General features: G+C 38.8%; 1 protein-coding gene across 3 annotated transcripts; it reads right to left on the minus strand.

The window, feature by feature from the left end:
• Positions 1-19,005: 19,005 nt before the first annotated feature.
• LOC149843452 (RNA-binding (RRM/RBD/RNP motifs) family protein) lies at positions 19,006-59,631 on the minus strand. Of its 3 annotated transcripts, none has more exons than XM_089999813.1 (21): positions 59,188-59,631; positions 58,030-58,115; positions 45,685-45,853; positions 45,514-45,574; positions 43,072-43,108; positions 41,532-41,662; positions 41,386-41,439; positions 41,173-41,233; positions 35,271-35,401; positions 32,269-32,408; positions 23,952-24,002; positions 23,783-23,865; positions 23,646-23,700; positions 23,421-23,517; positions 22,160-22,649; positions 21,857-22,061; positions 21,685-21,755; positions 20,439-20,607; positions 20,223-20,352; positions 19,666-20,096; positions 19,006-19,589 (listed from the first exon to the last, which is right to left on the minus strand). In XM_089999813.1, the coding sequence occupies exons 3-21, from the start codon at positions 45,808-45,810 to the stop codon at positions 19,350-19,352; spliced, it is 2,763 nt and encodes a 920-aa protein (XP_089855939.1). In that variant the 5' UTR covers positions 45,811-45,853; positions 58,030-58,115; positions 59,188-59,631; the 3' UTR covers positions 19,006-19,349. The 3 variants fall into 3 exon arrangements, with proteins under 3 accessions (XP_089855939.1, XP_089855940.1, XP_089855941.1); XM_089999814.1 differs by having other exon boundaries at positions 41,154-41,233; XM_089999815.1 differs by lacking the exons at positions 41,173-41,233; positions 43,072-43,108; positions 45,514-45,574; ... (1 more) ...; positions 58,030-58,115; positions 59,188-59,631 and having other exon boundaries at positions 41,532-41,615.
• Between the last annotated feature and the right edge of the window lie 1,317 nt (positions 59,632-60,948).

Below are 60,948 nucleotides of genomic sequence, written 5' to 3' on the forward strand. Positions count from 1 at the left end.
AGGGAATCACTCTCAGATTCTGATGGGTAGCAATAGCATAGTCGCTCCAGCAACCAGAGAGTTAACTGGCTTGCGAAAGGGATGATGACCATACAAAAACGTGAAGATGATGGAAGTGCTGCATAGCACCCGTAGAAATGCCAAAGATGCAGAAGGGTTGGACAGTAGGCTCAACTTTATAGTCCTTTTTCCCACTGGTTTATGGTATTTTCATTGATTGGATAATTGATAGGTCTCGGTGCGTGGTTTAAGCAAGCAGTGACAATGATGATGATGATTAAGAAAAAGACTGACAACTTCATCAACCGACCCTCTTTCGATCCGTCAAAGCTTTTGTGTCATAGTCGCACATCACCTGACCCTCTCTCGATCACTTCTACAAATGTGGTAGATTTCGCAGTGGTGGTGGCAACGACAACAGCGGTGGCTACGGCAAGAGGGTTGGTCGTGGAAGTTATGGCGGTGGAGGTGGTTGTTGCAATGATGGTGGAAGCGCTCCAGGCCCTTTCTGAACTGCGGGCCTGGGCTGCTGCTCTTCAGGTTAGCAGCAACTCATCTCTCTTTGCTTGCTGAGTCTGGACCGCGCACGGGTCTGTTCGGTTTGTTGTGCTCATAAGTGTGAAATACTGACCCGGACTTGGCTTGAGCTTGGCATGGTTAAGGCTCGGCTAGGTTCAAGCTCGAGGCAAGCTAGAACCAAGCTTGTACATTTGATTTTTTTGGCAAGCCGAGCTTGTACATACTAAGCCCAGCTCGAGTCTGGCCCATGCGCATCCCTACTCACGGAAACTCTTGTACTGCGAGAGAGCGGTGAGTAAGTGTGGCGGTTCGGGGTAAGGACTCAAGTGGGTCGGAGCTCCAACCAGGTTCCAAACTTGAGGTTCAAATTTTCTGATAATAGCTCTCGAGGGAATTGACGATACTAACGGAAACTCTGTTAGGTACTATGTCAACAATATTGTCAGTGTTTTAAAACCCTCATGGAAAACCAGGTCAAAATTGTCATGATTTCTTGAAAGGCCAATATAATATTGAAAAGTGATATTTTTTCTAAACAATGTTTTGTTTTATCTATGAATTGTAGGATTTTAAATTCATAGAAAATTAAAAGAATCGTAATAAATGTTTTCGCTAAATTGTTGAAATCAAAACTGAAACATAACTTGATGCGGAAGCGTACCTGAATCAATAAGTGTTCTGGTAGATTGTAACGACCCCAACTCCTACCTTTGAAAATGCGGAATATTTTTTTTTTTCTAAGAGTTGCGGAAAACTTCCCAGAGACCTGGGGTCCCTACAGTTCCAATTTCAGTTGGATAACCACACACCACAAAGCAACTTACATTTATCAATCATAACCAATCCACTGAACTCTTTTATTAATGAATCAAACGAGTAATATGTTCCATGTCAAAAGTGAAATATCAATTTGCAGAAAAATCAGAAGAACTAAAAGAAAATTAACAGTAGAGCCACTCTGTCCGTAAGTGAAGTCGTCTGAAACAATTGTGACCCTCGTATCCCTCAGAAGCTAGTCGACTTCACTGCTCACCTATGCCTGGGAAAAACCAATAAAATAAGAGGGTCAGAAATCCGAAGAATTCTGCGTACAGGTTTCCCTAATGAATCAAATAAGAAAAAGAGCATAAATAAGGTCCATGTAATATTTTGAGGAATACGATTAAAATCAATTACTAAGTCAATTAATCATTCATGCATAATTAAACATTTAACAAGAGGGAACACGAAATATGCAACATTGATTACAACTTAATCAATAAGGCAATTAAATGCAAAAGAGTTCAACACCATACAATGATCAACATAAGCAACCAAGTGAACAGGTAAACATGCATGAACTAATGCATAACAAGAGTATGCATGATTTATGTGCAATGCATGAACCATTTATTATCTTCCATTTCAGTTTTTCTCTTTCCATATGCATGTCCTATTAAATGTACACATTCTTATATTCCTCTTTTTAATTACAGTGGCCCGCGGATACACCAAACGGTACAAACCCCGAGGTCAAGTAGGGTTCCCGGGGTAGCTTCACACACAATTTGTATTTTGTTACCGGGTTCCAAACTTAGCCCACGACCGATATCAGGAAACAGCACCATCCATCGGAACCATGGAAAACAGCATCCAAAGTCGGGGACACCAGGGAAAACAGCATCCACTGGCGCCACTTTCTTGGTATACCAAAACAAACTCACAGCTGTGACTAACACACCACTCCCGGGTAAAGTGGCGGACTCTCCCTACAACCGTGGCCAGGAGAAGAACCTCAATATCGGGTTCAGGGGCAACAAAACGCACACGGAGTTTTTGTATCCTCACGGTTTCCCGTAAACCGCAACATCCAAGATTCCCACGCTAGAGCAGGGACATCAAGGAGAAAGTGAATTACACTGTTCTTTATTTTCTTTTATCTGGTTATTAATTCATTTCTTTTACATTTGCAAATTTACATGCAGAATTAATAACATAAGCTTGCACATCGGCATGCTAAGCTTTTCACGGGACCACCGCCCATGACAACATAGAACAGTGCGGTAAAACAACAAATCTCACATTTGATTTGTTGCAATGCATCAAAATAACCAAAACAGAGAACAATTGGTTCTCGAGGCTCATCCAGCCACAAATGATCTAATTTAATCATTACCACATGCATAAGCAAAAATCATAAAGAGTATGCCACTTATGCATTCTTTTCACATGCTTTTCAATGCGCATTCATGTATGCAAATTGTGCATGAAACAATAATTTCATAGGCATAAGCGTACATTCACACACACACATTAAATGCATGTTTTCATGACATGCACCCACTCGTGTCAAATGCAAGAGTTCATTCATGAATCAATCCAATTAAAACATACGAACAACCATGCAATTTTGATCTAAATTCCATATGTGTATATGCACAAGTACACTCACGTACAACAATAATTTTGAACAAGGATTATTTATCAAGTTTAAGCACCTAAGGAAACATCACCCTGAATAAGCATAACATAACCAATAGGCATGTGGAACATACATAAAAACTTAATTCTATATAAGGCAGGATTTGAACTCATAACCACACATGTACATGACAAGCATGTTACCTACTTAGCTAAATGCACACACTATGAGTCAAATTGTGGATTTAAAATAACATCTAGTTTATATAAGGTTTTTCTTGAAATTGGCTATTCAAGCTTGGCCGACTTAATTGACTAGGGTTCAGCCTCACTCCAACCGAAACCCAACCGGCAATCCCCCCCCTGTCAGACAAGTCTTTCTTTGAATCTGTAAACCCTTGTTTCACAATTTATATTTCATACTAACAACAAAACCTTTTTCCTTTGCAGAACTTACATAAAGTTACAGGCAACTGGCCCATCTTCATATGACTCTAAGGAGTTATAAGATATGCTCTGGAGGCCAAAGAAGAGTCCAAAATAATGTGCCTAAAACTACGAAAGTATCTCTCAATCCTGCATTTAAGTGTCTTGAGGAGACCCAAACACAGCCATGACATCCATGCACTATATGAACAAGAGCTTAGTAGCTAAAGAGAGTAATTTATATAAGAACAACTCAAACACTATGAAAGATATTAAATATATGTTGATAATCCCATCCAAATTTTGCACTGAGCACAGAAATTTTCCATCAAATATGCACAGCCGGTTTAAGCCTCTTGAGAGTTAAAGGCTACTGAAAATAGCATAAAGTATATCTACTATTATGAAGCATGCCATCAGATTAAATGGTTTTCAATAGTACTCGAGCAATATTTGCATAACACACTTGAAATCTCAAAAAAATAATTGTGTGAGGTTTACTTGCCATCATAGCCACAAACTTAGTTATTGGGATTTTCAGCAAAAGAAAATCTGGAGAACAAATAAAATCTACCGTTTCCATAAAATCTTGAAAACAGAAGTATCGCATATCTAGTTGCACAGTAGATTAACTAAACAGAAACATAGGGAAAACGTCAGACTGAAGTTTTATCATCAAACATGTACTTGCATGCATTAACAAAATCATGGTTCAAAAGCTTATGCAAACCACAATCGCACTACCTATCAACATGTTTTTTTTTTTTTATAGTACAGCTATAAACAGCCGATATCAAGAAGCATACATGAAACGAAAGAAGCCTCAACCATGTGTTGCACATAATTACCAAACCACAGTAATAGCACCACTTATGCTAAACAATACTAAACCAGCCACACAATCTCAACATATGCAACTCGACACCTCAAAAAAACTGAAAATCAGATTACTAGACTATTGGTAATGGAGAAAACTTTTGCTAGACAACCCTATCGGCCACAAAACTGATTTCAATAGCATCCTCAACCCACCCAATAAGGTACCAGTATAACCCATAGCATCAAATTTCACAAAACTGACGATTTGGGGTTCCGGCGCCTCAAACCCCAAATCTGCCCCTCTACGATTTTCCTAAAATATTCCATGTAAAGCAAAATTTACACCCTTTTTCTCACTCGAAATCAAGAGGAAAACCCGTACCTCTTGACGAAATCTTCCGGCGAACTCTCCGACGACCCTTGCGGCTGCTGCTCCCCGCGGATGCCGTGAAGAAGGGAGCTTGCTGGAAGACTTTGGTGGGTGTTGGTGGCTACTGGTGGCTGCGAGTTGCCGCAGCCTTTTTCCGGCGACCCCTTCCTTCTCCGGTGCGCGCCCGCAGACAGGGAGAGAGAGAGAGAGAGAGAGAGAGAGAGAGAGAGATGGGGCTGAGTGAAGAGGGTGAGAGCCCCTCTCCACTCCCCTCCTTTATCGACCCCAGGCCTCCCCCTTCTCAGCCGAGATGGGCGCGGGGTCGTTACGCTCTGCGTAACCCCCCCCCCCCCCTGCCCCTGCGCCCCCCCTTTCTGTTTTGGGGTTAGGGTTTTATCGGGCAACCCTTATCGGGTTGCCCTTTTCATTTAACAGGGCTGAAGAAAATGGGGTGGGGCTCGGGTCCGAACCCGAGACCCGCAACCCGGCCCCAAGACAAAATTGATCCACAAGTGGATCCAAATGGATCCACTGTGGATCCTTGGATAAAAAAAAAAACTTAAAAATTTTATTTATTTTAAATCTCACATTTTAAATAAAACCTTAACCCCCACCAAAATGGATCCGCAAGTTGGATCCAAGTGGATCCAACTGTGGATCCTCGAATCCGCTTAATATATATATATATTATGTTTCTATAGTATTACCAATATTAATATTATTTATTTATTATTATGCACATATATATATATATTTAGATATATATATAAATATATATATATGTACATGGATCCGGTATATGGATCCCATACCCATCTACGCACTCCTATTGGATGATTATTATTCTCCGAATTACTTAGTTAATTACAAATTATTGTACTTATAAGTACATATCAAATTTACGAGGTAAATGTATGTGAAAAACCCCTTTATGGGTCTTGGATCTGTAATTTGGATCCAGGCCCAATTTGCAAAATTTTATAAAATTTTCGGGTTTTACATCCCTACCCCCTTAAAAGAATTTCGTCCGCGAAATTAGAACGTACTAAATGTGAGTAGTACCAAAATTAAATATATAACACGAGTACTATCGATTTGCCAACTAAGAAAATACCTTAGACCAGATCAGTCTGATCGTCCTGAGTAGAAGTCGTAACGGCATAAACTCTCCCGTTGGTCTTTCGTTGGCCTTGTTGTTGCTGAGGTCTCTGTGGTTGTGGTTGTTGTTGTTGTAGCTGTTGCTGTCCTCCCTGAGCTGCTGGCGGGTTAGGACAGTAGGGAGCGATGTGCCCTGGCTGCTGGCACCGATAGCAAACTCCCTTGAACAACGGACAAAAACCCTGTGGATGACTTTCATTACATCTACGACACATTGATTGGGTTTTCCCCTGCTGTTGCCTCTGCTGAGGTTGTCCCTGGTGCGCACCCTGCTGACGTCCTTCCCGAGTTCGCTGCTTCTTGCCAACCTGAGTCTTTTCGCCTATCGGCGGGTCCTTCCTTTTTCCGCCCGAAGCATTCCCTCCATTCATGCCTCCCTTGTGTGATACATTCCGAGACCTCTCCCAGTCCTCGGTCAGTACGGTGGCCGACTCGATCGCCTCGGCCAGGGTAGAAGGACGACCCCCGAGCACACGAGTCCTTAACCCATCTTTCAGTCCACGCACGAATCTAGCCGCCCTTGCCTTCTCATTCTTGAAGAGGTTTGGGCTATACTTCTCAAGACTCCGGAACTTAGTAGTGTATTCCACTAGACTCATGGTCCCCTGAGTCAGATCGAGGAACCTTTGTTGCATCTGCTCCTCGGCGTAAGGGGGAAAGTAGGCGTCCAGAAACTCCTCCCTGAACGTCTCCCAAGGAATCTCATCCCAATCAGCAAATTTCACCCTTCGCAAGGTGTCCCACCAGTTCATGGCATCGCCCTTTAAGCGGTACGTGCCAAAGGGTGTCTTTCTCTCCTCAGGGACAAGTAAGACGTCAAACACCCGCTCAATCTCCTCGACCCATCTCTCGGCAGCCTCCGGGTCTGCCTTTCCTGAAAAGGAAGGCGGGTCCAACTTCAGAAACCTCTCGAACGAAACGCCACCTGCGTTGGGAACGATGTTGACCGGAGGGTCACGAGTCGCTGCCTGCACGGCTGCCTGTGCAGCCTGTGCTGCTTGGGCCGTTTGTGCAGCTTGTGCCGCCATAGTCTCTGTTAGGGTATGGATGGTCGCCATCATGAAATCTCTTTCCTCCTGCCAGTTCGTGGGAGCAGCAGTAGAAGACGAAGCACCTCTGCGGGTATAATGCGACATCTACAACGTGCATCCTTTCTACAAATTAGACTCCTACTGATCCTACCCCCTTAGGGTTGATCACGAACAATAATAGTTCACGTGATCATACCAAGACTTATTAAATTCACTAAAAAGAATATTAAACTATAATTTCAATCAATCACACAAAATTCACAGACTTAAAATAAAAGTATTAAATAGCCATACCAGTGAAGAAGACTGCTCTGGAGGACGAGTCACACTTGTCGACGCTTCAGGACAGGGCTCATATACCAAAATTTAGAAATTTAACACAAGAAAGATGATAAAAGTGTAAGTCTTTGTGGTGGCTCTGATACCAAACCTGTAACGACCCCAACTCCTACCTTTGAAAATGCGGAATATTTTTTTTTTTTCTAAGAGTTGCGGAAAACTTCCCAGAGACCTGGGGTCCCTACAGTTCCAATTTCAGTTGGATAACCACACACCACAAAGCAACTTACATTTATCAATCATAACCAATCCACTGAACTCTTTTATTAATGAATCAAAAGAGTAATATGTTCCATGTCAAAAGTGAAATATCAATTTGCAGGAAAATCAGAAGAACTAAAAGAAAATTAACAGTAGAGCCACTCTGTCCGTAAGTGAAGTCGTCTGAAACAATTGTGACCCTCGTATCCCTCAGAAGCTAGTCGACTTCACTGCTCACCTATGCCTGGGAAAAACCAATAAAATAAGAGGGTCAGAAATCCGAAGAATTCTGCATACAGGTTTCCCTAATGAATCAAATAAGAAAAAGAGCATAAATAAGGTCCATGTAATATTTTGAGGAATACAATTAAAATCAATTACTAAGTCAATTAATCATTCATGCATAATTAAACATTTAACAAGAGGGAACACGAAATATGCAACATTGATTACAACTTAATCAATAAGGCAATTAAATGCAAAAGAGTTCAACACCATACAATGATCAACATAAGCAACCAAGTGAACAGGTAAACATGCATGAACTAATGCATAACAAGAGTATGCATGATTTATGTGCAATGCATGAACCATTTATTATCTTTCATTTCAGTTTTTCTCTTTCCATATGCATGTCCTATTAAATGTACACATTCTTATATTCCTCTTTTTAATTACAGTGGCCCGCGGATACACCAAACGGTACAAACCCCAAGGTCAAGTAGGGTTCCCGGGGTAGCTTCACACACAATTTGTATTTTGTTACCGGGTTCCAAACTTAGCCCACGACCGATATCAGGAAACAGCACCATCCATCGGAACCTTGGAAAACAGCATCCAAAGTCGGGGACACCAGGGAAAACAGCATCCACTGGCGCCACTTTCTTGGTATACCAAAACAAACTCACAGCTGTGACTAACACACCACTCCCGGGTAAAGTGGCGGACTCTCCCTACAACCGTGGCCAGGAGAAGAACCTCAATATCGGGTTCAGGGGCAACAAAACGCACACGGAGTTTTTGTATCCTCACAGTTTCTCCTAAACCGCAACATCCAAGATTCTCACGCTAGAGCAGGGACATCAAGGAGAAAGTGAATTACACCGTTCTTTATTTTCTTTTATCTGGTTATTAATTCATTTCTTTTACATTTGCAAATTTACATGCAGAATTAATAACATAAGCTTGCACATCAGCATGCTAAGCTTTTCACGGGACCACCGCCCATGACAACATAGAACAGTGCGGTAAAACAACAAATCTCACATTTGATTTGTTGCAATGCATCAAAATAACCAAAACAGAGAACAATTGGTTCTCGAGGCTCATCCAGCCACAAATGATCTAATTTAATCATTACCACATGCATAAGCAAAAATCATAAAGAGTATGCCACTTATGCATTCTTTTCACATGCTTTTCAATGCGCATTCATGTATGCAAATTGTGCATGAAACAATAATTTCATAGGCATAAGCGTACATTCACACACACACATTAAATGCATGTTTTCATGACATGCACCCACTCGTGTCAAATGCAAGAGTTCATTCATGAATCAATCCAATTAAAACATACGAACAACCATGCAGTTTTGATCTAAATTCCATATGTGTATATGCACAAGTACACTCACGTACAACAATAATTTTGAACAAGGATTATTTATCAAGTTTAAGCACCTAAGGAAACATCACCCTGAATAAGCATAACATAACCAATAGGCATGTGGAACATACATAAAAACTTAATTCTATATAAGGCAGGATTTGAACTCATAACCACACATGTACATGACAAGCATGTTACCTACTTAGCTAAATGCACACACTATGAGTCAAATTGTGGATTTAAAATAACATCTAGTTTATATAAGGTTTTTCTTAAAATTGGCTATTCAAGCTTGGCCGACTTAATTGACTAGGGTTCAGCCTCACTCCAACCGAAACCCAACCGGCAATCCCCCCCCCTGTCAGACAAGTCTTTCTTTGAATCTGTAAACCCTTGTTTCACAATTTATATTTCATACTAACAACAAAACCTTTTTCCTTTGCAGAACTTACATAAAGTTACAGGCAACTGGCCCATCTTCATATGACTCTAAGGAGTTATAAGATATGCTCTGGAGGCCAAAGAAGAGTCCAAAATAATGTGCCTAAAACTACGAAAGTATCTCTCAATCCTGCATTTAAGTGTCTTGAGGAGACCCAAACACAGCCATGACATCCATGCACTATATGAACAAAAGCTTAGTAGCTAAAGAGAGTAATTTATATAAGAACAACTCAAACACTATGAAAGATATTAAATATATGTTGATAATCCCATCCAAATTTTGCACTGAGCACAGAAATTTTCCATCAAATATGCACAGCCGGTTTAAGCCTCTTGAGAGTTAAAGGCTACTGAAAATAGCATAAAGTATATCTACTATTATGAAGCATGCCATCAGATTAAATGGTTTTCAATAGTACTCGAGCAATATTTGCATAACACACTTGAAATCTCAAAAAAATAATTGTGTGAGGTTTACTTGCCATCATAGCCACAAACTTAGTTATTGGGATTTTCAGCAAAAGAAAATCTGGAGAACAAATAAAATCTACCGTTTCCATAAAATCTTGAAAACAGAAGTATCGCATATCTAGTTGCACAGTAGATTAACTAAACAGAAACATAGGGAAAACGTCAGACTGAAGTTTTATCATCAAACATGTACTTGCATGCATTAACAAAATCATGGTTCAAAAGCTTATGCAAACCACAATCGCACTACCTATCAACATGTTTTTTTTTTTTATAGTACAGCTATAAACAGCCGATATCAAGAAGCATACATGAAACGAAAGAAGCCTCAACCATGTGTTGCACATAATTACCAAACCACAGTAATAGCACCACTTATGCTAAACAATACTAAACCAGCCACACAATCTCAACATATGCAACTCGACACCTCAAAAAAACTGAAAATCAGATTACTAGACTATTGGTAATGGAGAAAACTTTTGCTAGACAACCCTATCGGCCACAAAACTGATTTCAATAGCATCCTCAACCCACCCAATAAGGTACCAGTATAACCCATAGCATCAAATTTCACAAAACTGACGATTTGGGGTTCCGGCGCCTCAAACCCCAAATCTGCCCCTCTACGATTTTCCTAAAATATTCCATGTAAAGCAAAATTTACACCCTTTTTCTCACTCGAAATCAAGAGGAAAACCCGTACCTCTTGACGAAATCTTCCGGCGAACTCTCCGACGACCCTTGCGGCTGCTGCTCCCCGCGGATGCCGTGAAGAAGGGAGCTTGCTGGAAGACTTTGGTGGGTGTTGGTGGCTACTGGTGGCTGCGAGTTGCCGCAGCCTTTTTCCGGCGACCCCTTCCTTCTCCGGTGCGCGCCCGCAGACAGGGAGAGAGAGAGAGAGAGAGAGAGAGATGGGGCTGAGTGAAGAGGGTGAGAGCCCCTCTCCACTCCCCTCCTTTATCGACCCCAGGCCTCCCCCTTCTCAGCCGAGATGGGCGCGGGGTCGTTACGCTCTGCGTAACCCCCCCCCCCCTGCCCCTGCGCCCCCCCTTTCTGTTTTGGGGTTAGGGTTTTATCGGGCAACCCTTATCGGGTTGCCCTTTTCATTTAACAGGGCTGAAGAAAATGGGGTGGGGCTCGGGTCCGAACCCGAGACCCGCAACCCGGCCCCAAGACAAAATTGATCCACAAGTGGATCCAAATGGATCCACTGTGGATCCTTGGATAAAAAAAAAACTTAAAAATTTTATTTATTTTAAATCTCACATTTTAAATAAAACCTTAACCCCCACCAAAATGGATCCGCAAGTTGGATCCAAGTGGATCCAACTGTGGATCCTCGAATCCGCTTAATATATATATATATATTATGTTTCTATAGTATTACCAATATTAATATTATTTATTTATTATTATGCACATATATATATATATTTAGATATATATATAAATATATATATATGTACATGGATCCGGTATATGGATCCCATACCCATCTACGCACTCCTATTGGATGATTATTATTCTCCGAATTACTTAGTTAATTACAAATTATTGTACTTATAAGTACATATCAAATTTACGAGGTAAATGTATGTGAAAAACCCCTTTATGGGTCTTGGATCTGTAATTTGGATCCAGGCCCAATTTGCAAAATTTTATAAAATTTTTGGGTTTTACATAGATGATTGACGAGCATGATCTTCCAAAACCGATATACGTGGTCATATTTCTTTGTCTAAACCTTATGAGAGGGACTGCTTTCTCTTGATGGATATATGGGAAGCCTCAAAGAGAGGGCCATTATATAAGGTTCGAGGATCGTAACCTAATCTGTTTTCAATTAGGAGCCTATCTCGAATTCAGCCCATTACAGAATTTTAGACAGAACAAGTCTATTCACGTAGTGTATCATACCATATGAGACATCATATGGCCCAACTAGATTAGATCATATAAACCGAGCATGAACCTAAGATAATCTATAATGTGTGGTTCAACGTATGTAAGCCCACACAATTTTTCTAATAATCTCTCATTTAGGCTACATACGTAACCTTATAATCACACATTATAACCTTATGAGCTCAAAAATAGTGTTTTACTAATTGATGTCTCTATCAATCCGATCTATTGATCATGTAAACATAGAACCAAAGTGGTCTTTATTACAAATAACATAATTGGGCTCATCAATGATCAGATATATTGACATAACCAAATGGCATGGATCAATATACATGTGAAGCATGAAAATTACATGCAATGTGATCAAATATGTCTATTTTCAACTAGTCCTTCTTTAGACTTTAGTGAGATCACAACAAAATGAGTACAAAATAAAAACTGAAACTTTAACTTTATATTGAAGAACTTTATTATATCATAGAACGTCTAAATACAAACTCCCACTAAACCAGCATATCATAAATTGATAAGACACCCATTCGACTAGTATGCTCATGAAAGACCTTGGGTGGTAAGCCTTTAGTAAGCGGATACACAATCATGGAGTTTGTGTCAATATGTTGTATCGATATCTGATCATTCTGCATTATTTCTTTAACAACAAGTAACTTAATGTCAATATGCTTTGACTTCGATGAGTTCCTGTTATTATTGAAATATGGCACTGCTGAATTAATGTCACAAAAATAACTTTATCGGTTTCTTAATATTATTCATAATTCACAACCATGTGATAAAATTACGCAGTCATATCCTATGGTTGGATACCTCATAACAAACTACGAATTATGCTGTCATTATAGAATAAGCAATGAGTGTCTGCTTGGCACTCCTCCAAGAAATAGATCCCCCAGCCAACATAAAAACATAATCTGACGTGGATCTGCGACTGTCTTTGTAATATCCCATATTTTCACACTTAGTTATTTTGAGTTTTTTCAAAACTTTGCTAAGTATAAAAGAAAAATCCATAGATTCTTGATTCTAGGCTGATGCTTTTGAGTATGGGCTTGGCTCAGGTCTCATCGACAAGGCCTAAACGAGCCACTTAAAATGTGAGAAAAAAATTTATTTTCAACCTTTAAATTCAAGCAAATTTAAACAAAATTTAGGTTGTTTTCGGACAAATTTCAGAAGCAAAATTCGAGTTATATATCGTTAGATGAGTCTCAAAATTCTGAGCGTAACAATATTTTACTTTTTTAAATTCGGACTACGGATGACCCGAAAATCATATTTTTTTAAAAAAAGGACCGCCTCGACGGGCCAAGTTCGGATTTAGATCAAACTAGATCCAATGCAGATAATGCAAATTAATATGGATCTGGACTCTATTCAAGGTTCATATTAATCTAGAATTGATATAGCCCAGTGTGAAAATGTCTACTGAAAATGTCTATAAAGAGACAATACGTATACAAGAACAAATACTTTACAAAAGATGTGCACGAAGGCACTCACACAATACTTGAACAACTACGCACAAATGCACAAAAATAGCAAACATGCACTAAGGCATGTGATTCAATAAAAAAAAAATGCATAAGACTCTCAAGCTTGTCAAATTACAAAGGGAGAACACCCCTATTTATACAAGCAAAAGGGACCACATGGGGGGCTCCAAAAGGAGTCGTTGGGGAGCCCCCAATGGTCACATTTGTGACCGTTGGGAGCCCCCAACGACTCTATTGGGAGGCCCCCAAATTGATACGACACTTAAAAAAAAGGAAATAAAATAGAAAAAAATAAAAAGAATAGAAAATAAAATAAAGAAGAAATTACAAGCAATATTCCAAGTGGAATATGCGTAAAGAGTGAAATTATAGAAATACCCTTTTGGATAATATGGATATATATATATACTTACAATGTTGGTTTGCAATTACATTTTAACACCTCCCCTCAAACTTACGGTGCGATAACTGAAAGTTTGCCAAGAAGGAAGTGAAATCTAAGCAAGCAAAGAGCCTTAGTGAAGAAGTCTGCCAGTTTATACTCAGACGTCACGTACGGGAGATCAATGACCTTCTTCAAGTATTCTTTCCTCACATAGTGGCAGTCCATTTCTATATGCTTTGTTCGCTTATGAAAAGTGTGATTCTTGGCAATATAAATTGCATTGTTATTGTCGCAGCATAACTTGGTTGGTTCTTTAATAAAAACTCCCGTATTTTCTAAAAGACACTGAATCCATATAATTTCAATGATGCTGGATGTCATGGCTCTATATTCTGCTTGAGTGGAGGATAGAGAAACCTTCTGTTGCTTTTTACATCACCAAGAAATCAGAGACTCTCCTAAGAAGATACAAAAACCAGTGGTGGAGTGACGATTATTAGGGTCACCTCCCCAATCTGAGTCAATATAAGCAATTAACTTTAATTCAGAAGAAGAAGACAAAAATACTCCCTTATTTACAGATCCCTTTAAATATCTGATGCTGCGAAGCACAACACTCATGTGAACGATTGTGGGAGCATGCTGGAATTGACTGGCAATGTGAATTGCATGAGACAAATTAGGCTTAGTGATGCTAAGGTACATCAACGAGCCTACCAATTGTCGGTAATGAGTAGGATCGATAGGAAGGATCCTGTCATCGATTTTCATTTTTTAGCCAACTATTTCAAGAGTTTCGCAAACTTTGTCATTGAAAATTCCTGACATGTCAATAATCTCACAGACAAGTTTAGATTGAGATAAAAAAATAACCACGTTGAGAATAAGAAACCTCAATTCCAAGAAAGTATGTTAGAAAACCTAAATTTGACATCTCAAATTTCGAAGTCAAGACAGACTTAATACCCTTGACTCCTTGCACATCATCACCTATAATTAACATATCATCAACATATAGAGCAATAATATCACAATCCCTGCATCAGATTTTCTAGTAAATAATGCAGTATCAGTATAACAAGAAGAAAATCTATTTTGTACCATTACACTGTTAAATCTATCATACCAGGCTTTGGGAGCCTGTTTCAAACCATAGAGGGTTTTTCGAAGGCGAAGAACTTTATCTTTAGGAATCTTCATACCTGGTGGGGCATCTAACAATCACCATTTAAAAAAGCATTTTTCACATCCATTTGAAAAATATTCCAGTTTTTTATAGACACAATAGTAATAAGACATCTAATTGTAATCATTCAAGCTATAGGAGCAAAAGTTTCTTCATAATCAATATGATATTCTTGTCCATACCCTTTTGCGACTAAGCGAGCTTTGTATCTCTCTAGAGATTCATCGCTCTTAGTCTTAACCTTAAATACCCAATGACAACCTATAGTTTTCTTTCCAATAGGTAGAGTTTGGAATTTCCATGTCTCAACTTTCCTAAGAGCATTGAGTTCATTTTGCATAGCTTCTTGCCATTCTATACATTTTTTTAGCTTCTTCAAAATTTCTTGGTTCAAAGTAAGAATGAATAGCACTAAGACAAGCCCTATATCTGGGTGAAAATGAATCAAAAGAGACAAATCGAGTTGGAAATCTCCTATTTCTTTCAGATCTTCTGTGATCAGGAGTGAGAATAGACTCACTATATTGATCAATAGCACTTCTGAATGTATCTCGATTTCTACAAGAATAGGTTATTGGGTCTCTTGAAATTCTGCCTTCTTGGATATTAGGTGAGTTAAGATTATCAATATCTACTCCATTTTTCTCATCATGATTTTATGATACTTCATCATCACTAGACATGTCATCATTATTAAATAATAAGACAAATAAGAAAGAATAATCAGTATTTTTCTGGTGGTAAACATTTCTTTCAAATCCGTTCCCATTTTCTAAGAAAGTCATATTTCTTGAGATATATAACTTATCATTTCTAGGGTCATAACATCGAAACCCTTTTTGAGTTTCAGAATATCCAAGAATGACGCAAGGAATAGCCTTGGGAGAGAGTTTGTCATTCTTATCAGTAAGTATAAAACACTTACAACCAAAGACTCGTAACCTATTATAATCAGGTTTCATCTTATGTAAAACTTCAAAAGGAGAGATCTTTCTCAAATTCCTAGAAGGTAAGCGATTTATGATATATACTGAAGCAAGGGTTGCCTTGGCCCAAAAGTTTTTAGCAATATTTTGAGATATAAGAAGGGTTCTAGTGGTCTCAATGATGTGTCTATGTTTCCTTTTGGTCAACCCATTTTATTGAGGGGTTTTAGAATAAGACCTTTGGTGAACAATACCACTATCCTCAAGATATTTTTTGAATTCATTGGAGAGAGATTCTCCTTCAGAATCACTTCTAAATATCTTTATGTTGATGTTGATGTTGAATTGATTTATGATCATTACATGAAAGGATTTGAAGCACAAAAAAACTTCATGCTTATACTTGAGAAAATAAATCCATGAATATCTAGAAAAGTCATCCACAAAGATTACATAGTAAGAAAAACCTCCTTTTGAAACAACTGGTGCAGGTTCCTAAACATCTGAATGAACAATTTTGAAAGGTTTAGAAGCGAACATAGTTCTTTGCTCAAAAGGTAAACTTTGCATTTTCCCGAGAATACAATCATTACAAGAAAATGAACTTTTAGAGAGATCTTTTACAAAATGTAAATAAGATAACTTGGTGATGTTAGGATGACCAAGTCTTTTGTGCCATACATTTACATCTTTGTGTCGGGCAACATTATAATTTTTTTTTGGAATTTAAAGAGAGTCCATATAGTATAAGTCTCTCTTCCTAAAGCCTTCTCCAATCAATTTCCCGGAGCGGCGATCCTGTATTGAACATTTATCAAAAAAAAATTTAATATCACAACCATGGTCTGAGAGTTGAGAAACAAAGAGAAGGTTTAAGTTTAGCTTAGCTATAAATCTGATTTTTGGAATAAAAAAATCTTGAGTTTCAAAATTTTCTATGCCTTTAATTTCAAGAGAGGTTCCATCCGTAGTGGAAGATGTTTATTCCAGGTATTGGATACTGAGTATGGTCATTGGGTCTGACAAAATGAAATCCTATGAACCACTAAAGTGGTGGATCTACTTGGTATGTTATGAGATCTAAAGTTATAACCACCCTAACAGTGTGAGTTAGTGCCTGCATGCACGTATAACCAATATATGGTTATGAAAGGTTACTAAGATAATGGGGGCATTATCTACAAGTTGTGGAAAGTTAATTTCAATCCTCTGAGATCACATATATTAGAGGCCATGGCCTTAGCAGCTGTGTGGAACGATGGATGAGGTATAATGAAAGGATGGAAAACCCCACTTGGATCTAGGTTGGGTCTCACAAAATGAAATCCTATGAACTATTGAAGTTCTCCATGCATTTGCTTTGCACTGTTTTCAAAGAGAAGGGACGGGAGATGGGAATGGAGGTGGAAATGGGCAAGGAGGGTGAATTTGTCAACTACATTCTTTTTAGGATGTAATATGTAGTTGAAAATGGGAGATGGGAGGCCATCTCAATTCCCTTGTCCCAAATATAGGAAAATCCCAAACAATAGTGTTTAGGGATTCCCAGTCTCACTTCTGATCTCTCCATCACTTTCATCTCCGGTTGCCAAACAGAGCCTTATGGTTTTCAGGAATACCTCAAAGAGTGAGGTGGGAATGCACCATGAGGAGCCTGGTGACAAATACCTTTTAAGAGAGTGATGTACACAAGTACGACCATGAGCAATGGACGGTGAAGATGTCAAATCACTTCCATAAAGGTATTTGTGGACGGTGAGGATGTCAAATCACTAGGCAGGTCATTTGATCTACTCTCGTCTGGTGAACGTCGCACAAGCGACAAACTCTCATGGGCCTCACTTAGATCTTTGTGACAGAGTTTGATGATGATAAGGGCCGACGGTGTGTAACGGCAGCCACATATAACAGCGGAGAGGCTGAGCAATTGGTTCTTGAACTGAGGGAATCACTCTCAGATTCTGATGGGTAGCAATAGCATAGTCGCTCCAGCAACCAGAGAGTTAACTGGCTTGCGAAAGGAATGATGACCATACAAAAACGTGACGATGATGGAAGTGCTGCATAGCACCCGTAGAAATGCCAAAGATGCAGAAGGGTTGGACAGTAGGCTCAACTTTATAGTCCTTGTTCCCACTGGTTTATGGTATTTTCATTGATTGGATAATTGATAGGTCTCGGTGCGTGGTTTAAGCAAGCAGTGACAATGATGATGATGATTAAGAAAAAGAAAGAAAACAAGTCCGGGTTGACATGCAAGAAAAGGTTGGATGGTGCTAAAGAATCGCAAGTTCATCGAGGGATTTCTCAACGCCAATGCTTGGTATGCTGAATGCACAAAATCATAAGATTGATACCCAACTCGTCATACTGTTCCTCCTTGATTCACAAAGGGGTGTGAAAATATAATCATTTATTCTTTAAGAAATTACAAAAACATTTTTTTTGGTCAACCAAACACCATTAAATAAAAACTTACAGTTCAAAATTTATTCTTTAGGCTGCATTTAGACGACACCCAAAACATGGTTACAAACCAGTGGATGGTCGGAAATGGCCAAAATCGTCTTTGTAAAAAAAAATCCGGCTGGCTGGTGCTTCCCAGTAAGGGTGACACTAGGCCGGCCATTTTCTGGCTAGTGGCTGGCTGGAAAACGGCCTGGCCATTTTTCTTTTTTTTTCAAATATTTTTTGCATTATTTCCGTGTTTTAGGCTATCTGGCAATTTTCCGACCATCCACTGGCCGTTGGCTGGCAGGATCATTTAATCTTTTTCTTCAACATTTTTAGCATTTTTTAATTTTTGCATATCTGGTCATCCACCAGCGGTGAATGGATGGCCGGACTACACCTCCCTTGCTGGGTGGCACCCTGGCCACTTTTTCTTTTTTTTTTGAAACTTTTTAACATTTTTTAATTTTATATTATCCAGCCATCTACCAGCCGGAGTAATACCTCCCTTGCCCAGTGGCACCAGGCCGGCCGGAAAATGGGAGTCGTTTTTTGTAAATTTTTTTAAAAATTTATTTATTTATTTTAGGATATCCAACCATTTTTCGCACAGCCACCAGCCAGAAAATGGCCGAGGTTATGCCACCCTTATAGGCTGGCCAGAAAATGACCAGGAACTTGGTTCTTTTCATTTTTTCTTTTGTGTGTTGAAATTCCAAAAACCTAGTTTTTAAGATTTTCGGTCATCCAAACACCAAAAAACTTGGTTTTTTGTAAATCAAGTTTACGGAAAACCAAGTTTTAAAGAAAACCAGGTTTCTATGAAACATAGTTTTCCTTATTGTCACCCAAGTGGAGCCTTAATCAAGTAAAAGATGTGAATAAGAATGGAGTTTGATGAACTTAATTCAAACAGGTTATTCACCCAACTGATTCGTCACTCAAGTGCAGAATCCAATCCGACCTTTTTAAATTATATTTCTACAAAAGTGAAATTTGCAAGAAAATCCTTACATTACCGACAAAATCTTTTTTGTGCAAGCGCGCGAGCACACTCTTCACCAGCTTCTGAACCCGTTCCCCACTGAGAACTGAGGAAAGCAGCATGTCAATTTTTATAATTCCATCTTTCGCTCCCTCTCACATGACGCTCACTTTTAACAATGCAGGAATCTCACAGCTCGCCTTTACTCGAACCACCTCTTAACCTCCCCGGATCTCTGCTTTTTATCACTTCTATTGCTAGAAATTTTGGAGCGGTACTGTTCAATTAATCCATCAAGTTTGTCCGCCAATTCCATTTGAGGTGCTTTCTGCTTTTTTGTTTTCCTCTTCTTACCTTGTTCGGATGGAAGACCCTCCTCTTGTAGCTTCCTCTTCTTTGGTTTTTTTGCTTTTGCTTCAGAACCAAAAGCCATATCCTTTTCCTACATGTTACATTGAAAATACCATCAGTACAAAATGGAAGCAATCCTTTTTCAACAAGAATTTTACTGTTGATACCTTCTTCTCAGTATTATGGATCTTTTTAGCTGATTCTGTGCTTTGGCGTCTGCTTGCAGGCATCACATCTTGGTCCTGACGTTCAGAATTCTTGGATAATTCAGCCCTTCCTCTTTTCGAAGCACTTGTCTTCTTTAGCTTCGGTCTTCTGTCATTTTTCTTAGCGTTTTCCTGAACCTCAGAATTAACCTGTTCCCCTCCATTCCTGTTGCTATCATCATGCACCTCAATCGAATTTTTTCTGCCTTTGATTTTGTGTGCTTTAAGTTTCACCTTACGGTTATTCTCTGGCCGGCCTTCAGTAGCCTGTTTCTGAATGCTGACATCTTTCTTTTCCTTTTGGATGTTTTGTAAGTCTTTCTTCCTCTTTATTGCATGGATGTTTTCAATGGCAAACTCAACGATGGGACGATGCTCAGGACCAAAAGTTTCTGATCGAACCAAAGTGATAAAAGGAAAACAAAGAAAGCTAAATATCACCACGCAGATATAGGCTAATGCAATTAGGATTAACCAACAATTTTTTTATGGTATGAACAGACAGAAGTAATACATACCAGGATTGTTATTAAGGACTCTTAAGGCTACAAGAGCATGCTCATGTTCACTGAACTCAATAAAAGCAACTCCTCGTGATCTCTCTTTTGTATTAGCAGTTGATTTCTTATTATCTTTTAAGATTTTCACCTGAATATTCAAGCAGCAAATCAATTAATGGATCAACAACAGCAATTAGTCATGATCACCATATACCAAAACAAAAGTAAAAAGACCTGCTTGATTGTAGGTGTCTGTTTGCAAGCTCGCTGAATGACTGCATCAGTAAACAGCTTCTTCAGTTCTAGTTCTGACATTGATTTTGGCACATTATAAATAATCAATCTTGTTCTAGAGACATGAAAGTTTGGTGATTGAAGTTTCACTGCCTTTTTTTTATCCAACCTGCAACATGACGCATTGTTATGTCAGCCAGGTCGTACTAAAATTATCAATTGTAGACAGAATTAAGTAGCCAACTTCCAGTAAAATTTGAAAACTAATGACGGCATTTCGAGAGAACACATTGGATCGTTATAGATTCAGAAAAAGGAAACAGGCCAGAGTAGAAAATCCCCTTTCCTCACCCCTTTTTTCCCATTTTTTGGTAATCTTTGTAGTCAAAGGTGTGACTGGGCAGCCGATTAGGTGCTCTAGGAAAAGGTCAACTTGTCAGCAACTAATCACTAGTTGCAAGGGACGTTCTCCCTTTCTTTTTATTGTTTTCACTAAACAGGATGGGGAGGGCATGTTTCTCTCTCACTTGCCCCCAAAAGTCCTTATCTCTCTTCGATATATATATATATATATATATATATATATATATATATATATATATATATATATATATATATATATATATATATATATATATATATATATATATATCAGAACAACTAGTCCTGCTTAGACATCAGCTAGGTTTTTTAGGGGTTTGAGACGTCTGACGTCTATACAGTGTCTGGCACTTTTGACAACATACTTGGGAGTGGAAGTGGTAGGAATGAACGTTTGAAATCAAAATCCCTGGTTTAAGATGTCACTACACTACCATTCAGCAATCAAATTTGACTCAACAAGAGGGAACCATATAATAAGAAGTCAAGAATCTTTGATAAATGATTTAATAAGAATCAACCACTCCAAAAATATGACTGCAAAACGACTCTCATAAAGCTCTTAGCAACATCTCATTCTATAGGATTTTTACATAAAATGAAATGTTTTTTGTGCTCATGTAATTGCATCTCCTGGCGTTATTGGGTACAGGCACGTCCAGAGAGTCAGGGACACTGTGGAGTGACATAAATACGCAAAAGGTTCCAGGAAATTGTTAGTGATCTACAACACATTTTTTTGAGGTCTGATCTAAGTGCAACAATTAATCATGCATGATCTTACCTTTTACAAATTTCGGGTCAAATCAGATGTCCAAAGGAGTTAACAAATAGCAAAATTAATGGTGATGATTGATAAACTTACAGTTCACGTTTTAACATGTCATCCTCAGACACACCAGCAGCAGCAGCTGACCCACGAAGAATCAGACCTTCCTGATTGCAAGTGACAAATGTGCATAAATTGCATACTAAATTCCTGAAAATTGGAATAGCATTTCAAATCACCCTCCAATGAGTGATAAACAATAGATCACCTTTGCAAGGTAAAGATTTCGTTTGTCGTGTTCCTTCTTTGCATTTTTCAGCTCCTTTTCTTTAGCTAGTTTCTTGTCCAAAGCCTTCTTAACAGTCAACTGCCTTCCTCGCATAAGAATGCCTTCTAGAATATTCGCTGCTGAAACTGCAGCATTAGCTGATTCTGGGGATTCAAACTTGAGAAATGCAGTTCCCTTAGGTCGCCTAATCCACCAAGTGACAGCATTAGCACAAAAAATGCAACAATTTCCATAAAACTAAGAGAAGGAAAAGATGTGTCACTTAACGTGTGGATAACATACCCTGTAACTTGATGAAGAACTGGAAGATAGGCTTGCACTTCCCCGAATTTAGTGAAGCGCTGCTTCACTTCTTCTTCCTCAATTGCAAAGGGGAGGTTACTTATGAAAATGGTCCTATCCAAATCATGATCTTGCTTAAGAGGCACCTCAGAAGCACGCCTCTCCACATCAGCAGCTACTATAGTCTTTGTAGTAAGTGGCAATTTTGATTCAAGCTCCTTGCCATGATGGAGGAACGTAGAACTAGTAGATGATTTAGTCTGTTCATCCCGAGGCCCTGAGATCAAGTTATGAAGAACTTTTGTAGCAATGTCCTCATCTCCCAGCTTCATTTCAGTGGGGCAAGCCTGAGAATTGAACCCACTTGAAACATCATCACCTTCTGCATGATGGTCCTGAAGTACCTCTGTTTCCTTGACATCAATGTCATCCTCAAAGGAAGAGTCATCATCAGATGACCCAAGTGCCTCAACGGTGCCACTTCCATTCCCTATGTTCAGAATACAAGGATCATTACAACATAAATAGAATTACACTCAAGCAAGATGATAAATAGCTGAAATGTTCTTCAAGTATTGCAAAAGGCTATAATCATTTTAGGAGAGATTCACACATTTTTCTATGATTAGATGTATACTACACATCACCAGTGCTCTGGCAACTTAGTATGTATATTAACCATATCATAAAATTAGTATCATTATTGCATCCACCTTATATCTGGCCATATATTGCAAAGAGTAAGACACTGTCAAATTTACAATTACTAAAAGTACTTTATAAACTTATTATTCTTCAAATTATTTCTTCATGCTATCAGTTTTTTATAATGCATTATTTTACTTTTTTGTCTCTTTGTTTAACACCACATCAACATGATAAACTCAAAAGTTGCTGCCATTAGTATGTTCCCCACCAAGCTACATAAGTAACACTAACAGAAAAATGCAATGGACATACTGAAACAAGGAATCATTTTTATTATTGTAATTAAATTTCACTGTAAGGATGTGATCTAGATGCTTGGCTTCATAGAAGCCGACTCTTGGATCAACCGATTATGATGCATAAGAAGGATCCTTTAAGGTTCGAAAATCAATGGCTCAGAATTTTCATAAAGCATCCAAAAAATCACATTTTTTCATCGAAAATACATGATCCAACAGTTGATTCCTAGCACATGGACCATGCCGAATACATCTGCAGGGTGAGTTTTGCAAAAAAAGTGTCAGAAAAAGTGTCCATGTTACACAGAGATTACCTGAAGCAGTGGAAGTAGCATAGATCTTTATTGGAACTGCCCAATCAACAGCAACCACCCTTTTTCCAATTCTCTGACCATTGAGAGTGGTGATAGCCTAGGACCAGAATGACTAGGTCAAATAAATTATTTAAAGCAAAGTTCCAGTGAGAAGATAAATGTTGGAAATAAAAACCCTTTCAATAAGGAAAAGAAAAAGGCAGCAGCAAGGCACCTAAGACCTACATTTTCTGCGTCTTTCTTGCAAGTGAAAGTAACAAAGGCAAAGCCCTTTGATAATCTGTTACATTTGGAAGAGAACATAATTTTGCATCTCATTGAAAATATATATGAAACAGTTAACTTCAAGGAATGGCACATACCCTTCCTCAGATGAGTGCGGAATAGATATATTCCACACAAAACCAGCTGAAACAAACAAATTTTTTAACTCTTCAGCAGTAACCTGCAAACAGACTCAAACAAAATTAGATAACAGAAAGCTTCCCTAGAGAAAAGAAAGTAAATATAATGCTCTGCCTTGGCAAGAACCTTGAAAGGCAAATTTCGTACAATAACCCGCCATTTCCTAGTCTTTGAACCCTGTTTAACAGTAAGCCATAGAGAGAAAAGTTATAAAATCTGTTTATATTTGGATATTTAGCAGTAGAATGCAAAAAAATATGTTATTATCTGACAACTGGCAAATAAAGATTATTTATGTGTGTGCATGCATGGAGAGAGAGAGAGAGAGAGCGAGGTAAAGAAAAAGCAGAGGACATATTCCATCCTTCCCCAGTAACTTTTATCATCTTTGCTTCATCTATTTGAACTACTAAGCTAGAAGCATGGATGCTACAAATGGAAATCATATAACAAAGAAATCTGATAAATTATGAAGCATAAAGTAATTAGATTAGCTCAAACTTTGCCAATTTTTTTTACTTTTAACATTTTCTTCATTAGTGGCGGTTGTGAGTGTGTGTTAGGAGGCAGAGGGGTGGGTAAATTGGTAAAAGGAGGGGAGGGGATTCCAATTTTTGGTTTTCAAGATCGATTATAGCCAAATGTCATATTCACCATAGTGACATCAGTCTTGCTGTTTCACATATGCAAGAGACCTCAAGTACCATTTTCATGTTACATAAATGAAGTAACCAAGATTTTTCAAGAAAAGGTCTTGGTTATCCTCAAAAGTGGAGCTCATAGATTTTAGATAAGTGCCTTTCTTTGCAACAATAATAAACTTGAGACCTTGAATGTACTGATATGTAGCACCTTCAACTGGGGCTGGTAAACGAACCAAACAAGGCATGCTCGGGCTCGGCTCATTTACCAATGGATTGAGCTAGTGGCTCAGCTCAAGTTCATTTTTAGCCGACCTGCACCTGAGCTCGTCTTGTCCCAGAATGAGACAAGCCGAACACGAGCTGAGTCGTGTAAAAACATTCCATGTTTATATATGGAATATATATTTTTACATATTACACTTAAAGTATATATATATTATATATTACACTTAATAGTTCATATTTGATGTATATATTTTTCATTCATCCTTCTCTTTTTATATATACTTTATGAACTATTCTTTTTATATATTACACTTAAAATATATATTATATAAATATACATATATGTTTTATCTATACGAAGTATTCCGAACTCTCCGAGCGGAGCCGAAACACCCTTAAGCTAAACGAGCTGCTTGTGGCTCGGCTCGGCAGCTATACGAACCGATCAGGAACGAGTTTGTGACGAGCCGAACATAGCCGAGTCACGAGCTGCTCAGTTCACTTAGCAGCCCTACCTCCAACCTCTTACTGAGAGCTGCCCAAACTCACATTAAAAGGTGATTAATTACTACTTCTGTTGGGAGGTCACTTTTGTCCATGTATTATTTACCAAATTTGACTTCAGATCCTAGCATATACAATGCCATGTTCATTATTGTAAGGCCATTTTGGTCCAAAAATAATGCAACTCTCTCTTACATACAATGAAAGGACATAGGGGTCCAGATGGGTGTGACTCTCTCTTTCTTTCATAAGTCCTCATTTTCCTCATCTTCTTTCTTCTCTTCCCCCTCTTTTGCTTAACTTCTCATTTCTCTGTGTATAATACCTCCAAATGTAGATTCATGCATGCATACATGGTAAGCTAAGATGAAGGATTTGGAGCAGGGAATGAAGAGCTGACAGCTTCTATATGATGCCAGCCCATTATGAAACGAGTTGCAAGCATAAGATGTTATCGGATTGGATCCTTTGCATCTGGTAGCCCTTGATTTTAGAAGATTTTAGAGGGATTGGACTCTTATTTTGGTGTATCAATGAGTAATGAAATTCAATTATTTTTCTGTCACCTACCGTGATTTCATTTTTCTGAGGTACATTCCTGTGTGAGGCCAGTTAGGATGTTCCTATCGTCGAATAGTGTGGTGCAATGTCTAAAAGTTGTGCAAACTTATTTGAAAGGTGTTTCCAACAGGAATGAGAGATTTCATGAAGTTTATGGTGTTCTTAACTGGCAGATGGTAGCAGGTGACTTTCTTGACCTGAAAATAATGAGAGCTGGTAAAAAGAGTGAAGAGGAGGATGTGGGGAGGAAAAAATCAGTGATGAAAAGTACGTGAGGGCATTCTCTAGTATGTTCATGGCTGGGATAAGCAATGAAGTGGTGGAGTGAAGGTTTAATGCTTCTTGTACAGGTGTTATGTTATCTTTTGAGATCTAAGGTGCTAATAAGGGTGTCAAGTGAAGGTTTAAGGATTCTATTGAAGGTGTCATGATTTTTGGAGTGGCTTCGAAGGAGGTAAAATGGCCACTACCAATCCTTCCATAATGGATTCGAGTGCCTTTGTTAAAGAGGAACCTAGTATTGTGGAACATAATATTATGGAGAGGATTAGAAAGTGCATGCAGAGGAGAAGTTAGTTTTCAAGGAAATGAGAGAGATTGGTTATGTGAAGATGGAAATGATAAGTTGAAATGCACTCCTGGAAGTATACCACTAGGAGCTACAGTGTCTGCAATATTGTTCAAGAAGAAAGGGGAGAGTCCAGAAGGAAAGCCTTTACAAAAGACTTCAAACAGTTGGATTACCATTTTCCCTACATATTGTATAATTCATTATTTGAAAGGGTCTTTAGTCGAGGAATGGAGGGGTGAAATCCATTGACATTCCCCTCGAACAAAATCACAAACTTCGCCAAGAAGATGGAGACCTACTTGAAGATACAAGGAGATGTCATCTATCTCAGTATTAGTGGAACAGATATTAGATATGTGGTGGGTATATTGATTCAATACATGCACGCTCCCACACACCTTAACATGCAAGCTGAGTCAAGGGTTCGAAGGTATTTGAAGAATCCAGGTAAAGTTATCTTATATACAAACGATCTTTATTGCAATATAGATATCTACACAAATGTCGATTGGGTCTGCTGATTGAATGATAGGAGATCTACTTACGATTTTTCAGACTTCAATGGAGGCAATCTTATGTCATTGATAAGCAAGAAACAAGGTGTGGTGTCTATATCAAGTACCAAGTAAGAATATAGAGCTATAGCACTTAGAGCATGTGAAGGATTATAACTCATGGCAATTCCAAGTGAATTGGGAATTAAGGTGTCTCTTCCTATGACACTTGACTCTGATAAAGAGATACACATTGCTAATAATCTCATTCTCCACAAACGCAGTAAACACATTGACATTGATCGCCACTACATCTGAGAAAAGATTGAGAAAGGAAGTCTCAAGTTGCTCTATGTGCAAACACAAAATCAATTGGCTGAGTTTTTATCAAGTGAACAGAACCAAACATGATGAGCTTGTAAGCAAGTTAGGAATTATTTCATTTTTTGTACATGCATTGTTTGACGAAATTCCAAATTGCATTTGAACAGCCCTAGATATAAAGTTTCATATTCCTAACTTGCAAGGAAATTTTGGCCCAAAAATAATGTAAATTTATTATATATAAAGAAAAGGAGACAAAATGTGTGTGGCCTTCTTTCCACTTTTTCCTACTCATTTTTATGCATATAAAATACCTCCAAGATGTAGATCTACGTGTTTATACAATCTCCAAGTCCTAAGAAATATGGTAATGACATCTTCATGATGCATACATGTAACAATGAATGGTGAAAGTCTCGACACGACCAAATGGTTGATTAGAACGAGAATCAAGTTTAGGGCATAGGGTAAGAAGCTCAAGTCCCCCTAGGATTAAACCCATGATAAGTATGGAAAATGTAACACTCGTACTTTTCAAAAAAAAATGTTTTGGATCCAAGTTGGATCCGACCGGATCCAACCCAGATCCGGGTCCATCCCTCACACACCCCCCCGGTATTCTACTTAAACCCCCACGGGAGGGGGTTTCTTTTTACAATTGAAACCCCCCGAATCCTCCCGTACACAAACCCGAACCCCCCCCCCCTCCTCACGCCGGCAGAAACCGACCCTCGACCCTCTCGCCGGCGCACCGGCAGCTTCGCCGGAGCTGCCCTCCCGACTCCCGTCCCCCTCTCTCTACTGAAACGGAAGCCCTCTCTCTCTCTCTCTCTCTCTCTCTCTCTCTCTCTCTCTCTCTCTCTCTCTCTCTCTCTCTCTCTCTAGTGAAATGGAAACCCCTTCTCTCTCTTGAATCTCCCCTTGTCTCCCTCTTTTGCACACCGGCGCAGACGAGCCATCTCCCTCTCCTTGCTCGCCGGAGTTCCCCGACTCTCGATAAGTCTCTCTCCTCCCACTCCTTCCCAAATTTTTTTTTGCCGGCAGTCCAGAGCCATCCCTGCTGGTGGCTCTGGCTTGCCAGGAAGGAGGGTGTCGAGCACCCTCTCTTGTAAAAGGCACAACTACAGCTCACTAACAACCGAACACAGAAAAGTCCACAATAGCCCTCAAAAGCAAGAACCACTAATAGAGAGCTAGCATCAAAAGCATGACAATAACCGTAAAAGCATGCAAAACCCACAAATACAGACCAAACTACACGATGTTCACACCAGAGGCAAGATAACACATGTTGTCATATTAAAGCAGCCACAGTAGTAACTACCCAACAGAATTCCAAAAACCAAGTTACCGCCCCTTTATAACCCTCCAAAAGCTCCTCAAAACTCAGCCAAAATGAAGTAACTCTTGCATAAATCACTACTCATGACCTCCTTACTCAAAAACGACCCAATACCATCCAATGAACCTCAACAAAACTCACAAATGTGATTAGAACAATCAGATTTCTCAAATCTGAACACTGTTCACTGTTAAAATGTGACTATATATCAGGGGTATTTTGGTCATCTCCCCTATCGTGATATGAGTGTGTATCGTATCGCAAAGCCCAAAAGTAACGCTATGTATCATACTGTATCGTACTTACAACACTGGTCAATATGACTGTTGGAACAGTCCTTGGAGGCAATCCAACTGTCCTTTTGCTTTCTCTTCGCTCTATAAACAGAGCCATCCCTCTTGTTGTAATGCATGCTTTTTACAAACATACTTGAGATAATATAAAGACTATTTTTTATGTGATTTGTGTTTGGTGATTGTCTCCAACGTGAGATTGTATTTGGTGATTATCTTCATAGTGAGATTGTATTTTGACCCATTAGTGGTCCTTGTGTATTTGTGCTCTCTTGTAGCCCTTATGGCATTTTATTGCTTTTGTTATTACTTCATTTCAGTTTGCATCACTATTTAGAAAAATAGAAGAAAATTCAAATAAAATCCAATTAAGCTCTGGTTATGTTGACTTTATATTCAGTGAATTTTTTAAATCAACCTCAGATAACCCAAATCTGACAGTCCGTACCAGCATGCTGACATCAGCCTTCCCCTTCACACGCACCATGCCGACTTCAGAAAACTGATGAATGGAGTATCCAGCCTCTTCTAGGCTTAGAATCAACCTATCATTTGATTTAGATATGGCTTTGAAACCATATCAAAGCAATAAGAGAGTAGGAAGATGAAGAGAGCAGAGTTTCAGCAGCTAAAAGGGGTCGACCCCTCTACCACACTACAAGACAAAAATGATTTTTTACAACTGAAAAATACATGAATGCCCCTATAAACACATGTATTACACTACTCAACACAGGACACTGTTCATTGAGTCATGGAAACTGTCATCAGAGTGAGGGTGCGTCTATGTGCATTTCATGCCTAGAGGAGACTGGACATGAAGAACTAATGCACAAAGATCCGTGAATTGTGATAAAGACTACAAATCCGGTTCTGAAAAATAAAATCAAGCACATAAGATGGCGTGAAATTTTATGTAAGATTTACTGGAAAAAAAATTTAATACCTGGTTAAGCATCTCAAGAGTAACAGCTTAATTTTTTTAATATGTGACAAGCCAGTGCTCATCCTTCACATAAAGAACAAGAGTGAGGAATATCATGACCACACTCACACTGCTAATACGTTATGAATTTCTACTGCCACAGTGTACTTTATCCTATTAAAATACTCCAACTTAGCATCATGTCACACCTAAGTTATCAGTTATCACAAAGAATATAGTAGGACTAAGTAAGAGCTAAAATGGATAAGTCAGATGGCAGGTCTACAGCCATCCAGTAAATATGCCATCTCTGACCTTATATCAGAAATTGTACTCACTTTTCTTCTATTAAACCCTATGTTTGAAAAGTCCTTTAACCCTTCCATATCTTCCTAATCCTCTTTGACCATTAAACTCCGCACATTTTGACACCTTTTCAAACATGCACTGATACATGTGCGCACACACACCACACACACATAGAGAGAGAGGGGAATTGTTTCCTCCTACCACCATCCGTTGTGAACAGTGCTGATTGTTAATGTTAGGTCATGTTTTGCAAATCAGACTTCACATATGTGTTCAGCATGACTCATTTGGCTGTTTTTCATGCTTTCTGATAAAAAGTACATTTTTTTATGAGCTTTGAAATTTACAAAATTTATGAAATTATTGGGTCGTCGATTTTCAAAACCTTCTAAAAAACTGCCCATGCCATAATCGGATGAAACAAAAATCAATTCCTCTCCTAAACGAACCGTGTAGATCACATCGGTAAGGTCATATTAGAAAAAATAACCAAAAAATTGAAAAACTTATGAAATTAAAACAATCCACATCCTGTGTGTGTATAGAGGGAGAGAGAAAGAGAGGGGGGTGGAATTGGTAGCTCCTAATCATCCTAACCGATTTCAAAAAAGCATAGCTGCAGGTGCTCTTTGTTTTAATGTGAACTCACAGATGTACTTCATTGCTTCCTTAGCAGAAAACGTGTATTAAGATTGAGTAATTTCATGCTTAAATGGTTTTAGAGAGAGAAAGAGAGAAATGACCCATATTGCACTAATACTTTTTTTATAAAACAACAAAATCTTTTGGCAAATTTAATTTGATCCAAGTGTTAGTAAATAAGAAATGAGAAAAACATCTATACGTTCAGATCTTTAGGGTTTAGATTTAATGGGTATCCTAAGCAGTTTATCCTCCTAATGCAAACCATACTCCTAACCAGTTTCAAAAAGCATAATGTGTTACTTCTGTGTGTGTATGCTGCATATGTGTGTACTGTGTGGGTATGTATGTGTGTGTGTGCACATATATATACATATTCTTACAGTACTGATAAAAGTGTTTTAAAGGGATAAAAGGGATTGAAAGGCAGAGAAGTTTGGATGCCTCAATCAAGATCAGATCAATGGAAGGATGGACTGAGTAATGGCCTAGAGAGAGAAGTATATGAGTAAAATGGCAGGATGTGAGTTGCACACTGTTAATAGCTTATGTGCATAGAATTACAAGGATAAAAGTCTAAACCTAGCTAGGAAAACCGAAAAGTGTTGAGGCGAGATAAAGCACTATAGCATCCATGAAACAATGCATAAACCTCAAGTGAAGCATGAGCCTTAAGAACCAAAAACAATGTACTTAACCCAGTAATGGCTCAAGATTATGCCACAATGTTAAAACTTAAAAAGACAAATATTTTCAAGTCAATCACAAGCAGTTGAACAGAGAACAAAAACATGAAACTTATGTTGAAAAATAGAGGAACTTCATGACATTTTGCCAGGTCAGCACAGATTAACCTAGTTTCACATACATGCACATAAGCACACAGGACCAGAAACATGCACACTCATGAACAAGACATATCACGAACAAACACATGCAGGAATCACTTTAGAAAATTTTCAATATCAGCACTAGTTAAAGATTTGAAAATAGTGAGACCTCAAACATCATCTAAGTGCCATGCATTAGAGGATTTCATGCCCTTTTGACAAATTAATCACATATATACATACTTCCTGTGTGCTGGATTTGGCACACCATGGCCTGAGTTGCGGTCATATGGCTCTGCAATATTATCACTGATACACTTATTGAAATAAGAACAATGAATTATATATTAATGTGTTTCTTAGACTAATAATAACATCATAGATATAATGCGTTAAGCCATGTAGTTGTCTACATTTTCTTAAGTTGCACATGTTTCTAATTGCTTCGTTGTTTCCTAATTTCAAAGTTTAATCATTCTTTTTTCTGCATTGTGATTCATGAAAACAAAAGCCTTGAATTTCAAATATTAAGTTGTTGCTATAAAAATTTCCATCTGCTAATATAGTTGCCATGGTCTTCCTTTTGAATAAATATGAGAGAAATCAAAAGATAACTGTTAACATATTCAAAAATAAAAACCATAGAGTTCTAAACAGTAAGAATAGCCAGAAACTAGGTTGAGGAGTAGCATAGAAAATGATCTATGACTTGAGGAAAAATGAATCTGAAAAATATCACGGAACTAGTATACAAAAACTGTGCCAAATTGTTCATATACCTCCCCACCTAGTTGTCGTGCCCAAACATGCATCCCCTTTATCTCTTTTTTATGTAACATAGCAACAGCAGCACGAGCTGCTTTGATGCTAGAAAAGAGCACTCCAGAAGCTTCCTTTGTGCATCCATCCCGGGCAAGTCCTACAACAATGCAGCATTCCTTAATTGACCATGTCACAACTAATAACAAATCAAAACAAGCACATACATATATTAAGGTACAAATTAAAAATATTAAAACATTGAGCACGCACTTGGGGCATGTTTGCCACAAATGTGAATCGTTCTCTCACAATGGTGAGAGAATTAGTTCTCATCTACCCCATTTCTCACATGAAATAAACATGAGACAATGGGAAAACAGAATTTGAAATGACAGTTCGGGTAGCGATTCCTAGTTAATCGACCGTGCCGAACACATCTGTGGGATCCGAATTGCGATAAAAGCACAAGAAAAACAATAAAACACATATAGCATGTTTCATTTAGCATGTTTGCATCACTCTATTTACAGACATGTGTGTCCATGTATACTGTTAACATTTGATCAGGTCACCATGACGTACAAATGACTATTTTTTCCATTTTTTCTTTTTTTCATTTGTTCTTTTCATGAAACCAACCTTACAAATGTGATTTAGATGGTTTACTTAGCAACAATAGGTTCCTGGATCCTCATGGTTATGAAATGTAGGCACTGTTTTATGAGCTTTGAACAATCAAAGTCTAGAATGTGTGATATTTTGTCTCATAAAAACATGTTTTTTTGTCAAAAATAATTGATCCAAGAGTCAAGCCCTAGCATTTGGACCATGTTGAATCCATCTATGAGGTCCAATTGGGTCAACATGACTTGCACCATGATTTCCAGCTCATTTAAGATGGACAGGTCGCTATGACCAAATATTACCCCATATATTTTATAAGGTACACATATATAATCCAAATCTCTTGGAAGAGATCAAAAATCCCATGGTTGCAGCCAACAAAAAATTTAAAAATTCTTGAAATAAAAAAAAATCCATCTTATCTCATTAATTATTCGCCTATATTTCTCTTTATTAAAGTCCTTGGATGCTTCTCTCTCTCTCTCTCTCAGCTACATAACCCCTCTGTTTCTTTCCAAAAGCAACCTTTCACCTTCCACTTCCCTGTTGTTGTCCTTCTCTCCCTTCCTATTTTTAATTCTCTAACGAGTCCCATGCAGCCCTCATTTGCTCTCTCTTCCAGTGCAAAATGCATGAACTCCAAAGCTGGAGGCTTCTTGACTGCTTGGTATTTATGCAATATACTTATTTGTGCTTTCTTGTGTAGCGATGCAATATGGAAGAGGAAAAGAAGACCAGTTGGCTGGATGAGCTTGTCATTCTTTTCCTCATGATCTCTCTTCTATGTAGATTTTTCTCCCTACCTCTTTTTAATTCAAGCTTTAAGCATCAAGCACTAGCCTAATTCTAAGTTAAATACATTCATTATACTACCATTTTCTTCTAAGATCTTGCTATTATGGTTGTATTTAAGTTAGCATTAATGAAAATTTTCCTCGCAACCTAATTCATGCTCATAGTCTTCAGGCTTTTTTTATCTATAATTAATTATTATTTAGAGGTTCATGAGCGGATCTGCCCTAAGTTTGATATCTTTGATTTAACATATGATGCTAACTTCTTAGAATGTCTCCTTTATAGCCATTTTAGTTTAGCATGTTCGTTCATAGTATTTTATTTGTAAATACAGAACCAGCTATACCAGTTGACAATACATTGAAGATTAGCCTACAAGTAAGCTAATTTATGCCATGGTATCTTCGAAATATTCACATGCAATGTTGTTTGTATCATAGTGTATTGTATGATACTTTTTTAAAAAAACGATACGATACACTCGTTTGAACACATTGACCATCTACTTTCAAGAGCACTCTTGGAGTCTTAATGCAAACAACTACATTAGGATTGGCTTGCACATGGAAGCAAAAGCAAATGCAAACATCTCATAAATGCTGATGTCAATAAAGAGGAACAAATAATGATGACAAATTCATTGCCACTCATGGTCCTATCAACCACGAGTACCTTCTGTTACACATCAAATGCTACATAGCTCTAGAAATGTGGACATCACAATCACTACGTAAAAAACAGGCACTCGGAAGTGTAAATTATTAATCCTTAAGTTGCATGATTACATAATGGTCAAACATAAAACTTTCAATTCAAGAGTTATATTTTTGAAATTTCATTTGCTTGTTAAGATATATCAAAGAGTAAGTTGAGAATTAACAATGCCAAGCAAAATGAAGAACTTTCTTTGTCATCTATGGCTCCTCTTCTACAAGTATTTTTTTTTTCATCGTGGGTGATGTAACATGACTCAAGTGGTGATGGTTATCATGTTAATTTCAAGTTAAACCTAGCCTATAGCAATGGCTTTATATAATAATTCTTTTGATTTATTAAGGGTGTGATTTCTAAAATGACAAGATGGACCTCACATATCTTTAGCATCTCTCTCTCTCTCTCTCTCTCTCTCTCTCTCTCTCTCTCTCTCTCTCTCTCTCTCTCTCTCTCTCTCTCTCTCTCTTGTCCCATGCATTTGCATGGGCTACAATGTCTCTGTTATAACAGTAGCAACTCATAAGACACAAATCTTCATGTACATGCCACTGATTATCTTGAGCCTCTCACCAATCTTCATGTACATGGAACTGGTTATCTTGATCCTCTCACCAAACATGCACTTACATCACCTACAACCTAATCTTCTTTCTTGGTTTTGTCATACATTCATCCAAAATATTTAACTAAAGAACTAAAACATCAAATATCTCCCACAATAGATATAACATCTATAAATAAAGAGATAAAGGTGCCCCATTTTCTGATAATCATATATTATCAGCTACATATGGTTATAGGATAAACAAACTATGAAAGAGAAAATAACATCAATGCAGAAACCAAGTATAATTACAATGGTAAAAGTTGAAGATGAACCACTAACCATGAAGTTGAAGCTCTCCCTCAGGAAGAGGGTAAGTAATGGTGGCCAAAGCATCAATATCTCTCACACAATGAAACACCTCTTCAGCCATGTCAGAAGCAAGACCACCAAATACAACTGTTCTAGCCACCCTGCACAAATATGAGCATAACCAAGCATTTTATTTTAATTTTTAAGGCAATAATGCAAAAATTTTATTTAAACATACAACAACAACAACTACGCCTTCATCCCAAAACAATTTGGGTCGGCGATATGAACCAAAAAAGAAAAACATTCTGGGTCTTTCACATGAATCCTTCTCCTCCAATCATTTCTATCCAATGCCATGTCCTCGGTGAGGTTCAAAACAATTTTATTTAAACATATAAAGAGAAAAAGAATAGATGAGTTAACTTCAAAATGAATTTAGTTTGCTACAAAAGACAGCCAAAATTAGTAAAACTACAAGCTAAAGAGCTTCGCAGTGGCTATATTTGTATCCTATCTTTTAAAGAATCAGAATCTATATTTTTTTCTTTTTAAGGAAGAAGAACCAGGATTTAGTTAAAAACCTAAAATATGACTAGATTTTAAATATTGCAGCAGAAAGATGAAGTAACATTTGGTCATCAACAAACAACAGGATCAGTATATTAGAGACTATACATGCGAGAGACAGAAAATCTAAAAGTGTAGGGCCAAGTTAGGAAGAGGATCTAGGAAATAACAAGTGAAAGTTTAAAACCTCCTTAGAGAGTTAACTGAAGCTAAGCAAACAAGTCTTGAATTTGAGAATTCACCCTTCTTTTGATGGGCGGTCTTTGATAGAAGAACCTTGTGTTTGGTCTCCACCTATGTCACAGGGATTCGGCTAGCAGGGTGCCGCACCCGCGTTGACGCAACTCGACGCAGGTAAGGGTGCCGCACCGGGTGCGGTCAACCCGACCCTGGGTGCATTGACCGCACCCAGGGTCATTCTTGTCCATTTTTTATTTTAAAAAAAAAAATGGCCTATGAAATGGGCTGCGGAATTTTAAAAAAAAATCTTGGGGGGGGGGGGGGGGCTGACCGCGCAGCGGGACATGCGCCGGGAGGAGCCCCCGGACCCCCCTTCCTGCAAGGGCAAAAACAATGAATCAGGCTCCACAACTCATCACTTTCATCTTTGGGGACAACCATATAAGATTAAAAAATGGTAAAAAGCAAGTTGGGCACACATTCAGATATACATCTAAAAAAAATCAATGCCTCGGCAAACATAAAACAAAAGGCTTCTCATGAAGAGGGATCAGTCTAGGAAGTTAATAAGTGTGTTGACTTCCATAGCCATCTGCAGGTGTTAACACATGACCATAAAATACACCCTTGAAGTTTAAAAATGACTTGGCGGTTCCATGCATTAATGGACACCAGTAGCTATTTTTGCAATTTTGTGTAAAAATAAGTTACACACTTATTAGCTGTCCATTCAAAATGCACAATTATTAATATGTTTTCCTAATAAAAATTACTAAAATGGCCATAATTGTGACAATTAATACACCTAATCACCATATCAATTTTTAAATTTGTTAGGGGCATAAAATTGTGGTGAACGTGCTAACATGCATAAATGTCATGGACCTTAACAGCTACCATACATTCATACATATACACTATACATGATATATATATATATATATATATATTTTTTACATTTTTGCCCCTGCCGCACCCCCGCACCCGGGTTTTTTGGAAGTGCCGAATCCCCGCACCCACACCCGCACCCGCACCGGCACCCATGTGACATAGGTCTCCACTCTTCAACCAAAAATTTATGAATGTTGTATCCTTTTGATATCTTTGAGGGTTCTTTGCTCCTCAATCAACTCGATTAGGTCATTCTTCTTAAGGACCCCTACCCAGTCCATACTGGCACTTGTGTAGTTTGTATTAAACAGTTCTTAATATTTTAAAACCCACCTGCTGGTCCTTTAAAAGGATAACTCCAAATGTTAGAAACCAGCTCTACGAAACTCTCATCCCTCCTCCACCAAGATCTAAATGGGAATTTTCTGGAAATCTTGATACCCAAATTCCATTGCAAAATAATCATCCAATGGTCAGATAGGTCTCTTAATCAAGTCCATCTCCAAATGTTAGAAACCAGCTCTACGAAACTCTCATCCCTCCTCCACCAAGATCTAAATGGGAATTTTCTGGAAATCTTGATACCCAAATTCCATTGCAAAATAATCATCCAATGGTCAGATAGGTCTCTCAATCAAGTCCATCCATTGAGATGCAGTGGTTATCCAAAAAACTTATGTTTAACCAGAAACTTGTTCAGTCGCTTTTGCAAGGACTTTGACCTATTACTAAACCAAGTGAATCTTCACTGCCCATTGGAACGTCCAATGCCCCTAGTCTCTGATCAACTCTAAAGATAGACATGTTTTTGTCAACGTGAATGTTATTATTAAAGTCTTTCAACCACAGTGGCACTAAAATTCATAATAATGCACCAAGAACGAGTTGTCAAGCATCTGATGTAATTCATTTCGACCCAAAACACTTTTTTCTTTGAGCTGGAGATCATCCCATAGACTCAAAGAATTATCCCTGAAGTTGTTCTCATAGACAATTGATGGTAAGAACTTTCCCATGTACAAGCAACACCTTTCCAAGTTTATTTCCATAAAAGTAAGATTCCACCTGATTTGTTTCATGCAAGCTTGTACACAAACTCGCAAGTTGCAATCTTTCTAGAGCTTATTGACCAACACAATTTACATACTATGCAGCTTCATTTCTACAATTTCCATTAGGTCCAAATGGTTCTTCTTAAGTCAATTGCTTAGAAATTCTTGGTTTGGTCCACAAAGACCAACATTCCAACAACTGATGTACATAAAAGCTTTAGTTTGACCTCCCACTTTGGGGCACCTACATCCAAAAAGGATCACACAGGAACAATATCTATAGCTTGTATTTTCCTGATGAGCTTGGGTTTCCTTAAAAATGGGGAAGTAATTATCTATTGCAATTGAAACTTCTAATCTTCCTGCTTTGTTGAGTCCACCATGGATCCTCTAGACAAATCCCCAAAGCTTGAATGCTTCCTTCATATGAAAAACAATGGATCAGGGTTCTCCCTTGCTACACTTGCTCAATTGTGCATTTGGCCAATCCGGACCTCATTTGAGGAGGCTTTGAACCTAAGTCTCTTGCAAAAGCTAAATCAAACGATGAAGGGGGCAGCAATTCATAGCAGGAGACTGGGATGTTTATGTCAGTGATACAGGAAAATAATGAAACCACTTTTCGCACCCCAAGTATCACACATCATCCTATGCTCCTCGACACACTCATTGCTGATAGCTTCTAACAACAGCCACCAATCATTCTCAGCAACACCCCTTCGACTACACACCTAAAAGACCCAAGTCTAAGAGGGGATTTTGACCTTGTATATTCTCCCAACAAAACCTTTCTAGGTGATGAAGCAAGCAGCAACACATATAGGGAGGACTATGGTATCAATGTCAATGCCTGAGTGAACAACGTTGAGTCCTTCACCAGCATCTCAGGTACCACACATCGCATCGTGCTCCCAAATGCGCTCATGACCTGCTGCCTCAATAATCATCCACCCCAGCAGTAAAAGCTCTAAACCCTTGCCCCTAGTCAATCACAAGGGGAGGTAGAAAGAAATGACCAAGAGATAACCTAGGCATCCAATAAGATTAAAAAGATAATGCCTAAACAATGGTCCTAGGGTGTGGATATAGTGATGTAGACCAATCCAAAACCTATGTCACATGGGTGCGGATGCGGGTGCGGGTGCGGGTGCGAGGGTGCGGCACTTTCAAAAAACTTGGGTGAGGGGGTGCGGCAAATATATATATATATATATATATATATATATATATATATATATATATATATATATATATATAGAGAGAGAGAGAGAGAGAGAGAGATAAAGTCCAAAAGTTGGACATAAATGACCCTGGGTGTGGTCAATGCACCCAGGGTCAGGTTGACCGCACCGGGTGCCGCACCCGCATCGCGTCGACGCGGGTGCAGCACCCAGTTGGCCGAGTCCATGTGACATAGTCCAAAACTCGAACCAAAAGAAAAAGCCTTTAGTGAAGCTCCTGGCCCAGCACTAGTGATTGAACGTCCACCAACTTTTTGACTCATGTATTTGGTGGGAGCCATCAACTTCTCAAAAGAACAATACATGACGATTGAATCAATGTGTACTCAACTGCCAAAGGTGCCATGCCTGATTGCATCGGCGACCATGTTCTTGCCAGCAGCTTCCTCTCTACTTGTTTTCCTATTTCCCTAATCCTAGCTTATCCTGCAAATTCAAGCAAAACACCACCTATCCCATGCCACCAGTATCTCCTTGGAATTGATACATACCCAAATGGACCAATAAAGAGTCCAAATTCAAACTACTTACAAAGGGAGCTTACCAGACTAAGTTTTTGCAATCAAGGTACCATCTTGTCCCTTTTTCCCAAGCACAAACTTCTTTGTTGATGTCTATTCTGGCATCCCACCAGGTTAAGGTCATTCTTTTATAACTAGGAGTCTGTGATAAAGACAACTCTCTATATGCTCAAAATTCAGCATCAAACACCTCATACACTAGTCTCCTCCGCGAATCGAGAGGTCTCTAATATTGCCCAATCATCTAATCCTTTTTTTTGCCCTTTAGTTCCACCTTACACTACCCATCTTCAATGAAAATGCAAGTCACTCTCACAAGGTAAAAATGGTGGTGGCAATGAATACTTGTTTGCAATCAACACCTAAATGTTCAAGCTTACGACAAATCATCTAATATCATCTAATGTAAGGGAACCCTTGTCCATGCAAGACAAGAGGGTTTCTGATAGCTCCATAAAGAAATCAATATTTTCAAAGAGTATTGAGATACTAGTTTATGACATTTTTTGCAAATGTGCATAGCTCCCGATCTCACCATGGAGACACCTTAGTTCATTAAGGAAAAAAATTGTTCACTTTCTGATTGATACCCCAAAAGCATTGACTATTCCATCTGATTCTATAAGACGGACCTAATCTCTATCCGAGCCTTCCCACTTCACAACTCCCCTCTATATATTCTCTTAAGGCTCTTCCCATTCCTCTCTCGTTGATCCTAGGCCCTCCTCCGCCACATCCTTCTTTTGAACACCAAAAATATCACTCTTCTCAAAAGAGTTGGGCCAGAAGTTAGTGGTCAAAAGCACTAGTCGGAGGCTAGGCAGAAGACCTCTAAAAGGACTAGTCGGGGCTAATCAGCCTAGGCGAGACCAAAAAAATAAAACATCAAGAAAAGCAAAAATGTTACAAGAAATAGCAAAATTGAGTAACAAACATATGATTGTAACTATTAATGAAGTGTGTAATTCAATGTAACATATCACAAAATTCATAAAGATGCATAACATTGAACATAAAATATTATATACATGAGTGTGTGTGTGTGTGTGTCACACACACACATATATATATAACTGAAGAAAATATTACATATATATATGTGTGTGTGTGTGTGATAAACACAGGCATACATGTAAAGAACAAAAATAAAGAAGGAAAAAAGAAAAAAAGGAGAAAAAGGAAGAAAAAGAAAAGAAGAAGGGAGGAAGAAGAAAAAGAAAAAAAATAATAACCATGTCCCTACAACCTATGAACTGCTACCTAGGCGGATCCTAGGTGGGAAAACAGGGCCCTACCGCCTAGACCCATAAGCCTAGGTGGTGGCCTTGCGCCTAGGCGGCATCACTTTTAACAACTAAGGCCAGAAGTAAATGTTCAAACATCACACAAAGTCTAGCTACAAGTAAAGACAAGCCTCTTAACTCTATTCATAGAATCTTAAATCAAATGAAAGCGTACCAGAAAAGGAAACACAAACCTCTGCCTTTCATAACCATTTATGCTTCCAACATGCTTGGATTTTTCCCCTTTGGATTTTCCTAAAGATTCCCAAGAAACAAGGGAGTATTTATTGTTGCATGCATCACTTACCATAAAATATACAATAGATAATTCCTTGTTCCATGAAATAAAAACTGCAGCTCAAAAGATTTAAGAAAAATCACTATGGTTAAGATAGTTTTTGCCTCACCATTGAGTTCCTTACAAGTATGATTATTTGCTTCCATGTTCTTTCGATCATTATCTGGATAAATAACAAAATAGGAGAACTTACTACAAGAAATAACAAAGAATGTTAAACTGCAAACAGGAAAATTGGACATGGAAAATGTGAACCAGAATTCTCATTTTGTTGGCGCTGCCCGAGGGGATTCCGGTGCATTGCAAGTTCAACTCTAACTTTTCTTCCACCTAATATGGTGTCATTCTTCATTTGCAAGGCGCGAGCAGCATCCTCCGCCACTGCACTGAAGCATTAAAAAAAACATGTAATATGTCAAACTAAACTATAAAGTAAAGAATTAAATGGTAATAATGAATACAGAAAGAGCTATCAGATTTAACTACAGTAATAACTGAAATGAAACAAGTATACAACTGCAAAAAACAATAGGAAACAACAAGTATGACATTGCATAAATTTCTAACTATCCTCAAGTTCTACATGTCTTGACAGCTGAAGCTTGAGAATACAATCACAGAACTTAATTCATGACACTATAGTGAGTAGAGCATAAATATATGTGGAGTTATATACAAGGTTTAGCGAGAAGAGGGATCAATGGAAGAATATTTACTAGCTATAGATTTTAGAAAAAGGGCTTGACCATGATGACAATGACATTTGTCATAAATAGTTTCCTCAAGCAAGTACAAAACCAGGCTAACTAGGCATTGAAGCAAGAGCTTATCTAGGAATTGAGATCATTAAGGCTCTGTTTGGGAGCTGGTGTTGGAGAGGAGAGAAGAGGGGTGATGGGAGTGGAGAAGACAATGGAGGACGAGCCTGTAGTTGTCAACTACATCCATGTGAGGATGTAGTTGAAAATTGCTCATATCCACTACCTTCTCCACTCTCAACACCATTCTCATCTACCAAAACAAGGTTCCCAAGCACCTGTGAGGGTAGGTGGTATTAATTAAACCCTCATTAAATACCATCTTCCCCTCCCCCCACCCCCCCAATCTCCAGCTCCCAAACAGTACCTAAGACAACTAAGGCAAGAAAGCAGATCCTTCTACATTGAGCTATAACAGTTGTGGGATGTTATGCAAACATAAAGGCTGCAGCTAAATGCAGAAAGTGCAAATAGTGGAAAACATGCTTGCATAACTGGAGCAAAAGGCAGGAGCCTCAAGTGATAGTGCTTCTTATGGCCTTGGAACCCATATTTGATAATGTAAGAAGTATCATACTGCTTAGAGCTACCTTACCTTCAGTAAAACAAAAAATAAACTTTTTACTCTCTCTCTCTCTCTCTCTCTCTCTCTCTCTCTCTCTCTCTCTCTCTCTCTCTCTCTCTCTCTCTCTCTCTCTCTCTATCTATCTATCTATCTATCTATCTATCTATCTATCTATCTATATATATTATTTATTTGCATTTCGTCATGCCCTAATAAGAGGGTATACATGTACTCTTTCAGTTTTAACAAGAAATGAACAGTGTAGCCCGATAGACGGGAACTCTTTCCATTCTCTCATAAATATCACATTGACATTCAAGATGAACTTAAAGAGTATTTAACTTCATAACTGATGTTTATAGCATTGTTGAAAGAAACTCCAATATTTGTCAATACAGCATTTGGTATTAGATATATAGCAGAAATTTTGTGCAAGAACATATAAATCAAATACAAAATTAGCAGAACTTACAATTGCACAAAGCCAAATCCTCTATTGTCGTTTGATCCTGCCAAAAAGCCCAACAATAATAAAAAGAAATAAGAAATAAGCAGTTTCCATGATAATCATCAACTAGTACTCATTGCTAAAATATTTTATAACAATTGCCTTTATAGAAAAATGTCAGACAAAAAAAATGAAAAGACACCAGCTATAGAGCACACTTTCAGAAGAAAGACATCTGTAACACATTCAAGTACAGAACCCAGCATGAAACTTTGCAAGTGACACATGGTCTTAGCAGAAGAATTATGTTGTGAAACATGTATCAGTTGATCGGGCATTACATACTGTAAGTTCCTTCAAACATGCAATATTCTTGCCAGCATCATGTAGGGCCAAATCTATAAGACCAACTACTGATCTGGAATGCAATAACTTTAAAAATAATGCTTATGAAGTGGGAGGAAAAAAAATGGAAGGAACTAATGCAGCCCCAAATGGTTTCTCAATCTCTAATCAATCTCCACATAATTATGTCATCTATAATAAAATCCTAATTGGGCCAGTTACATAATACACTTAACATATTTGAAATGACATGAGCATTAATATTACAGAAAAGACACCACATTCTAATGTTAAATATTGCTGGGTTGCCACTCACAAGAATCTCAAGGATTTACCAACTGGAGGCCTGCCAATATGTGGTCAGTGATGGAGGTCTTTTCCCTTTGCCTAGTCAATATATATTACTGAGTTGCCAGTAAAAGATGGTGACAGCTGAACCAGATAACTAGACACTTGCCACCGCCAGTTTTAGATGGACATTTTCAAAACTCCCACTAATAGGAGAAAGTAATAGGATGGAAATGCAGTTGATCATATTTGATCATATATATCTGTGTGTGTGCTTTTCCTTTTCAATCATCACTTGTTTCATTACTTGATTTATACAGATTTCAATGGAACATGCCAAAAGCTCTGTACTCGTATATGGCACACATTTTTGAGCTAATTATAACAAGCTATGTCACACCGATACTCCATTGCACCCGTCATACCCGTGTCGACACGACAGGACACGAGTACGAGTATGGGTACCAGACGCGGTGCAGGTACATGCCGGGTCAGGTCCAATACCGACCCAACCCAAACACTTTTTTTGTTTTTTTTGGGGGTGTTGACCTGGGTGGGAGAGAGAGAGAGAGAGAAAAATGAGAGGGGGGCAAACTAGAGAAAGAGAGAGAGTAAACCAGAGGGGTGGGGGGAACGAGATAGAGAGAGAGAGAGAGGGAGTGAACCTCTTCTTCTTCTTGTTCTTCCTGCAACAATCCGAGAGAGGGGAAAGGGCAAGAGAGAGCAAAAAGGGGGCCTTCCCCTTTTATAAGATATGTTATATATGGATCCATATATAATCCAGACCTAGACTCAAACTCTCTCTCTCTTTATATATATATATATATATAGCCGTGTCCACGTACCCTCATTTTTTAAATTTCTGTATCCTCCGTACCCGTACCCATGTGACATAGCTCGAAAGTTGAGCTATATATATATATATATATAGCCGTGTCCACGTACCCGCATTTTTTAAATTTCTGTATCCTCCGTACCCGTACCCATGTGACATAGCTCGAAAGTTGAGCTAGATCTAAATTCTCACCTAACAAGATGGAAAATATATACCATAATGTACAAGTAAAACAACAATAAACAAAGCATCTTCACATAATATTTTAAATCACAATGCCTCCTTTATTTTATCATAATTTCCACAAGAAAAGGATCGTGTGATTTTCTAGTACTCTATTATCATAAATACTTAGAAGCAGGTATCATCTATGAACTTAGATTTGAACATGTATATATATATATATATATATACTTGGATGCTCAGAACATAAGGCATTCTTGTGCTTCATAGTCAGATATTTCTGCATAAGTGATTATCATTGAAAATAATGGACAAGACTCGAAACTTGACTCATGATCCCAGCTAGATAGGAGTTCTCACCCAACAAGATAGAACATATATGCTATAATGTAACTAGTACCACAATGAAAGCATCATTGACATAACATAATATAAGTACTACAAAAAATGAATAAAGCACCCCTGACTTTTCACTTGCAAATGCAGAAGGAAATCACACCGACTTTTTACGCTATCATAATTTTTGCATGAAAAGGATTGTGATTTCCTAATATTCGAGTATCATGACTATACTTAGAATCAAGAATCAACAGCAGAGTTAAGAGTAAAAACATATGTGCATGTGCATATGCATAAATACATCTACATAATGTATGGATATTTGTACATTTGTAGTATAAATGTATATACATACATCTGTACATGATTATGTATGTATGTACAGTAACTTATGCATGCATGTACATGTAGCTATACATATGTACTATATGTGTGTTTGTGTAAGCAAATGTCTTAAAAGAAATTTTTGTTAGCACCTTTCTGTGTAACCATAAAGCATCGACGAACTGGCCCCACATCAGAAAATGCTGCTTCAAGCTGCAAAATAGGTTCGCTTGAAAACTTTCCAAAAAGTAATCAACCGCAAGAAAAAAAAAGGTAGATAATCCTTTTGAAAAAGAAATTAAGCAAGGAAATAAGTTGTGTACATCTGAAGAAGAGAATGAATAGGGCAAGTTAGTAACAAATAGTGTAGATCTGGAGTGTTGTGCATCATTTTCATCAACATGCTTTGACCCTCCATCATCCATCCGCTTCCTCTTCCCCATTTGCATCAACCACTTACTCTTTCTCAAAATATTAGAAACCTTTTTTTCCCTATCAAAAAGAAGGTAACATGTGAAAATAGATTGTCTTCAGATCCCACCCATAGCTTCCAGCACATATTAAAGAAAAATGTAAATTTAGCAATCAGTTGAAAAGACGATAGCAACAGACATTTCTAACAGTAGTTATCAGTTGAAAATATGAAAGCAGCAGACATTTTATATCCCCCCCTCCCTCCAAGTCAAGCAGGTGCCCATTCTTGCAGCAAGAGTCACTGTAGATAATAAAATGTGTGTTTTGTGTCCATTAAGAAAAGATACATTAATTGAATAACAGTCCATCAAAACTGTATGGTGAATAAAACAGAAAGAAATTAGGGGATTGTTTAATACTTAACAAATTTAATTTTAAACAATTATGCTGCCCATATGCCTAGATTCTACCTATTCTTCATTTAGTAAGGTCTCTCCTCATCCTTTTCTCAAATCTGTAATTTGTCATCCAAATGGTTAGATCTGTTAAGATAAATGTTTTTTTTGTACATATTATATGTGTATATATACATATATATATAATAATTATTGTATATATAATATATTATATGTATATATGTATGTATATATATGTATATATATGTATATACATGTATATATATATATAATATCTTTATAATATTTATTTATATTATGTTAGTCAACTAAAGTTGACTTTGACTAGCCATTGGGAGCTAGTCCAACGGCTAGAGAGCCCTCTCTCTTCTCTCTTTACTCTCTCTTTCTTTCCCTCTTCCTCTCTTACAAATATTAGTGAGTGTGTGCTTCGTATTATGAAAGAGTGATGAGTAGTTTTTAGGTTTTTGAGTGTTTGAGTATCTTATTCGAGTTTGTGACATGGTATCTCAGCTAGGGAATCTTGATGTTGGTATCGTGTTTGGGTTTGTGCTTCAGAAGAAAATTTTGAATTGATTAACTACTTGGACTCGAGGCTCTCATATTCCGGTATGCATCTCTTGACTGGAGAAGTATCTATGGTAAATTTTCAAAATTTGTTTTGTGTTAAAAAATTGGACATGCTTTCAAATTAATTGTTGGGGTGAGTTGTGTGCACATCAGTTTTGTCAGTTTATATTGTCAGCTTATACTTTTGATCTAACTGACAGTTGTTTGATCTTTGGTTCTTTGAGTGTGTTGTATCACTCATTTGTTTATTTGGTCAGTGTTATTATGTTGGATGCTTGTAATTATGTTTATCTGTGATGGCTATCTCTTTAAAACCATGGTGGTTCAAAAGTTTATAAAATTGGTTGTTCTTGTTTTGATTTGTATGTTATTTTCAAATCATTTTTTCTATCCTCTTGATAACATAAGTTTGTTTTCATTACAAGTTCTCGTTACCTCGCTTGTTTCTCCACCCATACCTCGCATTTGAGTGATTTTTTTGTTGGATAAGAGATTTTTATTTATCAGTTTTACAACCATGGTTGTGGTGAGTTATGTGCACATGTAATAGCTGATGTTATTATTTGCAGTTTTACAATCATTTGTGAGGTGAGGTATGTGCACCTCTTGTGGTTGTAGCCGGTGTTCACAGTTTTGATTACTGGTTTGTTGGTGCATGGTCACCGGTTTGGTAGCTGACATTTATGTTTGAACACTTGTTCTATGCGTTGATACACTTGAATTTTGAGGTTTTGAGTTGGATGTCTAATGAGGTGATTACCTATGTCACAGGGATTCGGCTAGCAGGGTGCCGCACCCGCGTCGACGCGACTAGACGCGGGTGCGGGTGCGGGTGCGGGTGCGGATGCGGGTGCGGTCAACCCGACCCTGGGTGCGTTGACCGCACCCAGGGCCATTTCGGCACACGAAAAGGCCCGCAATTGCATCCACACGAAAACCCCCTTAAAACTTCAAAATCTTTTCGATTTGGGTGTATTACAACCCATTGCAACGTGAAACAGAATACACCCACAACAATCGTAATAAACCCTACCCTAAATCCCAAATTTTTGATTTGGAGATTCACGGCAAACCCAAACCCCCAATTTTTCGAGTTGAGAGTTACAGCAAATCCAAAGCATGCTTGAAAACTCAGTAGTTGTGCGAAATCACAGTAAAACCTACCTTAACCGGCGAGGAGGTTGTTGTCGTGAGAGTGGAGGTCTGTCGGTGCCGCTACTGTCGAGCTCGGGCCGAGAGGGAGAACGAAAAAACAGAGGAAGATGAGAGGCAGGGGGAAAAAGAGATAGAGGGAAATGTAGAGGGCATCGATTGCTCCTGCTGGCGTGCGCAAGAACGAGAGCGTGGGAGGCAGAGAGTGGAAAAGAAGGGGTTTGGGACCCCTATTTGAGGACGGTGGTCCCCGAAAAGGTAGGAGTGCCCCGTCCTCCTGGTGGCTATGCTCCGGCCCCCTCCCCCTTTGCGATTTCACCTTGCGGGAACCACCCTCTTTTTATCGAGCAACCTGTATCGGGTTGCCTTAAATTATACTTTTTTCCTCGTAGGGTACGGGCCGAGTCCAAGACTCGGGATCCAGCAGCGAGGTGGATCCGCGGTTCTGTTGCGGTGTGGATCCGCATGTTGGATCCAACTGTGGATCCATACATTAAAATTATTTCTAGATTTTTAATATATGTTTATTATTACATTACTATTATTATTATTATTCCTTTTTCTAATATATATATATATATATATATGTATATATATATATATATATTTATTTATTTATTTTTACATTTTTGCCCTTACCGCACCCTGCACCCGCACCCATGTGACATAGGTGATTACTTGTGGTGACCAAACTATTGTTGGGAAACTTTGTTATATGTGGAATTTTTTAAATCTCTTCATGACTTCTTTTGAACCGATTATTGTGAAGTAATATATATATATATATATATTCTCTCGTGAGTTTGTTTCTTGTATATGAGTGTTTGGCCCATAAATGGCCTTTACATATTACTCTCTTATTGCCCTTGTAGGCATTTTCATTGTTCTGCTATTTAAATCATTACATGGTACATTAGTATGCTTATACATCATAATATGCCTTGGTTGCATAGGTTGATATATTTTGAGTGTATTTATAGATATTGTTACCATTATTGAAATTTAAATTGTTATGATCAGTTTGAGCCTTTGCATCTCTTTGAGGCATTAAAGTATCGCCTTTGTATCCATGTTGTTTGCTTATTGACAATTTGATATAGTTGTTGATCCATGCTTGCCATTATTACAAAGTATCATTTCTCTTGATTTGTTGTATGCGGGATTTTGAAATTCCTCAATGTTTCCATTGTGCATTTGTATGAAAATGGCTACTTTTTATAAAAATCTTTTCATGAATATTTGTTATTAAATTATCTTGAATGCAAGAAGTTAACTCCCCTTGATTGTGAAAGTTTGCTTAGTATGTTTGATGATTTACTTTCTCATTTTGAAGTATTGGGACATTATGCAGGAATGATTATATAATAACATGTGCTTTTGTGCTCAAATTCTCCTATCAGTATCTATGTTTCCTTGAAATATGTGTTGATTTTGTGATTACATTTATCTAAATTAGATTCCTTTGAAGTATGATCATCTTATACATGCTTTTGATTTTTCAAAATTGTTTTTTAACTTTTTTATTATGTTTAAAATTTTATGCTTAAAATTATTAAAAATATTTTGTCTTAACACTAGTCTCTGTCTCTCTCTCTCTATCTATCTATCTATCTCTCTCTCTCTATATATATATATATAGTTGGGATGTTTTGTTAGCTCTATTTACAGGTTCTCAAGTATTGAGGATATCAAAGATCCTAAAGACCCTTTGCATAATAGAGCATATGATTGAAGATCACGAGAAGAGAAACAAAGGCATGATAGTTTGAGCAAATGATTGCCGGAAATCTTGAAGATTTTATGAGTTTTCGATGAACCCTTACACGGAAGCAACTAATGAAGGAACTTGATGGAAACTACGAAGACATTTAAAGTCATGGGTTCTTTCTTTTGTATTTGCAAACTTACGATGAGTGTCACCGTAAGTTTGAGGGGGGGATGTTACAATAAATGTATCTTTTGTATATATTATACATAATATATATATATATATATATATATATATATGTGTGTGTGTATATATACATATATATACATATATATATATATATATGTATATATATAATATCTTTATAATATTTATTTGTATTATGTTAGTCAACTAAAGTTGACTTTGACTAGCCGTTGGGAGCTAGTCCAATGGCTAGTCATTCTAACCACGGCTAGAGAGCCCTCTCGCTCTTCTCTCTTTACTCTCTCTTTCTTTCCCTCTTCTGCTCTTATAAATATTGGTGAGTGTGTGTTTTGTATTGTGAGAGAGTGATGAGTAGTTTTTAGGTTTTTGAGTGTATTTTGTAGTGAGGTCTTTATGTATTTTTAATGTCCATTATTAATTAAATCATTCATTTACAATATTTTTATTGCATTTGTTTTAATGTATCTTGTTTGTATTCAAATGCTTTTTGGTTTGGCATTTGGATTTTGGTTTGGAGTATCTTGGTTTCCGCACCGTTTCGTTACAAGATCTAGTTTGGTACTTAAATTATTGCAAACAAAATAGCAAACAACCATATTTTGCTGGATATCCCTAATTCCCTGCACAATATCTCCAAGTCTGCCGACCCTTCTCGTCCATTAAAATTGACATAATTTCCAGATTATACCAATCCAAATGTTAAAGAGACCCATTGTAAACTCCTCTTGCACAAATAATTCCTCATTTAAAAAATTGCAAGGTGAACGATATTCATGGAAACAAAGTCACATTGGGGAGGTGTTATTTCAAATCCATGAAAATCCCTTCAACTGGGATTGGACTTGGGAAAATAGACTCCATGTTTGGTTAAGGATTTCGTGTTACATGAAAAGTATTTATTTTTGCATGATAATCAATTACTTTTTTATTCCTAAGAATTGACTATGAAGTCAAGTTCAAAAAAGATTGGCCACAACTTTGTCCCACTTCTTTTCATTAATTGCCTAACGGCCCAGACATGACACGTGGTAGACTCATCATGCTTGTTTCACACCAATAGCATATAAACTCCCTTATCTAAATGCAGGACCCATCAGCATGTTTTTCACTGTCAAGGCCTCAAGGTCCACTTCAAGGATTGAAGCCAAGGAGCCATATAAATGTAGATCTTATATGTGAATGCAAGTCCACTGGGAAGCACTCTGAAGTAATCGGCATCTTAGCTCTATAGAGGGTTAAGTTCTTTTATTTGTAGATGGGAATCAAGCTAGGTTGTCTTTTCTCAATTTATTCATTCTCATCTTCTAGATTCTTGATATGTGCTTTTCTTATCAAGTTTCTTGAAGTTAATAGTCTTTTGTAAATAGATCCTTTTAGCTTTATAATCTAGTCCACTTCAAAAGAAGTTATGTTTAGCTACTATTCACGCAAGACTTTCAAAGTCCTACATTATGCTTAACATGGACCATTTGCTTGATTACATGTATTGTTTTTCTTCTACATATAATATTGTCTGCTTCAAATCAATGATGTTTGTAGCATAGTGGCAAATCTCGAGAGATTTATGAAAATCTCACAAAAATATCGTGAGAAATTAAGTTAAAGTTAAAAACGGCAATTTATCACAATTTTTTTGTCAGAAATATAAATATCGCATTTTAGATACAATGTTTATAATTTTATAGGCTATTTATCATAAAAATTGGTGTATTTTATGTTTACATATTTTTTATTTATTTATAAAAAATTATATTTTTATATTTTTTATATTTTTTATATTTTTATAAATAGAAATAGGAATGAAGTAGGGATTGTTATGAGTCGTGAGTTTATAGATAATGTAGTTGAGGTCCGTAGGAAGGGTGATAAGATTTTACTTATTAAATTAGTATTAGGTACGGATATTATTAATATTATTAGTGTTTATGCACCTCAAGTAGGTTTAGATAATTCCATTAAGCGTCAATTTTGGAAAGATTTAGATGGAGTAGTACAAGGGATATCTTATGGAGAAAAGCTTTTCATCGGCGGTGACCTTAATGGACATGTAGGCATTAGTAGGGATGGATTTGAGAGTATCCATGGAGGCTATGGTATAGGAGAAAGAAACAAAAGTGAAGAAAAGATTTTAAATTTTGGTTTGTCCTATGATATGATCTTAGCAAACACTTGGTTTAGGAAGAGGAAGTCTCACCTAGTAACATTTAAAAGTGGGGTTAATACGAATCAGATAGATTTTTTCCTACTTAGAAAGAGAGATAGGGGTTGTTGCATCGATTGTAAGGTTATACCAAGAGAAAGTGTAACTACACAACATAGAGTCTTAATTTTAGATCTTAGAATTAGACAATGCCGCAAAAGGGATGATATATCCTAGAATCAAGTGGTGGGCACTGAAATGAGCTAAACAAAGAATGTTTGTAGAGCAGGCAGTTAAGGAAGCTGATTGGTGTCTCGAGGAGGATTCAGAATCAATGTGGAATAAAATAGCGGGTGGCATGAGAAAGGTGGCTAGGAAGGTATTGGGTGAGTCTAAAAGCGGTGCACCGCTAGGTAAGGATACATCATGGTGGAACGAGGATGTCAAATTGGCTATTAAGGTTAAAAGAGAGTGTTATAAAAATCTAAGTAAGAGTCATGATAATGAGAATTTTAAGAAATATATGATAGCAAAGAAGGAAGCTAAAAAAGTAGTTTGAAACGTGAGGGATAAGGTATATAAGGAGGTTTATGACAAATTGGATACCAAAGAGGGCGAGAAGGATATTTATAGGTTTGCAAAGATGAGAGATAGGAAATCGAGGGATCTGGGTATGGTTAGATGTATCAAAGATGAAACATAAAGCGTTTTAGTCAAAGATGAGGAGATTAAGGATAGATGGAAAGATTATTTTGATAAGCTATTTAATGAAAGTCATGCTCAGGATCTTGGAGACTTGTCCATTCCTTTTCATGAGGTAGGCCTAGGAAGACTTGGACTGAGATGATAGGAAAGGATATGAATGCTTTGAACCTCACCGAGGACATGGCATTGGATAGAAATGATTGGAGGAGAAGGATTCATGTGGAAGACCCAGAATGATTTTCTTTGTTGGTTCATATCGCCAACCCCAATTGTTTGGGATGAAGGCGTAGTTGTTGTTGTGTTTGTTGTTTATATTTTTTATTTAATTTGTATTACAAAGAATTTACCAAAATGCGAGATTGACAAAAAATATATATTTTTCCTAAGTTTTCTGGCTGCCGATGTTGTTGTCTTAGTCGATTTCCACTATCCTAGGCAAAATCCCAAGTTCATAATCTTAAAGGAGAGAAGGAAGGGAAGAATGAAAACAATGCATTCGAACTACTATCTTTCAATTCACCCTACGATGGAAGAATTCACACTTTATTATCCCTTCTCTTCACCTATTTATGGATGAGGGTCTATTAGTCATAAATGAGATGAAGGCTAAGGGTTAAGCCACTCATCCTCTTCGTTGTGACCAAGGTTGTTAAATGCGATGAGGCGAAGCGAGGCGTTGAGCCTGCGCTTCGCCTCTGAGGCGTACGCCTCTCACAACTGGAATGGAAGTGAAGTTGTGGGAGGGGAGGCAGTAAGAGAAGGACCACCCGCCCAACTGGTACGGAAGTGAGGGATATGTCGGTCGTCCGGTGGTCGGAGAAGACTGAGCAGCAGCTGCAGCACAGCAACTCCGGTGGTCGGTGGTCACAACTGGTCGGAGGTTGATGAGGGGCGCATCACAGCAACGCCTCAGTACCTTGAGCGTGCGCCTCGCCTCTGAGGCGTACGCTTCAGGTACTGAGGCGTACGCCTCTCACAACACTGGTTGTGACATCAATCTAAATAACAGCTGAAGGGATAAGCATTCCATCAACCTGAATAGTAATTGTTCCCAGTAGAATAAACGCACATTCAGGTATGAGTTGTACATGAGATGACCAGAACTAATAGAGGAAGATCCTCGTTGTCTCCCTCCGATGACCATAGCAACAGAGACAATTATATGTCTACTAACTAAACTGCCTTTGTTCATATTTTATGCTTGCAATGATGGCATTTTGTATGCATTTTCTATGTTTGAACCCAGACATCTTTCAGATGAACAACTTCACCATCCCTGAGGTTGTACTAGTTGTTATCTCAAGAATTGCCTCCACTATCTATTGACATTTTTGTGTTCCGGGATTCCAGCTTTCCAAGTAGACTGTCCTTTAGAGTTATGTCCTCAAGCAGGCTGCCATCAAATTTTTTATTATTTTTTCTTTTCTGATACAGCGTAAAAGAAAACATAAAGTGTTGAAGGGTAACATTTATTATCGTTAAATGGTTTCTTTTTGCTTAGCAAAAGGTCTCCTCCTCCATTGATCCAACATTAAGCAATTATGTCCGTGAATATTTGACTTCATTTGTTGAATGTTGACAACACTTCATGGACACCATGAAATTTGCATCAAACACAGTGAACATTGTAGCCCTTTTGGCCATGTATGGTGCTTTTTTTTTTCTGAAAAGTGTGTTCCCGAAAAAACAATATGTTGTGACTTATCACTTGCCGCCAATATCAAATATTTACTATATATTCTATAACATCTTGCTCTTTTATCAATAATTTAGCAGTTAAAATAAATAAGTAAATAATTGAGGACCGCATGTACGTGTCTACCTATGTGTGAGCCTTTAAAGTGGCATTCCTCAGCAGAATGACCCACCTTTCCGCAAAAGCTACAACCATCAAGGTTCTGAAGGTATATCGGACCAGACAGAACATGAGGGCTAACACTCTGCCCTAGGTTGGTGATCTCGCAAACCAACCTATCAACCTTATGATCCAAGTTCTGGACCATCGCTTGGAGCTGCTCAACTGCTCTGGTTAATCCGTCTATAGATTTGATCAATTCATTGAACGACATCTAAGCAAAAACACATTCTTTAATTAAAATTAATGCAGAATAATTCAAGCGAAATAATACTCACAGTGCGATGCAGATGGCGGATGATCAAGGATTACCATTTTCCCTGTTGTTCTGATACCAAAAGTTGTAACGCCCAAAAATCGTGGACTTGAAACCTTTTATGAAAAAGGTTGAAAACTTTGAAATCAATCATTTATCAGAGTTTAAAACAGAAGTTCAGCGAAAGATCAGGTTTAAAACAGCAAGTCCCTATACCTTGGGCGCATTACAACACAAAAGCAGACTTCCCCTTATAAACCGATTTGCAATTCAAGTACATATTTTATTGAAATGAAAAGAACCACGTTTTGGTAATACAGTTTTAGAAATCCAGAGTTCTAATCAGAAGAGATGCTTTCAAAGAAACTTTATACCATATCTATCAAAAGTATTCCCCAGGAGCGCAACGTCAGGAAAGGGCATTGCCTTGAATGCATCGTGTCATCGCAAGCTGTCTCAACTTGTTCACCCCCTGCCCATGAAATGGGTCAGTCTCACAACAGACTAGTAGGGGTGCAAAAGACAAGAAAGAACGAAGGCTACAATAAGTAAGATAATCGTTAGATCAAGAAGGAAAAAGCAAGGCTAGCAGACCTAACCAAACATATTGTGGAGTAAGCAAGACTCTAGTAAAGCAAACAGCTAAATACAAGAGCAGTAAGGATCATAGTGCTAAACAAGCAACTATAGCGATCCCACAGATGCTATAGGTGAAGAGTAACTAACTCTATCCCATAGTGAAGCAAAGCAATTGCATAAGACAAGCATTCATAACAATGCTCGTAATATGTATACAACTATCATTGGATGGATCAGTCCGTCGGCAAGTAGCTACATTAATTGTAAGGCACAAGTTATTGCATCACAAGCAATTCATAACATGAGAAGCTAGTCATTACTTAGCAGAACTGCGCAAGCAGTTTAACCAACAAGGGTAACGTCTCGACAGACGTACATAGCTCAATGAGTAGCGCACCGAACTACCGAGCTAACAAGCAAGCAAGCAATGCACGTCACAACACGCATATCTCATGATCATGTGTATAAGTTATACTTTGTCTCATTATGAGCAGGCTGTTGTGGGTACGCACAAGGCAAAACGTAGAAACAACCGATATCGATTCGGGGGTCCATTATGTTATGTATTCTATTATACCCTGAATGACTGACTGAGTCTGCTTCCTAAGGGGATGACCAGTGACCAAGAGAGTAAATCCCCAAAGGCAAACAAAGGCCCAAATGGATGCGCATCCAAACTTCTGCAGAAATAGCCTGAAGGAATTCCCCTAACCTCCGATGACTGTGGAAGGTCGGATCTTTGCCCAAGATTGCAATTAATGACTGTCCATCGGAGTTTTGTACCATCCATCATCTCTCTTGCTGAACCATCGAATGAGCACGACGGAGGGTTTTCTTAACCGCTGTCCCATTCTATATGCTTTGATCTTTCAACTCAATCGAGCATCTTGCCTGTGAAGGCGCATGACCGTTATTTAGTTGAATTATACGCGCCATTGCGCGTTCGAGGCAACCACACACTTCTCATCCTACTCCTCGTAGTACGCAACGTACCTATTCAAATGTACATCCACGATGAAAAGGGTCAATCCGTAGTGAGGGTAAAAACATCACTCTTGTGATCTTAAACACATGACATTGCATGCTTGAGGCAAACATAGACCTCTCATCCTACTTATCGTAGTACGCAACGTACCTGTTTAAAAGTACAACCACGATGAGAGAGGCATGGATCTCTCACAGGAAATCCCAACACTTCTGCTTTACAGAAGTCTATAGTGAACTTATTCAAGTTCCAACTTATCGTGCTCGGGTCCTTTAGACAATCGCAAGCATTTTGCCTATTAAGTGAAAACAACATAACAGGATTAGCTTAATGTGTCAATACACGCTTAGAGGTTACTACAGACCTTTCGTCATGCTCTTCGTAGTCCAAACATATCGTACGTGACTAAAGATACAAGTACAAGAGAATGAACATGTATCCCTCGTAAGAGATCCAACAATACCTTCACGAAGGAAGGAAGGCGCTACAATCTTTGTTGAACCAGAAAGCCTAGAAACTAGGTCTCGCATCGGAGGCGAGGTAACGTCGATCTAGCGATGGCGCAAGTATCTCGAAAGGATTCCCACCCTACTCATGCACAGGCTCCTAAACAAGGTTATCTGAGTCGTATCAGATAGAGGAACTGAGATTGTAACACACCTTTTCTAAATACATCGGTTTGAGAGATTCAACTGCTATCTCTGCTTTACATAGCTATACATCCTGAAAATAGGTTTGCACCTAAGACGATGTCTTTAGAGAACCGAAGTGCATAAGTGTGTGTCGTGGCTTGTAAGACAAGTGAAACGATATACACTATACACTCGAAGCTGCACTCATTGTGCAAACTGACAAAGGACAAACCCGTGCACATACTAATATAATGGCAAATCGAGGGGAAAGACTCGATGGGCGAAGCTGCACCGCGAGGGTAGAATGCTAGGGCTACACACGAGGTATGAGATCATACCTCGATCATCGAAACACACAAGCAGGCAACTACATAAGCAACTCGTGAAGTATGAGATCCTATACTAACTAAGCAAGTGTAGAGAGCGACTCACGAGGCATGGGGTTGCACCTCGATTAAACGATAAGCGTAAGCAAGTAAAGAAGCATACGACAGAGATAAGAATACATGCAAGAAGGGCAACAACATGGTAAGGACGAACACATGCAAAAGGTAAGTGCAAGAGCAAGCACGACAACACAGGAAAGTAAAGTACGAAGAGTAAAGCAAGAAGCAAGGCCATGGCGCATAAAGCACGGGGCAATAAGTAAATGCAAGAAAGTAAAGTGCAAGAACGTAAAGAAGGACCAGGATTTTCATCCTTGAGAACAAGGCAGACATAAGCAAGTAAATGCCAAGGCGCAAAGCGCGGGGCAACAGGAAAGTAAAGTGCAAGAAAGTAAAGAGAACAAGGATCGTGAAACCGCGTCCTTGAGTTAAAAGACATGAAATATAAAGACAGGAATGAAAAGCCTAGGCACATATAGCGCGGTGGCAACAAAAAGAAAGGTACGAAAAAATAAAGAGGACAAGGATCGCGAAATGGCGTCCTTGAAGGTAAAGACATACGTATATATATATTATATGTATACATATATCATCCTCTTTTAGTTATCTTTTCTTATTTTAGCATTTATTCGTGCATTGTCCTTTCACGCAAGAATCATCTACCTTAAGGGGTTGTGGGTCCTCGTACGCCAACGGCGTAGGTAAGCGCAAGCTCGAGCCACGAAGGCGAGTTGGATCCACCGTTCAACCTGGAGAGCTTAGAACGTTAGTATACGTCATAATATAAACAAGAAGCAACTAACACAGCAAGGCCCTCTGCTCGCACGAGGCAGATGCAAGAACTCTGTAGCATCCCGCAGACAAGGGTGCCAGAGGCAGGGGCCTCAGCTTTGCTTGGCAGCAACAGCAAAGGCAGGGAGCAGAAGCTCCCTGTATGCCAGCACAAAAAAAGGCCGGGGGAGGAATAGAGGCTCCCCGCCACAACTGCCGCAACAAGACAGGGGGAACACCCCCTGTCAGAACATGAGACAGGGGCGCAACCGCCTACTGGGGAAATGAAATAGGAAAGAACAAGGCAAAGGGGCAAAGCCCCTTACCGGAGAACAACCGGGGTGCCTGCTGGCAAAACGCAGGAAACAGGGGGCAGAACCCCCTGCCGAGGAACAACAGGAGAGCAGGGGGCTTCAACCCCTGCTGAGAAAAAACAGAAGGCAGGGGCGAGCCTCTCCCCCTACCGGAAACAACAAGGGAGAGGGGGGCTCGCCCCCTGCCCGAAAACAAATGCAGGGGAGCCTCGCCTTTGCAGGCAAACACAAAAAGGGACAAGGGGAGAGGAACCCCTTGTCAACAAAACAAATGGCAGGGGGACGGAGCCCCTTACTGGCACAACAAGAAGGGCAGGGGGAAGCGGAGCCCCCTGCCAACCCAATAAAGCGAGAAGAGACGGGGGGTGACAGGGCTCGATCGGTCCCTGCCGACACACCCCGAAAGCCCAAGGTGGTGGCAGGGACTCGCTCCCTACCGACCCACCAGAATACTAGGTGGCAAGGAGGGGACAGCGAGGAGGGGTGCTCGGCACCCCCCTCCTGGTGGACCCAGAGCCACCCACGATGGTGGCTCTGGTCCACCACCACCAAACAAGCAAAAAGGGGGTGGGGGTAGGGGGCAGAGCCCCCTAACAGAGGATTCACCCCTGCCGAAAAAACAACAAAGCGACAGGGGGGGATGGAGCCCCCTGTCGACAAGAGGCGACGAGAGGGGGCTCAGCCCCCCTGTCGACCGATCCTACACAAAGGAGAAGGAGAGGGGAGGGTTTTATACCTCGGGAGACCACGGCCACGAAGGAGTTGTCAGGCTGGAAGGAACGGGAGACCGTCGATCGAAAGTTCGGGGTCAACAGCGTCAGCCTCCAACGAAGGGGAGCCGAGAAAGAGGGGAGAAGCTGAGAGGAGGCAGTGGGATGAAAGCTTCGACGTTGGGGGGCTCCGACGCAGTCAACAACAAACAGGAGGAGCGATGCTCGAAGGTCGGAGGCACGATCGGCGGCTGAGGATGCGGGCTGTCGAAGATCGCCGACGACTGTCGTTGATGCCTGCAGCAACCGAGACAAGGGTGGGGGCCGGCGACGAGTCGTCGACGTCCTGCGACACAGGAGACAACGAGGGGGGTGTTTGCGTCGTCGGGAAGCCTGCCGGACTGAGAGAAGAGGCGACCGGACGGAACTGCTCGTCGGCGTCTCCGATCGCCGGCGACAGCGTGAGGGGGGGCAGAGTAGAGGAGAGAGAAGGGGCGAGGGTTTTGGACCCTCGCCCGAGACGCCTGCGTCTTTTGAAAGACACAGGTTCTCGTGGCTTCGAGAACCCGGGTCTGGGTCAGGCTCGGGTCCGGTTCAGACCCGGGTCCGGGCCCGACAAAGAGGTCCAGACCCTGACACGTGTCTGACACGTGTAAGTCACGTGTCTGACACAAGGCGGATGCGATCTTTTTTTTTTACCACGGGCGTTACATTTACAGTTTGTTCAAGAGTGCATTTTCACCATTAAAAACCCCATGTTTTGCTTATTATTGAGATTTTTTGGGGAAGATGGCACTAAATGGTCTAGCATGGCAATGGGGCACTCGAGTAATCAGTGAAAACATATTGAAAATCAAGTGCAACTATTGTCATACTATTTTTTCAGGTGATATCTCTCAGTCGAAGCATCATTTAGCCGGAACACATCTAAATGTTGTTGCTTGCATGTCAAGAGAATTGTCGAATATCATCAAATGGCAATGTCAACAATTACTTACTGGTCTGAGAGAAAAAAGACAAAAAAAAGAAATGAGAGGCAAAAATGAGTTATGTGCAACCCAGGAAGGACGAAGATGAGCTCCCTACTTCAGATCCTATAACTCCTAGCATAGTATCAGAAGTAGGAAGTTCTGCAGCGAAGGAAAAAGGTCTGGTTGGTGCTAATAGTAGTGCCGCGGGCACAAAAAGAAGCGGAGTAGGAAGGAGTTCTTCGAGAGAAAGTAGAGCTAGAGGCTCCACGTAAAATCCAAGAATTTTCTAAGAATTTCCATGAATATTCATAAATAAAAGTGGAATTTCTACCCAAATATGGTTGGCAATTTAATTTATATGTAAAAGTGCATTTAAAGTTATTTTTTATGCTATTTTATTTAATTAGCATTTGTTTGTTATATGTAATTGACATGTATTTGCTAATTAGATTTAATCTACAATTATTTGATTAAATTTAATTGGGCATTTATTTATTATATTTAATTACCAATTAATTAAATATATTTAATGAAACATTATTTGTTAACTCCGCCTGTGTAGTTATACACTGCCGGTCCCAAGCCCGGATAAAGGAGGAGGGTTGCGGTAGGCCTGTGACAGCCAGCATAAAAACTTTGTCATATCCTATGAAAATGAACCAATATGAGAATTTCGTTGGGGCGTTCCCCACTGAGCGACGCGCTGTACTCTCTAGGCCCGGAGGCAGTGATAAATGTGCAAGGGTTGCTAGGTCGTCGCCCAGAAGCGACGCGTCACACCGGCGCCCGGGTGTGGTGTCAAATAGGCAAGGGTTC

Source organism: Nuphar pumila, chromosome 3 (assembly GCF_984573655.1).
Source record: "Nuphar pumila chromosome 3, dmNupPumi1.hap1.1, whole genome shotgun sequence".
NCBI classification, from domain to species: Eukaryota; Viridiplantae; Streptophyta; class Magnoliopsida; order Nymphaeales; family Nymphaeaceae; genus Nuphar; species Nuphar pumila.

What these genes read in the sequence shown, in the direction of transcription:
- LOC149843452 (XM_089999813.1), bottom strand. Translation starts at nt 45,810, where the DNA reads ATGCAAATGGGGAAGAGGAAGCGGATGGATGATGGAGGGTCAAAGCAT. An exon ending in AATGGTTATGAAAGGCAGAG is followed by an intron (nt 35,402 to 41,172) that starts GTTTGTGTTTCC and finishes ATATTTGTGCAG; the next exon opens with GGTGGCTAGAACAGTTGTAT. An exon ending in GGGAGAGCTTCAACTTCATG is followed by an intron (nt 32,409 to 35,270) that starts GTTAGTGGTTCA and finishes GCATTGTTGTAG; the next exon opens with GACTTGCCCGGGATGGATGC.